Consider the following 67,056-nt stretch of genomic DNA (forward strand, 5'->3'; position numbering starts at 1 on the left):
TTTTGTACAGGAAGGTTAATTTTCAAACATGTAAACATAGCACTCCTCATCTAAATTCCAATTTATTCATTTACTTTTATCAGTATGAACTCATGATTACCTTTTTTAATTTAATGGATTGTAACTCATGACTATCATTATTTTGATGCTGATTGTCCCAGATTTGGCCAGTGGGCATCTGTTCAACCTGGCTTCTGTGTCTTTCAGATATGATCTCAACAGTCCTTGGGAAGTTCCTTGCTTTCTTGCACAAGATGTTCCTTCCGGGCTGCCTGTGTGGGAGAGCCCTCCTGCCCCAGGTTGACAATCCAACCTGGGCCACTCCTTTGTACTTCCTCTTCCTTTCCCTTGAGCTCTGACATCCCCCAGCAGGCTGAATCTCTACCTTCTTCTGCTCCACTTGACAGCTTTAGGACTGAATTGTTCAGGAAAAGAAGGGAAGCAGAGAAGTCCTGAAATAGGAGACTGCATCCCAGGAAGTTATGTTTTCATGAGCTCTGTTTTAGTAACACACATACAATGTTCATGTACATTGGATCATAACGCAGCACAGTTCTTACTGTGGGTCAAAAAGTAAACAGCCAGGGCTTCACTCTACCCCAGACTGCCGTCGCGAGCCAGCGCCTGGTCTCTGTGGGGACACCCTGTCCACAAAGCAGTACTTTCACGGCAACAGAGATACAAGAGGTAGCAGCCCCTGGGCGAGGGTTCCCTGCAGGTCTGAGCGCCCAGGCACTAGTTCTGCCCTACCCACTTCCCAGCCCAGCAGTCCAGTTACCTCCTATTTAAAATGCCAATATTAACTTCTATAAAATCAAGAAGTATATGAAGAATGCTTTGAAAACTACAAATAATCACAATAACAACTGCTATTTAAGGAATGTTTTTATCTTTTATGTGCAATAGAATTTCGAATCCTTAACCTTATAAATTTCACATTTAACAGAAGAGACTGAAGCTGAAGGTTAAATGGATGAACCAGTATTTGAACCCAGGCCTTTCACCATTAAAAAGCGTTTGGAAATGACTTTTCTTTTTCTCTCCCCTTCTCCACCCCCCACCCCCAGTTGTCTGCTCTGTGTCCATTCGCTGCGTGTTCTGTGACTGTTTCTATCCTTATCAGCAGCACTGGGAATCTGTGTTTCTTTTGTTGTGTCATCTTGCTGTGTCAGCTCTCCGTATGTGCAGCACCATTCTTGTGCAGGCTGCACTTTCTTTCGCACTAGGCAGCTCTCCTTACAGGGCGCACTCCTTGCGCGAGGGGTTCCCCTACACGGGGGACACCTGCGGGGCATGGCACTCCTTCCATGCATCAGCACTCCACGTGGGCCAGCTCCACACGGGCCAAGGAGGCCCGGGGTTTGAACCGCAGACCTCCCATGTGGTAGGCAGACGCCCTAACCACTGGGCCAAGTCCGCTTCCCTGGAAATGACATTTTTAAAATGCTGCATGAAGGAAAAAATATATTACTGCTTTATAAAATAGGGATCATCTTTGTTCTCTGGAATGGGGTTTGAATAATTTCTATGGCAAATTCGACCTTGTCACCATTTCCCCTTAAGTATCATAATTCTCTAAAGTTTTGAGTCCTGAGGTTTTTTTTTCCTCTTCTGGGCAAACATAGCTAAAATAGCCCCTGGAGCAATGGCCCTGGACTGGGCCCTGCAGTTTCCTTGGCTATAAAATGGCCACCCAGGTGAGGGCCTTTCGTGTGTGCAGTAGGTGATCAATAAAAATGCAGAGGAAGGAACCAATGAGAGGCCAGGTCACGCCTAGAAATCTGGCCGATGGGTGGGGTGGGGTGGGGTGGTTCGCCAGGGAGCAGTGCCCCTCAGCCCCCAGGTGGAGTGGCTGCTGGGGGGAGGGCAGACTTCAGCAGAGTTGATGGCATTTTCAGGACTGCCCATGTTCCTGCTGGACAAATGGCAGGCCTTGGGGGACCCAGCTTCAATGAAGTGGGCAGTCCTGGCACAGACCGGGGGCCATAGGGGTTTGGGGCCTGGGGCTTGGGGCTGGGTAAGAGAAAGGAGGCAGGGTTCTGGGTGCCAGGGGCTTCCACTGTGGACATGACTCACTTTCCGTCCCTGTCTTGTAGAAATGGCTGATATGATTTTGTCTCTGTGCTGACGCTCTGGGGTGCCCTGGTGCTAAGTGTGCTACAGCCATGGCCTTGGCCAAAAGCTGGCCCCCAGAATCAAGAGGAGCAGTTGATCTTCCCTCACTAGTTCTGGGTGACATTCACTGAGCTATACATCTCTCCCTCCTGGTTTTCACTGCTATTTCCACACTTTCTATTGCCCAAGAAGACCTTACCCCAGAGGCAGTTCCACCTGGCACCAGCACCAGGAAGCCAATTTGGAAGGGCCTGGCATCAGAGATTCAACTATATTTCAAAAGACCCTGGGAAGGAAAAAGTCAATCTCTTCCAAATAATTACAGGTTTTTCATCTTTCCACTATGAAGATTTTTTTTTTTTTAAGCTACCAGGGCCAGGAATTGAACCTGGAACCTCATATATGGGAAGCTATCACTCAACCACTGAGCTGAGCCACATCAGCTCGCCCCAAGCTCGTTTTTTCATTTGTTTTGCTTGTTGTTCAGAAGGTACAGGGAACCGAACCTGGGATCTCTCATGTGGGAAGCAGGCATTCAACTGTTGGAGCCACATCTACTCCCAATCACTATGTAAGAATTTGAATCATCAAGGAAAACCAAGATAGGCTTCAGTCCAAAAGCCTCCCTTACACTTTTGCCTTGCCACCTCCCACTTGACCCTCATCTTGATATTAAGCCTCTCCACTCTCCCTGAGGTCCTGCCCAGGCACACCTGAAAGGTGGCAGCTCCAGTGCACCTTTCAGTGTCTAAAACTCCATTACTTTCCAGGTCTGGCGTAGCTCATGACCAGAAATCTGAAGTCCACAATAAGAACAATTTTTGTTAAATGCCAGAGCCTCGTAGACTGGGGAAAAAATCCAGGAAGGCCAGTTTAAGGCCCCGTAGAAAAGGTCCTGTTAGGACCTGCCATTACCATCCTAAGAGTACATGAGCTCCAAGCAGGCTGGGGAGCCTGGGGGGTCTGGGTTCTGTGCAAGCTGGGGTGACCATATTAGTAGGGAAACAGAACGTCCCAGTCCTGTGCAGCACGGGAAGGGAGTGGGGGTACAGCTGCACTGTGGTTGGGAGTGATGAGGTCTTGGCCAAGACTGAACCCCCAGAGCTACCCGGAACCAATGCTGAACTCACAGGGCTACCCAGGACCAAGGCTGAACCCCCAGAGCCGCTCAGGACCAAGGCTGAAACCCACAGAGCTCCCTGAGACCAATAATCTGATGAGGGGCCTGAGAGCTCCTCCTGGGCAACCGGAGCCCACTCAGGAGAGGAGCACAGCATTCTTCACAAGTCCAAAACCCTAGCTCAAATGTTCTCTTTTTAAAGTCTACTAGCATTGTTGCTCCAAACCCAAAACCAGAATTCTCGACATCAGCAACGGTTATCCTGGCAAATGAAAGGGGTCTAACAGGCGACCTACTGAGCTGGGGGACAAGGAAGCAGCAGAGGGACAGGTCTGCACCTTCCACCTCAAAGAGCACCATTGGTCCAGAAGCCACCACACCCAGAACCATCTGCTGCTGCCTCTCAGCACGGGGGAGGATGTGCTCGCCAGAAGGTCCAGGGTCCTTGCCACTGTGCCCAAGGGGAAAAGCAGCTGGAGACCGAGCCCAGAATCCTGGTCCAATGGCAGCTTTTATTCCCCAGAAAGACAGACATGGAGATGAGAAACTCCAAGGGGAAACAGACAAAACGACAGGAAGGGGACATGGCTCCGAGCCAGTCCGAGGGCTGGCTGCCCCCAGTGGACCTGGTCACAGCCCTGGCACTGGTTTCCTTGGATCGGCATGGGCCCACCCTAAGTGCCAAGGTGGAGGATGGGCGCCGAGAGGTGGAGAACTCCCTACTCCAGGTACAGCACATGAACACACCTGTCGGTTCTCAGGGCACCAAAGTTTCCCTCTCGAGAATGGAGGTAGGCTGGTGAGGAGGAGGACCTGGGTGCACGGACCACCTGAGTGATCACAGCAGCCCCCAGCCTGATGCACCCTGTGCTGACACGGGACTGCTGGGCAAGCAGCTTCCAGTGTTCAATGTGGAGCTGGCCACGCTTGCCCAATAGGCCCCACAGCAGTTATAACCAGAGATGCTACTTCTAGTCACTTCAGAGCAACCTGCCCATGTTGAGTTAAAAGCCACTGTCCTTTTCCCAGAGAATTAGCATCTATCCTCATTTCTGGGCCACTCCTGCCCCCTGCAAGCCTGGCCTTTTAGAGAAGAGACTGGTGAGGCCAAGGTGAAAACTCAGCCCCGTCCTCACACCCCCACGATGCCAAAGCTTCTACCACAGGCCGGAACCTCTGAGGTCAAGGTCAGCTGGGGCAGATGGGTCCTTCAGGTGCTCCCCTTCCCCGCGGGCCCTACTGAGCGGTCAGTCCTATACTATAGGGTGGTCTCCAGCAGCGTGGGCAGGTGTGGGCCAGGCCTGGGTCACAGTGAGGTCTCCTGGAGGATGAAGGTGGGACTGATGCTTTCCGCATTCATGGCCATGACCTCCTTGTCTTGGCTGCCCCTGAATATGCCGTTACTCATCTTCTCCGGGAACACTTCGGTGTCCATGGGGAGGTCCTGGGGAACATGGGGTGGCATGAGGATGAGACAAAGGGTGGTCTGAAGGAAGTGAGGCAGAGAAAATGAAAAGACCGGTCCCTGAAAGCTGGGAGGGCAGAGGGAGAGCAGGCCAGCCTGAGACCCTCTGCCCACCCAGCCTGCACTCCCCTAGCGGGAGAGCTGGGCAGTCGGGTCTGTGTTCAAAGGAATGGAGGGGAAACGAAGGGCAGGTGGAGGAGGGGTAGGAGAGAATAGACGACAGAAGCAGTACCCGGCCATCACTTCTGCAAGAAAGGCGCTTCTGGCAGGACAAAGGCAGGAGTGCGAGGAGGTGGGACAACACCGGATAAATAGTCCGAGGGTCCAGGTCGCGGTCCCGCATTCCCCCTAAAGGCAAAGGTGCTTTTGAGGATCCGGCTGCGCCTCCCACCCACAGCCAGCAGCCCTGTCCCCTGGGCGCCAGTTGCCACAGCACCAGCCCCCTCCTAGATCTCAGCAGGGGGGCTTGACTGGCACAGACACCCAAGAGCAGAGAGGCAGGAGAAAGTCTCCCCCAAGACTCCAGATGCCCTGAGAGTCCCCCTGCTCCCCCCACACTGTTCTCTGGGTCCCAATCCCACACTCCTCACCGGTGAGCACGCTGACGAGCAGGCCCACGACGATCACGGTGGTAGAGTTGTGGGCACTGTACCACATGTAGGACAGGGAGTAGAACAGCTGCAGCCCCGTGGGCCTGGGGAGAGCAAGCACCAGTTAATGGGCGGGACCATCCTCAGGCACCTGGCTCCACCCACTACACGGTCCCCAAAGAGCACGTGAGCCCCAACTCACCTGGAGCGGGTGACAGCGGGCATCAGTGTGGTCAGGGGGACGGTCAGGTTGCTGGGCAGGGAGAAGCTGGACCCGTTAGGGGGCACGGGGGCCGAGCCGGAGCCCATGCTGGTCACTATGCTCCCAATGCCAATCCAGAAGGCCATGACCAGCCCAGCCAGAAGGCCCGTGACGGCACCCTGCTCAGGGACGAGGCACATGTTCCTCCCCAGGTGCCAGCCCTCGGCTGCCCCCCATCTCCCCACCAAACCTCCACCCCAGGCCCCTGCACTCATGGTGAGAGCCCTGCCCAGCCATTCCCCAGGGCCGCCACCTCACGTGACTGTGCAGACTGGGGGACACTCACGGGAGAGTTGGCACAAGGGAAGAAGATCCCAAGGCAGAAGAGTCCAAGCAGCGGCCCTCCAACCATGCCAAAGACACTTAACGCTGCCTGGGGAGGACAGGGTGGGGAAAGAGGAGAAAAGAACGCGTGGGCTCAGCCGCTCCCGGCTGGTCAGAACTTCCTTGCAAGCCCTTCCACTGAAGCCTCCCTGGGCAGGAGTGGTTAGCGGAAGGCACTTTGGCTTCTCCTCCCAGCTCCGAGCCGACAACTTCCCAGAAATGCCTGGAGCTTTGGGCCACGTGCCAGTCAGTTCCACAGCTCAAGCCAGACCGCCTGAGGGGAACTTCGGACACCTGCTCCCTGTGTCTTTCCCCGCTTTCCTGTTTTAGTCACTTCCTCTCCTCCCCCAAAACACATCCTCCCTCCTCAGTCATTACCTGCAGCACGGACCCCATCTGGGAGGAAACATAGGCCATTCCTAGACAAAGGAGCCCATAGCCAAAAGCTGGGGGGAAGGCCACGGGAGGAAACAAACACACGTGCGTTAACACCAGACCACAAGAAAAACCACAACAGTTGAGCAAGTTCTTCTCCCAGCCAGACCACCTGGCTGGGAGGAGAACTTCCTCGCCTATGACCCTGGAAGCAGAAGACGGTTAACATCACGCCCAGTGCCAGGCCCCCCACCCTGTCTTCACTCTTCCGTGACTCAGAGACCACCCCAGGAAACACCCCGAGGTGTAAACCAGCGAGGGTGAAGGCTGAGCCCTGCGAAGCAGGCGCTTCAAAACCAACTGGTGGCAGTTGGTAGCCAAAGGCTCTTCGAAAGAACAAGACAAGAGGATGAGAAAACATCACTTCACCAAGGGCTTTGGAAAGCATGGTGGCCTGGGCCTCCGAGAACGCAGGGAACCAGGGTCGGATCAGGTCTTCCATCGTCACCGTGGCCAGTGAATTAAAAGACGAGGATAAGGTGCTGGAAAAGAAGAGAATGAAGAGCTGCCTCAAGTCTGGCAGCTGAGGGAGGCAAAACTAACAAGGAATAGCACCCCATGGAGGAAACAGCACCCAGAGTGGGAGAGATGACATGAACAGCCTAAAAAGCCACCCCCACAGCAGGCTACCTTGGAGGAGGCCTGGGAGGCCACGGGTCCTTCTCTGTATGTGGGTACAAACTTTTGGTCAAGGAGATCAAATCCAGGTATCGTGAAAGGAGAGTCTTTAACCAAAAAGGGGGTGTCTCTCAAGAGAGAATGTGCTCTGTCCTGCCCAGAGGGGTCAGCATCTCCACGCCCGAGGGACATGACTGCGCACGCACCTGAGGGAGCCACTGAAGAGGCAGGCCACAAAGAGCCCGGGCAGGCCTGGCAGGCCCTTCAGCAGGTCCATCACAAAGTACAGGACGAACTGCAAGGAGAGCAGATGCGCACACCCCTCCTGAGACGGGGCCCCTGTCCCAGGGCAGCACATGCCAGGAAGCTCTCTCTGCACACGCCTCGCCAGGCCATGGAGAGGGGGTGTTAGGGAGGGATGCTGATTCCGAGGCACCTCTGCTGACCCAAGTGACCCCACAGTGAGTGGAAAGAGAACCAGCGCCGGGAGAGCTGTGCAGCCCCCACCCCAGCTCTGGCCTGATTGGCAGTGCCACCTGAGCCTGTTTTCTCCCCTGCAAAATGGGGCTGTTGGGAGGGTGAGATGAGACCAGGAATCAGGAAGGGTGGATGTCCGCCCCCAGAGCAAACGACCAGGTGATGCTGGGGTCGGGCCCCTCACACACTGGATTCCTAGACCTTAACCGCAGGCAGGGACTTGAGGGCCATCTCCCGCCCGGGGCCGAAGTCCTTTATGCAGCTGCCGGCACACTGCCTTGGGGAGTCCGGGCACAGCAGGGGTGAGGGAGGCCTGCTCACCTGGTCGGGAGCTGCCTGGCTCTGCTGGGGACTCATGGGATACTCCTGGTAGTAGCTGAACATGACCAGGCCGATGAGGCAGCCCATGCAGAGTACCACCTGCTGGCAGGGGAACACCGCGTAGCAGGAGCTGCAGGAGGAGCCGGGGCAGAGAGGGTACTCAGGGACAGTTCCTTCCCCCAGCATCCCCACAGAAGCGATTGTGTGCTGACCGCAGAGGGGTGCGGGGGTGGGACCCTGTCCCCACTGCCCTAGCCTCTGCCCCGTCATCCTGTCCCCACACTCACAGCACAGCGGCCGTCTCCGTGCGGGAGCTGAGGTAGCGCTGCACCTGGGCCTGGTTCACCCCATACAGGGAGAGCATCATGAAGACACCGCCGAAGGCCAGGGTCCAGAAGGTGTGCCGCACAAAGGGGTCCGGATCCAGCCTGCGCCAGATACCGCCGGTGACACAGCTGCGGTCAGCCCTCCTGCTCTCCTAGCCATGGGGCAGAGGCTCCATTCTTCAAACCACAGCCCCATCCGGGCACTAAAAACGTTCTGAACCTCCCCCAACAGCCTGGCGCCCGCAGTCACCCCTCTCTCTGCAGGGCCAGCTTCCTGCCCATCTTGGAGCACCACCAGAGGCTTCCACAGCGTGCCCTGGGCTTCCTACAGCCATGAGACGAGGCTGTAGGATCAGACTCAGCTCCCAGGCACTGCCGACCCCAGCCAGGGGCAGGGCGGTACTTACTCGATCCCGGAGGTGAGGTTGTGCTGGGAAGCCACCTCCCACACACGCCCTAAGCCGCCCACCTTGGCTGAGCCCACAATGATCACTGCCAGCTGCCCCAGGAACATGACCAGGGTCTGGAACACATCCGTCCAGATCACGGCCTTCAGGCCACCCTGCGGGGAGAAGACGACACGCCTGCTACAGACAGACTCCAAGCCACCCAGCAGGGAGGTCGCCACCCTGCCTGCTGCAGGCACGGCTGCTGGAACCTGCTGATGCCACTCCCCTCCCCTTCCTGGCCTACAACCTCACCCCCATCCCATGTCCTCCATTGCAATGAATCCCACTTGCACGTAGCATCTCCCCCTCCCCTAGGGTTCACTGCACTTACCAGGGCGGTGTAGACAGCACACACCACACCAATGGTCAGCACCGACAGCCAGAGATCAAAGCCAGTCACTGCAAGCAGATAAAAGCCACATTCCTATTTCTGGAAGCAGGCTTCCCAGCAGGCGGGCTGCCCCAGAGAAGAATGCCATGTCTTCCAGATGAAACAAGATAACATTGGTCAGAGTTTGCAAAGAATAAAATTAATCACTCAGTACCATGGAGAAAATGTTTATACAGTTATACCCAAACATGTTGATAAAGCAATAAAGCGGGATAATGTAATCAGCTTTCAAGGAAGGCTCAGGGCTACCTCCTGCCCTAAACAGAGACTGGTCCAAGGGTCCGGCAGGGAAATAATTCCCTGGCCAAGGTTGGATTCTTTTCTGTATATTCCTCCACTGGCCGCTCTGAGGGGTATTTTCCCAAGTGATGTGGCTGGAAGCCAGGGGCTGTGACTCCTCACCTGCATTGAGGGCCAGTGATGGGGCATAGAGCACAACCCCCGTGTAGATCACCTGTGGTGAGGGAGGGGAAAAGGGAGAGGGGGACTGATGAACCACAGCTCCCAAGTCGCAGAGGCGTCCCCTCACCTAGGCTCGCTGCCCTCTCCCCTCGCCTGCTCCTAAACTTTGGCTTGCCGGCACTTCTGTATGCTAGAACTGGAAGGAAGGAGTGCCTCTGGGGCTTCTGCACAATGACCCACAGCAGGGATATCAATCCTGCCCTTCTGAGATCAAGGAAGGCTCCAAATGCCCCAGCGTGCCAAGTCAGGGTCCCACTATTTGTCTCAGGTTATTGTTCTCCTGGCACTTACCATCTGTAAGATGAAGGTCACTGTCCCGCACACTCTCACAGCTTTATTGAATCGGAGCTCCAGGTACTAGGCAAGAATATAAGGGGAAAACAATGCCTTCCTCTCACCCCACTCCCCACAGTCACACCCAATGTCCCATAAAGGCCCAGAAACCCAGGGGACTTCCAGCTCGTTTCCATTCTGGTCCTTTCTGCCCTGGCCCCCACCTTTGCCTCACCCAGCAAGATGCCCTGGCTGTTACCCTTGGACATGGAGGAGGCTGGGGTCCCAGATCCCTCCAGCCCTGACCCGGGGTCCCCCGGGCCTCTCCGCTGCCCCGCTCACCTCGTAGGCACTGGTGAGCCGCAGGCGGTAGAAGATGGGGATGAAGATGTGGGCCGGGATCAGCAGCCCCAGGAGGTAGGAGCAGCCCAGGAACCAGTACTGGGTGCCAAATCGGTAGATCTCGGACGGCACGCCCAGGATGGCCACGGCCGACTGGAAGGTGGCCAGCAGGGACAGCGCCACGGGCAGGCAGCTCATTTTGCGGTCGGCCATCAGCAGCTGGCCCACGGTGTGCCGGCCCCAGCCACGACAGGCATGGTAGAGCCCGATGGCCAGGGAGAGGACCAGCAGCAGGACGAAGACCACGTAGTCGGCGAGGGAGAAGGTGGGTGCGGCCGGGCCCGCGCCCGAGCCCGGAGGGTGGGGTGCAGAGGTGCTCACGGCCATGCTCATGTCCGCTCGGGGGCCGGGACCTGCGGCGGGGGCTGCTCGCGGGCTCCGGGGCGGCCAGGCCGGGCAGGGGCGGGCAGCGGCCACTCCTGGCCCCCCGTGGCGGTCTCACACCCTCCTCTTCCAGCGAGCGGCGGGCCCAGGGGGAGCTGCGAAGGAGCCGGCGCCCAGTCAGGCCTTTCCGCCCCCACGGCCACCCAGCCTCGGGCCCTGCACCCCACGCGTGTCAGACTGGACCAGCCGGGTGGGTGGGAGCCGGGGAAGGGTCTGGCAGGGGAGGCAGGGGAGGAAGAAGCGCAGAGCCAGGCAGCCAGGAGACAGCAACTTGGCCAGGACCTGGCTGAGCACCACTGCTGACATTCAGGAACCTTCTCAGGTCTCCACCCCAATCACAACAGGAAGATCAACTCTGACCCCAGGTTCTTCTCAGAAGAGTCCCCACCCCACTCACAGGCACAGACCCACACCCAAGCCCCGAGCACGGTGCCCTGCCTGGCGCCGCGGCCCAGCGGGAGGAAGGAACAGAGGAAGGCGGGGACAGGGCGGCCTCCCCATCCCTGCTGACCTCGGCCCCGCCTCCCGCCATCCCTACCGTCACCCCTCCTAACAGCACCCCTTCCCACACCCCTCCCGGTGGGAGGGCCTCCGGGCCAGCCCCCCCTCCTCCCCAACACCCCTTCAGGGCTCCACTTCTGCTAGTTCAGCCCCACTCCCCCACCCCCACCTCTAACCCACAGTCAACAGCACAGCTGGGGAGGTGGTGGGATTCAAAAGTGAGAGGTGTAGCCGAGAAGAGGGGGCTGAGCCACCCTGGAGAGAAGCAAACCAGCCAGGGAGAGCGGCCCGTGCGGCTGGGGCAGGCCCCCACCTGGAGGGACAGGCCCCCACCTGGAAGGGCAGGCCCCCACCTGGAGGGACAGGCCCCTACCTAGAGGCGCAGGCCCCCACCTGGAGGGACAGACCCCCACCTGGAGCAGCTGCTCTGCACAGCGCTGCTGGGGTTCTGAGCTGCCCAGGGTTCTGAGCTGCCCGGGGTTCTGAGCGCAGCTTTAAGAGCCTGAGGTGAGATCAGGAATTGGGGGCGGGGTGACACTCAGCAGCCAATTGTTCTGGCCCCTTCAGGGAGCCTATCCCTGTCAGCCCAAAGGCCCTGTCACCTGCCAGCTGGGACCCCAAGGCTCCCTGACCCCAGCCCAGTGCCCCAGGCTGCAGAATGGAGCGAAGCAGCATTCCTAGAAGGATAAGCCTCTAGCCATGCGCACACTTGGCACTCACTCTGTGCTGGAGGGAACTGGGAAAGGAGCTGAGAGAAGGAGCAGGAGCTGCTTTTCTAACTCTTGCACAAGAAACACTAATCCTCAAAAAATATACCACTCTCCTTGGCAGAACAAAGACGGAATGATACGATTTCAAAACTGAAAGGAATCTCAAATGATCACTATTTCGCCCCTCTCGTTTTACAGACCAGGAAACAGGCCTAGATGGGTCAAGTGGTTGTTCCAACAACACACAGCCAGACACTGAGAGGCTGAGGGAGCCAGGCTGAGGGCACCTGACCTGCCCTGTGCTCCACTGACACCTCGCTGTCTTCAGAGGCACCACCCCCCGAGGTAACTGAGGGGAAAATTACCAGAGGATTTCTTGTATTTAGACAATTTTTTTAACACCTCCTGACTGCTGAGTGCTTTATAACTTAACTTGGTTAAGAATTAACAAGTGAATAAAAAAAATTTAAAGAACAAAATATAAAAAGAATTAACAAATGACAGTGATTACTGAATCATTGCATAGTGCTTTTTTCTTCTTTTTCTAGTATATTATCAAATAGCCAAAAGTTAATTCCTGAAATTACTAAAAACAGCTAGATCAGACTTGTGTGTACTTCCTATTCTCCTTCATGGCGATTTCAAAACTAGGCGCACTCTTGCATACACCTACTGTTGTGATGGTAATTCTAGTCTGAACTTACCTGTGCTTATGGCTATTTAAAGACTAAGCTCACCCTTGTATATTCTTACTATTATGAGAGTAATTATACTACCCTCCTGCTTGAATCCCTAAAAACCCTAAATCCTAAAAATCAGGGAGGCCTAGTCTTTGGGTCATTTAGGCCACTGTAGTCCTTTGCTTGCACAAACTCTTTATTTTCTGTCTCAGGAACTGGTGAACAGGGAAGAACCTACTTTCGATCATTATCTAACACTAATAATAAATAATAGCCTGTAACTACAGCAAGCACTTCCAAAGCACCATGTGATTGTGGTTGAAAGGGGTAATCTGTGGAAATGAATGTTACTTGAAAGGAAACTAGAGCATGATCTGGGGAACGTATAATATAGTGATTTCAGGGAAGCGGACTTGGCCCATGGTTAGGGCGTCTGCCTACCACATGGGAGGTCCGCGGTTCAAACCCCGGGCCTCCTTGACCTGTGTGGAGCTGGCCCATGCGCAGCGCTGATGCATGCAAGGAGTTCCCTGCCATGCAGGGGTGTCCCCCGCGTAGGGGAGCCCCACGCACAAGGAGTGCGCCCCGTAAGGAGAGCCGCCCAGCACGAAAGAAAGTGCAGCCTGCCCAGGAATGGTGCTGCACACATGGAGAGCTGACACAGCAAGATGACGCAAAAAAAAAAAAAAAAAAGAAACACAGATTCCCGAGCCATCCCGAGCCGCTGACAACGATAGAAGTGGACAAAGAAGACACAGCAAATAGACACAGAGAACAGACAACTGTGGTAGGGGCGGGGGATGGGGAGAGAAATAAATAAATCTTTAAAAAAAAAAAAACAGATAAAAAGGGGGAAGGTGGCTGAGGCCAGAAGAAAGCACAGCCAACAGACAAGGCCAACAAACCACATGGCCATGAGACCCTGCCCAGAAATCTGAGGGATGTTGTGAGACCCCAGCCATGAGACTCTTCTTTGGAATGAGAAGTTTATTTGGAACGAGAATTCCATTTGAGGTCAAAGGAAAGCCCCGGATATCCTCAAAAGGATTCAGCATTAGCCTGAGAAATGAGAGGTGGGGCAACCAATTGGAAGAGCAAACAGCTGGGGCCCCTCCCCCAACATTACAAAGGGGGAGAAGGAAAGACTTTTAAAAAAAAGGCCTGACCTGGGACCCCGCGCACGTATCATCCTGCAGCATGCCACAGTCCACATCTCAGACTGTGACTTTTCTCATTTTCTTGTTTCTCTTTTACTCCCTGGCCTACCCTATGGGATGCCATTAAATTATTTTACGTGACATAAGTCAAGAACCTAGAAGCCCAGAACCCAGAGCTTTGTGCTAACATTATTTGGCAAGCCAGGCAGGAGACAGAGAGGCAAGCGATGTCCCTGACCCCAGGCGAGTCTGCTGAGTTTTAATTAAAGCCCATCTGTACCCTCTGTTGTTTAATCAGCAGGCCCTGAGATTACCTCCAGTACCCGAGGCTGCTTGCCTATAAGCCACAGAAAAGTCTCTGCTTTTTAACGTACCTTTTAATGTCGAGTTTAGCTGCAGAACCTGGTCCCTGGGAGTGGCCATGAGATGAGCTCACTCATGGCTATCTCCTAGGACTTCTGCAAAATAGGCAAAAGAAAGGTCCCTAGCCAGGCTCTAGCAGGAAAGCCGGGTTTGGAAACTAAGGTCTGGGAGCCGGACCAAGACGTCTCCCAAGACCTCTCAGGCTCTGGGGACGCCCAGAGACACAAGGTTCCAGATCCCTGGAACATGGGGACAGGGAGTAGGGCTTCTGAGCTCCACTGGCTTGGCAAGTAATTCATTCAACCAAGTCTAGCAGTAGGAAGCCGCCAAGACTGAACATATTTTATCCTCCCCTAGGATAATGGGCAGCTTCTAATTGGGACAACCTGCCTACTGATGATCTAAAAGGGAAGAAGCTAATCTTTTCCTACCATACCACGTGGCTGCAGTACAGCTGAGCGTGGCCTCTGCATGGGAACCTGAATTCCAGTTAAACCTGTATAAAAGAGGAGGTTCAGACCGATCTGAGGGCCAGAGACCATGTGGTCATGTCTCCTTAAAGGGATGAGCAAATGATCTACCAACCCAGTCAATTACAAGCTCAGGGAAATTACTCAGAGGCAGGATGAAACCCTAGCCTTATTTCAAGGAAAGTTGGCAAAGGCAATAAAAATACCCCCTTGGTAGATCCTAACTCTAGAAGATGGCAGATCCTCCTAGGAACTCCAGTCTGCCTTGGCTATCCATAGAAAACTGCAGAAACTTTCCCTGGGCCGCCAAACTTCCATTAACTCCCTTTTAGAAACAACCTTTGCAGTTTTCATCCAGACCCAGCTGCCGAGAAGCAGATGAGGAGGGGGCAGGCACTGGGCCCAGAAACAGGCTCACCTTTTAGCTGTACCTCTGGGTTACCCAGATCCAGGCTTCACATCAGCAGGAACCTGGCCCCAAGCTGCCTCACCCCTGGACGGGACTTTGACCCAGGGGAGGATGGAAGGGGCCTGAAGCCACACGTGAACCATCAACCAGAGGAGCCCGTGGCTCCTGGCGTAGCAGGTAAGAGTCTTAATTTTCTTAACTAACACAGGAGACAACCTAGCCTGCACTCCAGACCTCTTCTAGCTCAGTTGTGTCTGAAAGGAGGGAATAGGGACTCAAGATCTAGGCCATTTACTAAACCTCCCCCATCTCTGGCCCATGATTAAAAGGCTCTAGGTTGGGAAGCAGATGTGGCTTGAGTAATTGGGTGCCTGCCTCCCACATGGGAGGTCCTGGGTTTAGTTCCTGGTGCCTCCTAAAGAGGAGCAGACAATGAACAAACAGAGGAAGTCACCTCAGAGAGGAGAATTGAAAAAATTACTTATTAATTAAGAAAAATACTAACACTGTCCCCTAGTAAAAAGGTCATTAAAAAAAAAGGGAGCGGATGTGGCTCAAATGGTTGAGCACCTGCTTCCTACATGGGAGGGGCCTCCTGGGGGGAAAAAAAGCAAACAAATAAAAAAGGTTCCTGGCTATTCCTAGCTCCCTGCCTATTCCCTTGCAACACTCTAAACCATCCAGCGAAAAAGCCTCACAGGGCTTTATGCCTTGTGGGAGGTAACCACTGGGATGTAGCCCCCGGAGCAGCCCCATTTCATGTTTCTCTGGAGGCAGGTCCTCCCTGGACCACTTATCTGTTTTGTTTTTTTAATTGATTTTGTAAAAATATTACATTAAAAAGAAAATATAAGGTCCCATTCAACCCCACCCCCCCACCCCCCCACTCCCACCCCTCCCAGCAACACTCATTCCCTTCACCATGACACATCCATTGCATTTGGTAAGTACATCTCTGGGCATCTCTGCACCTCATGGTCATTGGTCCACATCATGGCCCATACTCTCCCACATTCCATCCAGTGGGCCCTGGGAGGATTTACAATGTCCGGTGATTGCCCCTGAAGCACCATCCAGGGCAACTCCAAGTCCCAAAGGCGCCTCCACATCTCATCTCTTCCTGCCATTCCCCATACCCATCAGCCACCATGTCCACTTTTCCCAATCCAATGCCACCTTTTCTCTGTGGACATTGGATTGGTTGTGTCCATTGCACCTCTATGTCAAGAGGAGGCTCAGATTCCACATGGATGCTGGATGCAATCCTCCCATTTTCAGTTGTAATCACTCTAGGCTCCATGGTGTGGTGGTTGTCCTTCTTCAACTCCATCTTAGCTGAGTGTGGTGAGTCCAATGAATCAGATTGTAGGTGCTGGAGTCTGTTGAGGCTCAGGACCTGGCTATCACATTGTCAGTCCAGAGATTCAAATCCCCTAAATATATCTTAAACACCAACACTAACTGCACCTCCAGCACATTAGCATGAAAGTCTTATGAAGAGAGATCCCATCTGAGTCCAGATTCATCACACATAAACACCATTTCCAAAGAGGGGCCATCTGACCTGGTAGTTAACCCCATCGGCCATGACCATAACTCCCATGGGTCTCTTTAGCCCTCAAAGGAACCAATACCTGGGGGTTGTATCTGCTTTATCTGTCTCTCAGACTCTGCTCAGTTGTGCATAAGGGCAATCCTTCTGCCAGCCTCCAGACTCTTTTTTAGAGACTCGTAGCCATATAAACTCATTTCTCCTTTCCATTTCCCCCTTACATTAGGTCAAACAGCATTTTAAAGTCATGTTATTTTATGTAGACAGGGATATTCTGCTGATCCGCGTTGAACCTTCACTTCAAGGTCATTTTCCAGTTGCATCATCAGTTGGTAGTTGATAATGATCCCTCAGTGCCAGGGAGGCTCATCCCCGGGTGTCATGTCCCACGCTGGGGGGAAGGCATTGCATTTACATGCTGAGTTTGGCTTCGAGACTGGCCACATTTGAGTAACATGAAGGCTGTCAGGAGGAAATTCCCAGGCACAGTGCTGCTCTAGGCCTTGTTCTTATTTCAGGCATATAGGTTCACAAGCATAGTCATTAGTATCATGCTCTCACTGTTGGACCCTCATTCCTTCCTGGTCCTTACCGTTGCACCTGGGGGACTGCCGCTGTTCCTCTAGGGACCACGACAGAGCACCCCCGTTATCTTTGTAACTTAGCAGCCGCCCAGGCATTTTCCTGGAGGAACCAAGCCACAGGGTCCCACATGAAGTTTCCACCGTGGACAGACAATGGGAGCTTTGCATTAGGTGATTCTAAAAGCATGTCTTTCCCTAAGCTAAGTAAGTATATAATTTTCTCTTCTGTTCTAATCTGTGCTTGCTTTAATTTTGTCAGTATGCTCATGCATAGGAACTTGTAAATCAGATTTGGGGTTCCCCTGTTACAAATTGGATAATGGTAAAAGGGAACCTAAAAATGAGTCTTTAAATTTCAATACCATCTTGCAAATGAATTTGATGTATAAAAGAAAATCATTGCTGGACCCTGTATGTCCTGCCGTGGCCCACTGGGTGGACTGGGGGAGAGAGTAGACTGCAATGTAAACCAGTATCCATGTGGTGCAGCAGTGCTCCAAAACGTATTCACCAAATGCAATGAATGTCCCATGATGATGTGGGAGGAGTGGGGTGAGGGGGGTGGGGGTATATGGGGACCTCATATTTTTTTAATGTAACATCTAAAAATTTAAAAATTAAAAAACATTAAATATAAAGGGGGGGGGGGGAGGGGAGAGAGGGCTGGAGAATGATCTAGGGACTGAATGGCATGGTGATCCCAGAAGTGGGTGAGGACTGTGGTTAATACTGCGAATACAAAAGTGTTCTTCTATGAACTAGAAGAAATGAACATCACTGTTACAAGCTGGTAAGAATAAGATGATGCTTAGGAAAAATACAATTAATTTTAACTTATGGACTATAGTTAACAGCAATACTGGAATATTGTTACATCAATGTCAAAAAAGGTACTATATTAATAGTAAAGGTCAATAATAGGGAGTATGGGATTTTTTTCTTTAGAATTAAGGAAAATATTCAAACATTTACTGAGGCAATGACTGCACAATCCTGTGGTGAAAGTGAGAGCCACTGAGTGTGCACTCTGAATAGACTGTACAAGACATGGGACTATGTAGTACAGTGGGCCATGTGGTTGAAGATGGACTGTGGTTAACAGCACAAATATGAAAGCATTCTCTCATAAACTATAACAAATGTACAATACTAACACGTGGTAGTATTAATAGGGGTGTACTGAAAAAATACACCGAATTTAAGCTATAGTCGACAGTCTCATGATGTTCTTTCATAATTTGTAACAAATGTTCCACACAAGGTAAAGTATTGGTGGAAGAGTGATGCATGGGAATTCTGCACATTATGCATGATTGTTTTGTAAGCTTACAATTTCTCTAATAAAAAATACATATTTAAAAAATAATTAAAAAAAGACAATCACGAGTGGAATCAACTGCTGGAAAAGCAGAAAAACTTAGCAACATTAATGCTATTAATAAAATTGTTTTGGTTACTTAGTTCATACACAAAAGTGCCCAATTTGCTTTTTAAGGTGGAAACTTACTAGAAAGTGTAACTAAGAATTAAGATTGTTATATAGATGCCTTTATGAAACACCAGAAGGATAATATCTGAAATTGCTGTAACTGGGTGGATTTAGCCTAGACCCGTTGTTGTGATGGTAATCTTAGACTAATTTACCTTTGTTTATGGTTACTTCAGGTCTAGCCTCACCCTTGCTTGTGCTTATGGTTAGTTCAGGTTTACTTCAGGTTATTTCACCTTTACGATAGTAACTATTCTTCCCTATTTGTAGCACGGCCACTTCTGCCCTCTATGGTTCAGGGGAAGACAAATTTAAGACAACCCTGTCTCCTGTCCTTCCACTGGCGTTAATAATACCCCTTCTTTCTCTTGACTCCGGGTGTGTGGACTGGATAGCCGCCTGGGGGAATTCTCAATCGTCTGAGGTGGACGTCCACTCTTCCAGTCCTGTTATCTCCAAGGACAAGAGTGGGGGGCCTCCTACCTCAAGTGCTGACGTTCCTAAAAGCAGCAAGTCATGAGAAAAACCAGGTTTCCCTTAGACTTCAATGACATCAGTGAGTAAATACTGGAATTAGTGTTGCTCATCCAAGGTCTGTCAAAGCCGAAATGGGAAATAAGCAAAGCTCTGAAGTAAAATACAAAAATGTCATAAATTGTATTTTAAAGCACTGGGAACAATTTGGTTATAAGCTGTATTATCTATATGTAAAGTCCATAAATGTCCTTGTATTACAATTAGCCCAGTGCTTGCTAAACCAAACACCACCTGGCTGAGCTGACACATTAGCCTACCCATCACATAAGCAATAATTAAAGAACAAAATTCTTGTGCAAAACTGCCCAGTCACAGTACAAATTAGAGTAATTAGAAATAGCGTTCAAAGAGATCTTTCAAATGTTTTTTTACAGTAAAACATTTTAGAAGAGAGTAAAAATTCTGAGTAACATCAGTGAGTTGTGCATTTGCGCCTAACATTCTATTCATGTCTACCTATTACATCCTCATACATCGGAATGGTTAATAGCAAATTAACAAATGAAAATTCTTAAGAAATCTTTTCAAAATGTTAAAAATTAAATATGCACTTACATATGTGAAAGAATAGTCCTAGAGACCAAATAAGGCTAAACAGGATGGAAAGGTCATACAGAAACCTGAATATAGGAACTATTAGGAAAGGATAGAAGTTTTCCCTAAACTCTTTGACCTACCCAGCCCCCCCAGGGCCTTCTCTTTTCAAGAGCTAAGGGGGGAGGGGAGGCGGGAAGGCTAGGTGTGGCAGATTAAAACTATATTCTAGGCTGGGAAATTAAGAATCAGTTTGGGGAAACGGACTTTGGCCAGGTGGTTGGGGTGTCCGTCTACCATATGGGAGGTCCGCGGTTCAGACCCCAGGCCTCCTTGACCCGTGTGGAGCTGGCCATGCGCGGTGCTGATGCGCGCAGGGAGTGCCGTGCCACGCAGGGGTGTCCCCCGCGTGGGGGAGCCCCACACGCAGGGAGTGCGCCCGTGAGGAGAGCCGCCCAGCGTGAAAGGAGGGAGCAGCCTGCCCAGTAATGGCGCCGCCCACACTTCCCGTGCAGCTGGCGACAACAGAAGCGGACAAAAAAAAAAGACGCAGCGGATGGACACCAAGAACAGACAACCGGGAGGGGGGGAATTAAATAAATAAATAAATCTTAAAAAATAAAATAAAATAAAATAAAATAGGTAAGGAGATCATTAAAAAAAAAAAAAACAATCAGTTTGTCCTGTAATTCCCCAGTTTAAACCTTTTAAGAGCCTTAAAATAAGGGTGGTTAATAATCCTATAACCAAATTTCAGTAAGTAAAGGAAAAGTCCTTGAAAGCAATGCAAAGAGCTTTTCTAAATAATTAAAACAAATTAGACAATATATTCCAGAACCTAGCAATCAATATGCTTTTAAGTTATTCACAGTTTTAGAGTTTTATTAAAGAAAAAAGAGACTTTAGCCTTGTAAAGGAAGGAAAAAGAACATTCCTTGCTTAAACTATAATAATTTCTATTTTACTTAGCTTGGATTATCTCCCTAGGTTTACAGAATACCAATTAAATAAATTAACACTATATGTATTAAATCTTTAAGATGATGAAAATTGTAAATTCGTGTTTAATGAAATTAATTTAAAGTAAATTTCACTGATTGCTAACTGCAATTTAATAAGCTTATTTAAAGGTAAAGTAACTTCTAGTTAATTAAAAGCATCTTCTAGATGAAGCATTTAAATGGTTAATTCCTGAAAGCCACTATTAATTAGAAACCTAAATTGATATTAATAACAAAAAGTAAACTTCATAACAGGGAAACCTGTGAGAGGCCACCTCAGTCTGTCTATTAAAGTGGTGGTAAGGAAAGATAACCTTGATTCCACTGGGAATCTTTAGTTTTCAGAAAATAATTGAGAAGGTAGTATTTTCCTACACCGCTAACATGAAATACCTGTTAACATAATCACGGCAAAAATGAAGTCATGTGATATGTTATACATTGTATTTAGAAAGTACATAAAAACCAAAAGAAATAGACTTCAGTATCCTCAAACTCTCTTGTGCATTCAGACCAGCCTTTCAGTACACTGTGTGCTACCTCTCCATTTGAGTTATTGCCTAGGTTGGTCACTGTAGCAGTTTAATATGGCTATGAATTTCAAAAATAGATACTGGACTACGTTTGTAATCTGAGCTGTACCTGGTCATGATTGAGTTATGATTAGGGTGGCGACTCACAGATAAAAGGCATGGCAAAGAAGAGAGTTGAGGGTTTCTGATGTTGAAGCTTTGATGTTGGAGTTTGATGCTGAAGACTTAAGCTGTAGCCCTGGGAATTAAGCTCACAGAGGAAAGAGAAGCCAGTCCCAGGAAGAAAGGAATCTTGAACCCAGAGAAAAGCAAGTCCCAGGAACGTAGGAACCCAGGAAGCCTGAACCCTCACAGACATCAGCAACCATCTTGTTCCAAATAGACTTTGGTGAGGGAAGTAACTTATGCTTTATGATCTGGTATCTGTAAGCTCCTACCCTAAATAAATACCCTTTACAAAAACCAACCAAGTTCTGATATTTTGCATCAACACCCCTTTGACTGTCTAATACAGCCACTGACTGCTAAAACAATAAAGGTATCTACCACTGTACGCTACAGTTTCAAACTCCTACAGCTGCCAGCAATTGCTCAATATGGCCAGAGGCCAGGTGATCAAGGACATTGCCTCTAGCCTGGCTCTGTTTCATGGTGCCAAAGGGCACTGTGCACCAGGTCAGTGAAATACTGGAGCCTTACCTTCCTAGGCTCTGAGATCAACGGTACTGCAGCATGCTGCCTGCGCAAAGGACATACCAAGTGGAATAATAATTACCAGAGTAATGTGAATAGAACTTAAACCAACACAAGTGGCATTATGGCCTTCTCCCATGGAGAGAGAACATGTATGGTATTGCAAACCTGGAGCTTAGACCTATTAGCTGCAGCTCAAAGAGAAAATTATACATCGATTAGTATTAAGTATTTTACCTATATGCCTGATGATTATCTTTTCTATTCTAGATCATATGCAGAGGAATACTGAACATGCTAAAAATCCAGATAAATTCATTTCCTAAGCAGTTAATGAATGTGCCTACAACAACACGCAGCAAATGGACACAGAGAACAGACAACTGGGGCAGGGAAGGGAAGAGAAATAAAATAAATCTAAATAAATAAGATAAAGGAATGGTTCTCTTAAGTATTATTTTTACTTCCTAGCCATATGCTTATCTTTTTGTTACCTATACTGTCTTTGTGAGTTTATGCCTAGGGCAGTGCCTCTCTTCATACCTCCCCTAGCTGTCTTAAGCATAACCACTGTTGTGGGAACTGGGGTTGGCAGTTTATACACAATCCCAGCAAGTCTAACACAATCTCCCTTCCTAGAGTTTAGCAACAGCATAAAAGAACTCAAGGAAGAACGCTGTTTCCAATCAATTTTGGGACGATACAGCCTCTGAAGGTACCTGGCTTTTCTCACTTTCATGGTCCAACGTGTCATAGCTGGCCCCCTTTTTGGGCCTGCTTACCACTGTCTTTATCCTTCAAAATTCTCATTTCTTACAGAATCAAAGCCTTATAAGTCATGTGGGGATTTTGTCCAGTCCAACCAGGGTGCGAGACCCATCTTCCCTCAACTCCAAGAGGGTTTTATACCTTGTCAGGTAGAACCTACTCCCCCTAAACAGCAGGAAGTAGCTACAGAAGAATGACCCTTTGGCGCCCCCTTAAGAATAAGGGTGTAAACTCTGAGGGGGGAGTTGAGGCAGGGTAGTAGTATAGTGAAAGGGGGAAGGCAGTTGAGGCCAGCAGACAGATGGCCAACAAACCACGTGGCCATGAGATCCTGCCCAGCAACACCTGATGAATCATGCAAGACCCCTGCCATGAGAACCTCATTTGGAACAAGAATCCCATTTGAGGTCAAGGTTCAGCCCCAGAAGCTCTCAAAAGCCCTCACCAGGGAAACGGACTTGGCCCAGTGGTTAGGGCGTCCGTCTACCACATGGGAGGTCCACGGTTCAAACCCCGGGCCTCCTTGACCCATGTGGAGCTGGCCCATGTGCAGTGCTGATGCGCGCAAGGAGTGCCCTGCCACGCAGGGGTGTCCCCCGCATAGGGGAGCCCCATGCGCAAGGAGTGCGCCCCGTAAGGAGAGCCGCCCAGCGCGAAAGAAAGTGCAGCCTGCCCAGGAATGGCACCGCCCACACTTCCCGTGCTGCTGACAACAACAGAAGTGGACAAAAAAACAAGATGCAGCAAACAGACACAGAGAACAGACAACCGAGGGAGGGGGGAATTAAATAAATAAATAAATCTTTTTTTAAAAAAAAAAAAAGCCCTCACCATTGGCCCCTGAGAACTGACAGGTGGGGTGACCAATTGGAACAGCAAACAGCTGGGGCTCCGCCCCCAACATAAAGGGGGAGGAGGAAAGACTTTAAAAGGCCTGACCCGGGGCCCAACATGCCTGCCTCATTCTGCAGCGTGTCCATGGTCCACACCTTGGACTGTGTACTTTTCTCATTTTGTTTCTTAATAAACTCTTTACTCCCTTGCCTACCCTATGGCATGTCCTTAAATTATTTTATGTGACATAAGCCAAGAAACTAGAAGCCCAGAACCCAGAGTTTTCCACTAGCAAAGCTACATACCCTAAGAATTGAAAGCAGAAACTCAAAACAGATATTTCCACACTGATGTTCACAGCAACTCTATTCAGACTAGCCAAAAGATGAATGGATAAGCAAAATGTAAAATGGAATATTAACCATAAAATGGAAAGAAGTTCTGATAAATGCAACATGGATGAACCTTGAACACATCACATTGAGTGAAAGAAGCCAGACACAAAAGGACAAATATTGCAAATGTTGTATGATATCACTTATATGAAATAAATAAAATATGCAAATTCGGAGTCAGAATACCAGTTTCCTGGAGGCAGGTGTGAGGGTGGGGAATGAGGACTTAATGCTAAGTGGGGACAGAGTTTCTGGTTGTGGTGATGGAAACATCCTGGCAATGGAGGGTGTTGATGGTAACCCAACACTATGAATGTCAGTAATGTCACAGAATTGTATACTTTCAAGTGGTTAAAATGGGAAATTTTATGTTACAATAAAATTTTTAAAAACAGGGAAGTAAGGAGATGTGGCTCAAAAGACTGGGCTTCTGCCTACCACATGGGAGGTCCTGGGTTTGGTTCCCAGCGCCTCCTAAAGAAGACAGCGAGCTGGTGTGATGGGCAGGCACAGCATGCTGACGTAACAAGATGATGCAACAAGAGAAACAAGAAGAAAAACATAATAAGAGACACAACAAAGCAGGGAACAGAGGTGGCTCAAGAGATTGGGCTCCCATCTACCATACACAGGGTCCCAGGTTTGGTTCCCGGGGCCTCCTGGTGAAGGCAAGCTGGCCTGCATGGAGAGCTGACACAACAAGATGACGCAACAAAAAAGAGACACAGAGGAGAGACAGTGAGAGACACAACAAACCAGGGCGCTAAGGTGGCTCAAGCAATTGAGTGCCTCTCTCCCACATTGGAAGGTTCTGGGATTGGTTCCCAGGCCTCCTAAAGAAAAAACAAGAAAAGAAGACAAACAAACACAGAACAACACGCAGTGAATGGACACAAAGAGCACACAGCGAGTGTAAGCGGTGGGGTAGGGGGGTAAACAAATAAAATAAATCTTAAAAAAAAAAACCATAGGGAAATGGGTGTGGCTCAAGCAGCTGAGTGTCCACCTACCATATGGGAGGTCCGGGGCTTGGTTCCCAGTGCCTCCTAAAAAAGACGAGCAAGACAGAGAGCAGACATAGTGAACTGATGCCACGAGATGATGCAGCAAGATGATATACTGAAGAGACACAGCGAGGAAACACGAAAGATATAACAGGCAGAGAGCAGAGGTAGCTCAAAGGTACCACACTTATACAAAATGTTAACAGGGAAACCTGCATGTGAGAGGGGTAGTAAATGGCAATTCTGTACTTTATCTGTAAACCCACAAGTGCTCTAAACAAAACCAAACTACCATGTCTCAGGCTAAACACTTTACATGAACACTGTATAAACAAGAAAACAGAGACATAGAGGGGCTAAATAATTTGTTCAAGGCTACCCAGCATGATATAAAACAAGGAGATGAAAACTATCTGCAGCTATCACAGGGGACTGACTCCCCAGTGCCCCTTCCTCACTAATCCCAGAACCAGGGAAAGAGCAAAGAGTTAACGTGAGTTTGTCATTCAGAGAAGTTTAGATTTCAACCAAAAGTGACAGATTAATATAAGCTCTGTCTTCTGCTCTCATCTATGTGGAGTGAAACCAGCTTGGCTCCTTTGAGCCTCTCCCACACTGTGTTCCTGGGCAGATGTTGCCCAGCTGGCAAGATTTGGCTTCATGCAGCCAAACCTGAACTCTGAATCTCCTGAGGCCAATGAAGAGAGGAGGTCAGAGCTGGCAACTCTTGGGCTCACGTTTTTACAGAGTCACAAATGCCAGTCCTCCTTAGAACAATGTTTCCAAACCACCACTCTGGCTCAAAGTAAAGCCATCCCGGCTGGCCTTCGTAATTTGTAACATCCTGACGTTCTTTCACTCCTCTCTGACAAATTTTTACTGCTAGGATGGAGGGGATGGGAACTCCTGGAAAGTAAGAGAGAAGTGGCTACTGCATTCAAAGAACTTGTAAGGGTTTAGCATAGGTGGTTGGTGAAAGGAAGAAAGGTCCCAGTACAGACTGTGACACAATCTGGGTCTCTACAATCAATTTCTACTTGCAGGAGATGCCAAGAACCCTCCTGGACAAGACAGGAAAAGTCTGACCCAGTAACAAAGTCTTTATGAGAAATGATTCTAAAAAAGGGCAGTGGCTTTCTAAAAACACTATACTTGAAATGTTATTCTGCCTTAGGAAGGAACGCCATTCTGAGGCCTCCTGAAATCATTACGCTGAGTAAAATAAGCTGGGCCAGATGTTGTTGTAGGATGTCACTTAAAGGCGGTATCTAGAAATAGGAAATTCTCAGTGACAGTACAGATTAGCAGTTACAAAAGGATGGACAAGTTTTTCCTTGGTGGGTAAAGTGTTTGTAAATAAAAATTAATTGAAAATGGAAGAAAATTCTATTCTGATCCAAACCCCCAGGACTTGTTATCTCTGAGAGGGTAGCCAAAAATAGCTGAGTAGCTTCATTAAAAGTATAAGGCACCAGGGCACAAACAATGGGCTGTGTGACCACTTTAAAAAATACCTAAAACATGGGAAGCGGCTGTAGCTCAATCAGTTGGGCTCCCATCTACCATATGGGAGGCCCTGGGTTCGCATCCCGGGGGCTCCTTGTGAAGGCAGGCTAGCCCCCACGCTGCAGAGAGCCCCCGGCCCGGTGCCACGGAGTGCCCCCCGGGGCTGCAAGCACGGCAGAGAGCCCACTCAGCAAGGTGACCCAACAAAAGGGAGACAAGCAAAAAGGGAGAAGGGCACGCAGCCGCAAGCAAGCCGCAAGGGGAGAGGGGAAATAAATAAAAATAAATACAAACACAGAAGAATGTACAGCGAACTGACAGAGAGAGCAGACAGCAAGCAAGCCACAAGGCGGGAGGGGAAAAAATAAATAAATACAAACACAGAAGAACGCACAGTGAATGGACACAGAAAGCAGACAGCAAGCAAAGAGCCGCAAGGGAAAAGGGGAATACCTAAAACACACAGAGGGAAGAAAATCGTTATCTACCACCCCTTCACCTCGGTCACACCCGGGAATGGAATGCTTTGACTCCAGCAAAAGGTAAAGAGGCCAGGGCTACACCAAGTGTCCAGAAGAAGTTTCCTTCCCGTGTACCCTTGTCCCTAGAATTCCTCAAGATCTGAAAGACTTCAGAGGTCCTTATTAAAATGCTCATCACTACAACAACCTTTAAAAAATGTTTTGCCAGCAAGCTGAATGCAAATCTCATCAGATTCCAGATACGTGGGGGACAAGGAGGGGTGGAAGAGGCCAAAGAGACAGAAAAAAGCCTGGCTCGGCTGCTCAAGACAAGATTTGCTGAGTTTTTGGCGGGTCCTATTCAAAACCAACGAGCAGTCTCTCCGAGAGCGGGTCTTCCCCGGCGCCCTTCGGTCGGGGATCACCCTGGAGAGGCGCTCACCTTCCGCCTTGCGCCGTCCCCCGTCCCCTTACCTCGGTGGGGTCAGCGGGGACTAAGACGATCCCTTCGTTCTTCCCGGGATCACCATCGCACACTTTCTCTAGGAAGGCAGAGACAGGGGAAGTATTCGGACAGCGTCTTTTTCTCCCCACGACCTCTTCGCGAGCGCTATCGCGACCGAGGGGAAAAGGAAGGAGTGCGCGGAACCAGCCAAGCCTCGTCTCTTCCCGCCCCCTCAACTGCTTTCCTTCCTAGGCTTCCCCACTGGGCTCACCCCTGCCCCCCGAGGCGCCGCGACCCCCCGCGACGCCCAGGGCGCCGCACGCGCCTCAGGCCCGCCCGGGCCGCACCGCGGAGCCGGCGCGCTCCGCCCCTTCCCGCGGGCGCGCCCCACCTGCCGGGCCCCCACACGTGGTCCCGCCGCCGGCCCGCCGCGGCCCCGCCCGCGCCACCATGTTGGTGGAGGGCGGCCCGGCGCGGAGGTGAAGACGCGCCGCCGGGGAAGCCGGGGCCGCCGGGCCGGCAGTCGGCTCCGGGGAAGGCCCGCGCCGACGCCGGGGAGGAGAAGGCGCCCCGCGCCGGCCTCGCCTCGCCGCCTCCCGGGACGTGGTCCTGACGCGCCGGGGGGCGGAGCCGTCGCGGGGAGATCACGCGAGCGGCGCCCAAGGACGGAGGGAGTGGAAAATGGCGCCCCGGGGACCCCGCGGCCTGGCCCGCCGGCCGCCTTGGGCGGCCGCCCTGCTCCTCGCGCTGGGCGCGGCAAGGGCTCTGGCGCTCCCCGAGGTACAGAAGCCAATCGGAGGTCGGGCCGCAGCCGAGTCGCCGGCTCGCCGGGGTGGCGCGCTCGCCGCCCGCGCCTCCAATTTGGTCCCCGAGGCCTCCTCCCCGCCCCGGCCTCCCGCTCCCGCCCGGCCGCGTCCGGCTCCCGGGGACTCACGCCGCTCCGGCCTTCCGGCGCCCCAGCCCCGCTGCAGCTCAGGAACCTTTGAAATTTGACCTCGCTCCTTACTCTTTAAATAACTTTAAATTATCCTTTCAAAACACACGAGCCTTGCGGCTCTTTGATAAGCGCTCCACGCCAGAGTGCCGTGCCTCGTGGGACGGCACGACCGTGCATTTTGTAACGTTTGATGGGTTTTTTGTGTACCTGCCGGCCCTTTCCCACCGGGCCAAACCGGAGCTGTCAGGCTGAGAAGTCACTGGAAGGTGCATAGTAAGTAGGTTCGGATCGTGGGTTCTCCAAGATGAGGGCCTTCCCTGGAAGTGGGCTGGTGCCGAAAGGTTGTCAGGCGCCGGGTTGGTTCCAGGCTGCAGTGGGGGAAATGCATCCCCCAGTCTAACCAGAGAGAGAGGGGGGACTCGAGCCCCTTCCCTGGCCTGGACTGGAGAGCAGAGTCCCGCAGAGGTGGCCGTTCGTTCTTGATCTCCGTTTGTTCTCTTGGCTTCTTTTTCTGGAGTCCTAATCGGTTTCTCCCTTCTGCAGATATGCATCCAGTGCCCAGGGAGTGTGCAAAATTCGTCTGAAGTGGCCCTTTATTGTAAGAAGACACCGGTGCTGATGCTGCGTGCCCGCTGCTGCCTGAATCAGAAGGGCGCCATCTTGGGGTGAGGGAAGAGAAGGCATCCCTGGAGAACGGGCTCTAGAAGACTTGCCTGATAAGTGGGCTTTGGGCACAAACCATAGACATTGGTGCTTGAAGGCCGCTAAACCACGACTCTCAGACTTTTAAATTTGTATAGCATTTTTGGCTAGGTAAACCGTAGAGTTCCTTTTGGTCGAAACTGCAAAAAAAAAAAGTCATAATTTTTGTCTTTTTTTGTTTTTTAATCAACAAAAAGCTTTGTATGACCTTGGTTCCTTTCTCATCAAGTTTCTGAGTTATTTACTGTGTGTTCCATGAAATGCCCCTTTTTTTCCCAAGACTAATATTTTAATGGCCTTCAAGACTACACTAATACGGTTTTTCTTCCTCCTTTTCTGATTTAGTCATGTTTGTCTTTGAGGCAAATTCCTCTTCCTGTCCCCTTATAGGTTCCTCAGATTCACTCCTGCCCCAATTAAACATTTTCTCTTGAGTGTTCCACCCTCACTTCAAACTCAAAATGTCATCTTACTCACATTTTCCTCTTTCCTTAATCACATAAATAAATCTCTAGATTAAGCTTTCCAAAAACCATTTTCCCCCTTCATCATTCTCTAGTTTTAAACCTTATTTATCTATAACTATGTTGCCCTCAGGATGAAGTTCAAGCCTTGAACTAGGCATCAGTATCTACCACAGATACACCGCCCACCAGACTCACCTGCCCTCGAAGACATTCTACCTTTGTTTCTTTGTTCAACCCCCTCTCCTTACCTGGCATTGCCTTCCTCCATCAAATTAGGACATAACATCCTACAGTTCCAACATCTTCTGTGACTTCTCCCTGGTACTAAACCCCAGGGTAATATCTTTTTTTTTTTTTTAATTAATTTTTTTACTTTTTAAGAAGCTTTAGATTATATAAATTACATAAAAAACATAAGGGATTCCCATATGCCCCACTCCCTCCCCCAATATCTTTTTAATTGATTTCCTTTAATCATTAGTGTCTGTACAGCTTAAATGTGTTTATACTCTAACATTTATATTTCTGTTTTTGGCAATTGTCTTGTTCCCCTACTAAATTGTAAACTACTTGAAAGCAAAGATATGGAGTTAAGTCTTTTTAAAAAGTATTCTCCCAGCAAAGTGGGTATAGGTCAGTGATTGAGCGTCTGCCTTGCAAGTACAAGGTTCAGTCCCCTGTACCTCCAAAAAAAAAGTATTCTCCCATTGTTTTAGTAGGTTCTCAGTGCATATTTGTAAAGTATAGGAATGGACAGTGGTAGATATTAAAGAAAAATAATGGTTGTTTGGTCCTCAGTGTCCAGTTTACATATAGTCTGATTGAAAATGTCCTTGGAAAAAATTTTCATTTATGTAACTTGCTTTTTTTTCTTTTTTTTTCATTTGAATGCCCTTTGTGGATCTGGTATAATAATAATGTCACAATTTGAGATCTACTAATCTAGACAAGAAACACTTCTTCCAAAATATGCGCAGATGTGAACTGACAGGGCGAAGGTATACTGATTCAAAGAGTACTGTCCAGTATGACTTTCTGCAATGATGGAAATAAATGTTCCATATCTGTACTTCCGATATGGTAACCACTAACAGCGCGTGGCTTCTGAACACTTGAAATGTGGCTACTGCCAATGAGGGACAGAAATTTTCATATAATTATAATTAATTAAAATTTCAATAGCTACATGTAGCTAGTGGTGGCCTTATTGGACAGTACAGGATTAAAACAGCTACCATCACAGCCCCAAGTTTATGGCTTTGATTACAGCTGGGTCCAATTAATGTTGATTAGCTGGCTTAGTCAGACAAACATACAAACTTTGCCATGGATGAAGAGGAGAAACACATAGTTACACTGATTACTTTGTTTCTTTAGGCTGGATCTCCAGAATTGTTCCCTGAAGGACCCTGGTCCAAACTTTGCTCAGGCACATACTGCTATAATCATGTAAGTGGTTAGGTGCCCTCCTTCCCAAAAGGGGAATAGAGCGAAGAGTTGGTGGGAAAGTGTCTGGACAGGGACTCCTAAAAAGAAGGATAAATGTTGATATCTAAACTCTGATAGCCCAGGGTAAGGACTGGCTTTCCAGTTCAGGAAGATATGTGAATGGAAGCATCATGCTTCCCAGGGCAGAGTACTAACAGTGTGTGCTTTGCAGAGACCTGCAAGCAAACCCCATCAAGGAAGACTTGACCAACACCTTCCGTGGTTTTAACCAGCTCCAGACTCTGTGAGTGAGAGTCAGGGGTGGGGGGCCAGTAATCAGTGTGGGACAGTGCTGTGAGCTCAGCAATTTTGAACTGAATATTTTGACAGCCTGTGTTGTCTGCAGGGTACTGCCACAAGATGTCAGCTGTCCTGGAGGTATTGACGCTTGGAATAGTATCACCCATTACATAGACAACAAAGTCTGCCAAGGGCAAAGGGACCTGTGCAATAGCACTGAGGACTCAGGTATGCTCTCTTCCTCCGTTGTGGGAACTGTCTCTTCTCCCTTGGATTCTTCACTTTAGACCAGAAAGACCAGAAAGTTGCTTAGGTGCCTTTTGTTCAGGCTTCTGAGGCTCTAATCCCTTGGAAAGAAAATGTCTCAGATAGTATGACTATTATTGGTATGCTCTGATTCCTGTAATCTCCTTTCCTCTCCCTTTGACCTAGAAAGGATTGAGATTTTTAAAGCAGATATTTGGCACACATACCTGATGGGATCCAGTGATGTTCTCTCTTTCTCTCTGGCTCCTAGAATTGTGTCCTGAGAATGGAGCTTGTGTACCTGATGGTCCAGGATTCATGCAGTGTCTCTGTTCTGACAGCTTCCACGGCTACAAGTGTATGCGGCAGGTGAGGAATTGGGCCTTCCTAATACAATTAGGAATCAGAGAAATGCGTAGCGTGGGAATCTGTCTGAAGGAAGAGCCAAGAGACCAGGAGCTGATGCAAATCACCTAGAGCCATGAGAGAATTAAAGCCATGAGGGGCGGGCATGCTAGGAAAGAACCAGCAGGTGCTGGACACAGCCCTGAGTCCTCTGGTTTGGAATCTGTTTTTCCGCAGGGCTCATTTCCACTACTTGTGTTCTTCGGGATTTTGGGCTCCACCACGCTATCCATCTCTATCCTGCTGTGGGGGACCCAGCGGAGAAAAGCCAAGGCTTCCTGAGCCACGGAGGTCTCCAGACTGACCTAGATCCTCCTGAGCGGTCTTGGGCCCACCTGGGAACTCTGCTCCCGAGTCAGGCCTCGTTCGCCACCCTGCTCAAGGCTGAGGCTGCGGTTGGAAGGAAGATGGGCAGCTGCGCGCTCCTGGAGTGTTGTGGACAGCTCCCAAGACCAGGAGCGGGCTGCTACGAGTCCCAGTAGGGTTGTCGACACTAATAAAGCTTTTTGGTTTTTTTAAGGAAGAGTGTCCTGCCTCAATAGTAGTTTATTCCTTTCTTTTCTTTTCTTTTTTCCTCTTAAGGGGAAAGTGCCCTGCCTCTGTGCTTTGGGGCCGGGGCGGGAGAGACTGCTTCGGAGGACCGGGTTCGGGGGCTGCCGCCCAGGTGCGGCAGGCAGAGCGCGCGGCCGCCCCGCCCCCGGCCCGGGGCCCGCCCCTTACGCCCCGGCCCCGCCCCCGACGCCGCCGCCGCCGCCGCCCCGCGGGCCCCGGCCCAGCGTCTTCCGCGCCCGCGCAGGCCGCAGCCGCCCGCGCCCGCAGCCACGTGGACTCGCTCCCGGCGTGCGGCGCTCGCGTGGTGCCCGCGCCCGCCGCCGTCCCTGCCCTCCGCGCCCATGGCGGCGCTGGTGCTGGAGGACGGGTCGGTCCTGCGGGGCCAGCCCTTCGGGGCCTCTGTGTCGACTGCGGGGGAAGTGGGTAAGCAAGCCCGGGCAGGCGTCGACCTCATCCCGGCCCCCGATGCCCCTCCGCCCGGCCTGTCCTGCCCGGACCCCGCCATTTTCCCGCCCGCAGCCCCCGTCCCCGCCCGGGCGCGGCGGTCCCAGCGCAGCCCCGTCAGCGCCCGCCGCGGCTGCCTCCCGGGGCATGCTCATCGCGCGGGCGCCCTGCGTCCTCCCTGCAGTGTTCCAGACCGGCCTGGTCGGCTACCCCGAGGCCCTCACCGACCCTTCCTACAAAGCCCAGATCCTGGTGCTGACCTATCCTCTGATCGGCAACTACGGCGTCCCCCCGGAGGAAGTGGATGGGCTGGGGCTCAGCAAGGTAGCCGCTCCCAGGGCTTTCTCTCGCTCTTTCACATCCGTTACTCTCAGAAGACGCTGGCACTCCGCTAGGCATCCTGGGCTGCGCAAAGCTACGCGCAAAGTGATAAGCCGAGTCGGCCAGGACCTGGAGAGGCTCGGAGAACCAGGGGCTTCAGGGAGAGAGCTGGCCCCCTTGCTGGGGACCCCGGGGCTCTAGGCAGGGTGGAGTATTGTGTCTGTAGTGAAGGCCTGGACCAAGGGGAGAGGCAAGAGGTGTGAGGGAGCCTGGGAATGCCTGAGAAGTGATGAGGAAAGCACTTGGAAGTCAGGCCAGCTGCAGGAGGCATGGGGGGCACAGCCCGAACCAATCCAGAGTCTGTCTTGGCCAATATTCCCAAGGAACCATTGAAGGCTTTTTTTTTTTAGCAGCCCAGCCCTGTGATGGGAGCAGTGCTTGAGGGTTACCTCCAGACTGGAAACCAGAGACAGAGGGTCCCAGCTCACCTGTAAAACCAGTGAAAGGCTGGACCTGCTTTCCTTACCTTTCCTCGTTTCCTCCTTTTTTACATATTGTAGACAAGAAACACATTTCTCCTACAGTGAGGGTATCCCTATTCAGAAACTTAGGTTGGCCTCTGAGGGTTAAAATAGTTTTTTAAAAGATCAGCACATAGCAATTAAGATCAACTGATAGAGGGAGTCATCATAGCCTGGAAGCAGCATTCCTCAAAACATGTTTTGCTAGGTGGTGTAACTGTCCGCTTCCCAAGTTGCCACCCCAGTTATCCTGATACCTGGAGAGGGGTGCCCTGGATAATGGCCTCCCTTATCGTTACTCCTGTAAAAAGCCGTTCTTCGTCATACACCTTTAAGTACACTATGTTTAGTTTATGACTCAGAGTCTTGTGGATTTGGTGAATGTGTAATAGTCTTTAGCTTTATCAGCTCTAGGCCCATTGATAAAAATTGAGTTTATAAACCTGGCAAATAGAGGCCCCAAGAGGACCAGGGGTGAGTGAGGCCTCCTAGAGCCACCAGCCCAGCCAGCGCAGGTGTTTTTGTCGCCCCTGTGCTGGAAATGTGCTTGCCGTGCCCGGGCTGCTCTGCCTGGCCCAGGGAGGGCTCCTGTTACTTTATCTCCCAGTCTCTGGCCTTCCGTGGGTACAGCTCAGCCTTGATATCCATCTTCCTTTAAGCCTTTCTCCACAAAAGCAGAACATATCTTAAATATGCTACCTATTTTTTCCATTTCGTTATTTAACATTTGTCTATTGGTTAACTAATTTCTGTTGTCTTTTTTGTTTGGATGATAGTCCTCTTTGAAGTGTAGGAAGGTGTAATCATGTCTAATATTGTAATTCAGACTTTATTTGTATTTAATAATGTATCCAGCATCTACCTCTTTCGTTACTCTGTTTCTATTGCACTCTATGATTACCTTGTTTATTTACATGTTAGAGAGGTGTAAGTAAAGCGATAGGTGAGCTCTAAGCTGCAGTAAATGAGTAGGGTAGCTTCACAGAAGAGGGGATATGCAAGCTCAGCTTGGGATAAAGGAAAAAGAAGGGAAATATCATTTTCATTCATCAGTCAGGAACCCTGGGCCCGTGTTGAATGTTTAGTACGGGGGACAGGCTTGTCAGTGAAGGGAACTGCCTGTGCAAAAGTATGAAGTGCTTCAGAAGGACTGGCCGGTTGTTCGGTGTGGCTGAAAAGATGGCGTAAAGAGAGTCTTTTGCCCAGGCTCCTTCTCACGATCTCCTCCCTCCATCCACAGTGGTTCGAATCCTCGGGGATCCACGTGGCAGGACTGGTGGTGGGAGAGTGCTGCCCCACACCCAGCCACTGGAGTGCCACCCGCACCCTGCACGAGTGGCTGCAGGAGCATGGCATACCAGGCCTGCAAGGTATGGTGGCAAGCACAGTGTGTCTGGGTGGAGCGCAGCATGCCCAGATGGAAAGAAGCAAGAGAAGGTCTCTGTAGGCTGTAGGGACTGGAGTTGAAGGTTGCATTCGAATGTGCCCGGTGGGGAGACTTAGGCTGGGGTCTGGACTGGGGGAAGGAACTGAGCCACCACTCAAATTGAAAACGTCAGACGTGGAAAGGAGAAAATTGTATCATGAACCCTGGCTTCAGGATTTATCGACTCATGGCTAAACATCTTTCATCACCTCCAGATTATTTTGAAGCAAATCTTAGGCATCATGGTGTTTCATCCACAAATATTTCAGTACCTAATCTATGAGCCTTGTAACCTAATTGATGAAAACAGGTTGTTTTTCCTGCAGAGTATCCTGCAGTCTGTTTTGTGGGTTACGTACCTGTAGTTCCATGGAGTGTGTTTTTTTTTCCGTTGGTGTTTGCTGTAAACCGATAGATCCAGAGTCATGGTTCAGTTCAGCCGTGATATCTGTGGCAAGAACACTTCACGGTAGTGGGCTTGCATCAGCTGGCCCGGGATCTCGATGCCTGTAGAACAGCTGGGTGTGGCTCGGGGCTCTGGAATGGAAGTGCTTCTGGAAGTCTGACTTCGTGAAGAGTGGGGTCTCTGAGGGCGTGCTCTTTCGACAGGCGTGGACACCCGGGAGCTGACCAAGAAGTTGCGGGAGCAAGGGTCTCTGCTGGGGAAGCTGGTCCAAAATGGGACAGAGCCTTCAGCCCTGCCATTCTTGGACCCCAATGCCCGCCCCCTGGTGCCGGAGGTCTCCATTAAGGTACAGAGGTAGAGCAGCAGAGTGTCCCAAGCTGGACCGCAGTCCTTACGTTCTGCCCCTAACCGAGGTGAACACTAGCAGGAGAATCGTAAAAGAGAAGAGGCCTGGAAGGTAGGGGTTGGTGGGGGAATGTCTCCAGACCCACCGACCACAGCTGCTCGCCCTCATCCCTGTCCCCACAGGCTCCACGGGTATTCAATGCAGGGGGTGTCCCCCGCATCCTGGCCTTGGACTGTGGCCTCAAGAATAATCAGATCCGATGCCTCTGCCAGCGGGGGGCCGAGGTCACCGTGGTCCCCTGGAACCATGCATTAGATAGCCGGGGTGAGTCACCTCACACAAGCAGCGTGGGTGGAGGACCTGCCTCTTGGTCCAGTTTTCTGAGAGGCGCCATGGGTGGCGGTGAAGGAGACGGGGAGAAGGACTTCTGCCCTAGCGGTAAGGGCTGCAAATGTGCCTCTTCCCATCAGAATGGTGGTTCTGATGCTGTGTCTTCTGTCCTCCAGAATATGAGGGTCTCTTCCTAAGTAACGGCCCTGGTGACCCCACCTCCTGCCCCGGTGTGGTGTCCGCCCTGCGCCGTGTCTTGTCAGAGCCAAATCCCCGACCTGTCTTCGGGATCTGCCTGGGACACCAGCTGATGGCCTTAGCCATCGGGGCCAAGACTTACAAGATGAGGTGGGCCTCGTCGGGGAAAGAAGAGGCCCACGCTTCTGAGATGACAGGCGGGGAGTCTTGGGGACGGGAATAGAGTTGGTGTTTGTTCGTACTGAAGCGAGAGCAGTGGGGTTGGAAAGAGCCGCTGACTTAGCATGCCTCCGTCTCCAGATACGGGAACCGAGGCCATAACCAGCCGTGCCTGCTGGTGGGCTCCGGACGCTGCTTCCTGACCTCGCAGAACCACGGGTTTGCTGTGGAAACAGACTCCCTGCCGGCAGGCTGGGCCCCTCTCTTCACCAACGCCAACGACCATTCCAATGAAGGCCTTGTACACAACAGCCTGCCCTTCTTCAGGTGAGCTGGGAGCTTCTAGCAGGGCTGGAGTCTGCCCGGCTTTGAAGCCCGGGGGCCTGAAAGACTGACAAGTAAAGTGGAGAGTCTTCTCTCCCATCACCCCCCTCCGAGGCCGCCGACCCCCGCGCCAGTGAAGACGACAGGTTTCACACCCCCCTCTCTCCATCAGCGTCCAGTTTCACCCAGAGCACCATGCTGGTCCTTCAGATATGGAGCTGCTTTTTGACATCTTTCTGGAAACTGTGAAAGAGGCTACTGCTGGAAACCCCGGGGGCCAGACAGGTAAGTCCCCCAAGTAGAACTGGGCTGTGGACCTAAGAGCAGAGAGGCTCGGGAGTGACCAGGGTTGGTTCCAGGATGGGCAGCTGGTGGAAATGCCCAAGGGAGCTGATGGGCATGATTGGGCGGTTGAGGGGCGGGGCAGTAAGAAACCCAGGCCAGGTTAGTTTGTGCTGCTGCTGCTGGAATCAGTTCTGGGGTCATGAGTCCTGGGTTCAGGGTTTCCGGCTTATTGGGGACTTTTCTCTGAACTGAGGGTTAACCAGGACGGTCTCTCGGGTCCTCTCTGGCTCTAACGTTCTCTGGCTCCCTTGGCCTCCACAGTCCGAGAGCGGCTGATCCAGCGCCTCTGTCCCCCTGAGTTTCCCACCCCAGGCTCTGGCCTTCCACCTCCCCGGAAGGTTCTGATCCTGGGCTCCGGGGGCCTCTCCATTGGCCAAGCTGGAGAATTTGACTACTCGGGCTCTCAGGTGAGGCACAGCCACCCCCAGCCCTCGTGAACTGTTCAAGTCTTGAGGTTGTAGGGAGAAAGCAAGCCAGGGGAGCAGGGGAAGGTGCAGGGAAAAGAAAGTGAGGGTGAGAAGTTACTCGTTAGGGACTCAGCCTGCAGGGAGGGTGACGAGGGGAGGGGACGGTGGCCTGAGACAATCAGCAGTCTCCTGCAGACACAGCTGACTGGCCATTCCTGTCCTTTAGGCAATCAAGGCCCTGAAGGAGGAAAATATCCAGACGTTGCTGATCAATCCCAACATTGCCACAGTGCAGACCTCCCAGGGGCTGGCTGACAAGGTCTACTTCCTTCCCATAACACCTCACTACGTAACTCAGGTACGCCTGGGGGACGGCTGGACCGGGGAAGGGCTTTAGCAGCCAGGGCAGGTTTCTTTTTTTTTTTTCCTTTTTTTTCTTTTAAGATTGGTTTATTTATTTATTTCTCCCCACCCCCATCCCAGTTGTCTGTTCTCTGTGTCTATTTGCTGCATCATCTTCTTTGTCCGCTTCTGTTGTCAGCGGCACAGGAATCTGTGTCTCTTTTTGTTGCGTCATCTTGCTGTGTCAGCGCTCCTTGTGTGCGGCACCGTTCCTGGGCAGGCTGCACTTTCTTTCGCGCTGGGTGGCTCTCCTTATGGGGCATATGCCTTGCGCGTGGGGCTCCCCTACACAGGGACACCCCTGCGTGGCAGGGCACTCCTTGCACGCATCAGCACTGCCAGCTGCACACGGGTCAAGGAGGCCCGGGGTTTGAACCGCGGACCTCCCATGTGGTAGATGGACGCCCTAACCACTGGGCCAAGTCCGCTTCCCCAGGGTAGGTTTCTAAATTTCAGTCCACCCCCTTCCCCCCATAAGCCTCCCTGTCTGGTATCCCTCTCTCCCACTGCAGGTGATCCGTAATGAGCGGCCCGATGGCGTGCTGCTGACTTTTGGGGGCCAGACAGCTCTGAACTGTGGCGTGGAGCTGACCAAGGCCGGTGTGCTCGCCCGGTACGGGGTGAGGGTCCTGGGCACACCTGTGGAGACCATCGAGCTGACCGAAGACCGGCGGGCCTTTGCCGCCAGGATGGCGGAGATCGGGGAGCATGTGGCCCCTAGCGAGGCTGCGCATTCCCTCGAGCAGGTCCGTGGGGTGCCTGGGCAAAGGCAAGGGGTGTCCTCTCTCTGGCTTGTTTGCCCGGCAAGCGGGCCAATCCTGACCTTGGCTGTTCATCTCTTCCGCGCGGCGCAGGCGCAGGCAGCGGCCGAGCGGCTGGGGTACCCCGTGCTGGTGCGTGCGGCCTTTGCCCTGGGTGGCCTGGGCTCTGGCTTCGCCTCCAGCAGGGAGGAGCTCTCTGCTCTCGTGGCCCCCGCTTTTGCCCACACCAGCCAAGTGCTGGTGGACAAGTCGCTGAAGGGATGGAAGGAGATCGAGTACGAGGTGGTCAGAGACGCCTACGGCAACTGCGTCACGGTGAGCGCGGGGGCAGGTGGGCATGCCGTGGGACGGACGTTCGAAGCCTAGAGGGTTCTGTGTGCCTCGCACCTAAGGGGGGCGCAGCCCCGAGAAGCGGCAGAACGCTGGGGCACAACCTCCTGCCCTCTCCCGGCTGCTGCCGCCCGTGACCCCCGTGGGACCCACCCTTCACAGGTGTGCAACATGGAGAACTTGGACCCACTGGGCATCCACACCGGGGAGTCCATCGTGGTGGCTCCGAGCCAGACGCTGAACGACAAGGAGTACCAGCTGCTGCGGCAGACGGCCATCAAGGTGACCCAGCACCTGGGCATCATCGGGGAGTGCAACGTGCAGTATGCCTTGAACCCAGAGTCTGAACAGGTGAGGCTGAGGTCTGGAGCTAAAACTCTAGCTGTTAGCTCCTCCTCCTCGTGTTAAGTTTTGGGCCCTGCAGATCCTGGCACAGAAGCTTCTGGTGGGGTCAGGTTTGGGGCGAGCCCTTCTGTCCTTCCCTAAACGGAGGGCTTACCTTCTCCTGAGGACCTTTCCAGGCAGGGGCTTCTAGTTACCAAGTGACTCTTTCCTTGTTCTCTTCTGCAGTATTACATCATCGAGGTGAATGCCAGGCTCTCTCGGAGCTCCGCCCTGGCCAGTAAGGCCACAGGCTATCCTCTGGCTTATGTGGCAGCCAAGTTGGCTTTGGGCATCCCTCTGCCTGAGCTCAGGTACGAGGAGAAGGGGAGAAGTCTGGGTGTAAGGGGGCAGGGAAGCTGAAAATATTTGCGGCACGGGGAGAAAGAAAAGGACCTGGGTCTGGATTTGTGGCCGTGGAGACGGCTACCTGGACGCTCACTCCGTCCGTCTCCATCTCTGGCTCCTGGAACACCGCCCCCCCCACCACCCCATGGCTCCCAGGAACTCTGTGACTGGGGGAACGGCAGCCTTTGAACCCAGCCTGGATTACTGTGTGGTGAAGATCCCTCGGTGGGACCTCAGCAAGTTCCTGCGTGTCAGCACCAAGATTGGGAGCTGCATGAAGAGCGTTGGTGAGAGAGCCCCGGCATGCACACACCCACCCCGGGCCCCCCATGGGGCCCCATCAGCCCCAGGGACCTAGAATGGCACAGGGGCCATGGCAGGGCCTATCAGCGGCTCTGTTAACAGCTGCTTGGAAATACAGCTTCTCGGGTATATCAGACTAAAATCGCCATTCTTATCCAGACCGGGGACCAGAAGTCACCTGGAAGTCTGAGTCAGAACACCTGCTCCGCAGGTGGCACGTCAGAACCCTGGGCATGGGGTGATAGCCTCCCACCTCTCTCAGCTCTCTCGTCCTACAAATGAGCCGACCGAGGTGCCCACACGAGGAAAGAAAGGGACTTGGCCAAGGGCCGGCGAATGAGCAACAGGCAGAGCTGAGAACTAGGCTGGCCCCCTGTGGTCTGAGGGCCCAGTTCTGTGAAGCTCTACCCGGAGCGTTGCAGCCCTAGGCTGTTAGGCCGGGGACGTTTTGTTCACTGCCTTAGTTTAAATACTGATGCTTCCAGGAAACAGTGGCTGCCCTTTTCCCTCAGATCCTTCTAAACCCAGGGAAGCACAGTTGGCAGCCATTCTTAGCCCATCTTTCTTAGGACACCTTCGGCCTTGGTCACTAAATGAAATGGTATTTTAATGTACTGGTTAAGATCAGACAGTTTTTATGACAAGGAAGTTTATTGGTGAACAGTGAATATAGGGGTCTGGCAGTGGTAGGGTATGTTGGAATTGTGTCCATTTGTTTCTTTATAGTATCCTTTTTGTGGCCTCAGCCCTCTAGAACAATTCAGCCAAAACAAACATCTATGTAGCCAAGTGCCTGCAGTTTAAAGGATAAGAGCATTGCATTGTGCTCCAAGTTTCCAGTAAAAGTAGTAGAAGCCTTTAAACCAGCAAGTCTAAGCTCAGATATTATTTCAGGATTTTTAGAAATCCTACAAGACTGCCAAGTTGTTCCTTCTGGAAATGAATTCCTGTTACATGAAAATAGTAAACATGGGATTGAAGCCATCATTAAATTTGTGGCTCAAAGAAGTGGATTGAAAATGGGACAATCACAGATTAATTCCTAGATGAAATATTGGAAAGTCTCATATCTGGTCAGGTATTCTTGGAATGTGATCTTCTGTGGTGACTTTGTAACTTCTATTGTACAAGTAAGATGTGGCTCATTGAAAAATGAGAAACCATAGGTTAGCCACACGAAAAAAATTCACTTGTCACACACAGGTGTGATTTGGGTGTATATATGCTTCCAGAATTGTTCTAGGCACACATATGAGTCTATCAGGGTTTTTTTTCTTAACAAATTCCCACGTAAGTTTTATGACATGACCCCATTTTGAAGAAATTACAAAATCACCTCTGATCCACTTCCTTGATGCTAATATTAGCATCTTGGTGTTTTGAAAAACTTCAGAGGGAATATAAATGTCAGCTGTATTGTAAATAGAGAAAAATGCAACCAGCAAGGAACACTTGAAAACCCTAAGGTAAATGATCAGAAGACACAAACAAAAAAAAACTTTACAGAAGAGGGAATCCATAAGAGAACCAAAAAAAAACAAATTCCCTCTCATTAGTAAATAGAAATCAAGTTAAAGGGCAGAGGAAATTAGCAAAAAAAAGGGTTTAAAATGATCGTGCCTTGTATGGTAAAGTACCAGCTTCTGTTAAGTAAGATAGTTCACCAAGTATTATTTTGGTCCTTTTAATTCCGTGTTCACAAACACAAAACCTGGAGTTACCCGTGAAAATGGCAAGGGGGAGCGCTGCGAGTTTAAGCCCGTGGCGCCCACGTCCCTGCCTGATGAAACCCCCAGGCCCCTGGCTGCCAGCCCACCGCCGCCCTCAAGCCTTGCGCCCTGTTTGCTCCACCAGGCGAGGTCATGGGCATCGGGCGCTCCTTTGAGGAAGCCTTCCAGAAGGCCCTGCGCATGGTGGATGAGAACTGCGTGGGTTTTGACCACACCGTGAAGCCGGTCAGCGACGTGGTGAGGCGCCCCTCCCCCCAGCAACACCCCTAAAACGAGCCCTGCTGCTCTCTCTCCCCCAGCCCCTAACATTCGTTGCAGTCACTTATGGGACAGTTGCTGTGCTTTGTTCGCCCACCCGAGCGCTCTGAGGTGTCATCTCGTTCGTTGTTGCGGCAACAGCGAGAATGAGGGAGCGCTAAGGCCTTCTCGAAGGCTTAGGTTTAGAGAAGTGCTGGAAATTGCTCAAAGCCACAACAGCCGCTGCGAGGCAGAGCTGGGATTTCGGTCCAGGTTTTGGCAAGTCCAGAGCCTGAGCTGTGGTGCCCAGGTTCCTCTCCCAGCGAGACGGCAGTGTTCACGCACACAGGCCTTGGCGGGTGCTGGCGTGGAGGAGGAGTCTCTTGGCTTCCCATCCTGGGGTCGCCTGGCTCCCTCCAGTCCTTCCACGCTTGTCTGTCCGTCCTCCCGCCGTCAGGAGCTGGAGACTCCAACAGACAAGCGGATCTTCGTGGTGGCAGCCGCCCTGTGGGCGGGGTACTCGGTGGAGCGCCTGTACGGGCTCACGCGCATCGACCGCTGGTTCCTGCACCGGATGAAGCGCATCGTGGCCCACGCCCAGCTGCTGGAGCAGCACCGCGGCCAGCCCCTGCCCCCAGACCTGCTGCACCAGGCCAAGCGCCTCGGCTTCTCCGACAAGCAGATTGCCCTTGCGGTTCTGAGGTCAGGTGGTGGCAAGGGCCCCAGCCGGCGAGGTGTGGGGCGCGGGACCTTTGAACAGTCAGGGGCCCTGGGAGGGGAGGTTGCGGGAGCTTTGGAGGCCTCCGACCTTCGTCCTCAAAAAGGGGGGGTAACCGGCCGGGACATTTTCCTCGCTCCTGCGCTGGGCTCTAGCCCCTCCCCTGACGCCCCAAGCCCACCTCTTCTCTGACCCCTCTCCTCCTCCAGCACGGAGCTGGCTGTTCGCAAGCTGCGTCAGGAGCTGGGCATCTGCCCGGCGGTGAAACAGATCGACACAGTTGCAGCCGAGTGGCCAGCGCAGACGAACTACCTGTACCTGACCTACTGGGCTACCACCCACGACCTCACCTTTCGGACCCCCCACGTCCTGGTCCTCGGCTCAGGCGTCTACCGGATTGGCTCCAGCGTCGAGTTCGACTGGTGTGCCGTGGGCTGCATCCAGCAGCTGCGGAAGGTTCGAGAGGTCATGCTGCCCGCAGGTGGCTCCGCCATCCTCTCGCGCCTGACCCCGGCACTTGCCATTCACCACTACGCCTCCTAGTTCTTGTCGGTCCTCGTCAGCCGTCTGTCCTTCCCCTGCAGCGCATGAGTCTCCTCCCCGGCATGTCGCACATCGGCAGCCCCCAGCCCTGCACGGCTATTTCAAAGGAAGCTGGGGTGGGGGGGGTTCTCTGAGGTCGGGCTTCAGCTTGGTTTTTCTATGCGCTTCCTTCCCCCTAACTGGTAAACCGTCTTTCGCAGATGGGCTATAAGACCATCATGGTGAACTACAACCCCGAGACGGTCAGCACCGACTATGACATGTGCGACCGGCTCTACTTCGACGAGATCTCTTTTGAGGTTAGAGGGCCGAGGCCTGGCCGAGCGGGCGGAGGGCACGGAGCAGTGAGCCAGCGGGCTCCGACCCCCCTCCCACCATCACCGCCCCGCCGTCCAGGTGGTGATGGACATCTACGAGCTGGAGAGCCCCGAGGGCGTGATCCTGTCCATGGGCGGGCAGCTGCCCAACAACATGGCCATGGCTTTGCACCGGCAGCAGTGCCGGGTGCTGGGCACCTCCCCGGAAGCCATCGACTCGGCCGAGAACCGTTTCAAGTTCTCGCGGCTTCTCGACACCATCGGCATCAGCCAGCCTCAGTGGAGGGAGCTCAGCGACCTAGAGGTGGGCTGGGGCCTGGCAGGTGGGTGGGGGGGGTGAGTACGGCCGGTCCCACTGAGCTCCCTGCCGCCCTCAGTCTGCTCGCCAGTTCTGCCAGACCGTGGGGTACCCCTGCGTGGTGCGCCCCTCCTACGTGCTGAGCGGCGCGGCCATGAACGTGGCCTACACGGACGGGGACCTGGAACGCTTCCTGAGCAGTGCGGCCGCCGTCTCCAAGGAGCACCCCGTGGTCATCTCCAAGTTCATCCAGGAGGCCAAGGTAGGGTGCTGCGGGTCGTCATCGGCACAGTAGGCGGGGTGAATTATGGGTTTGGGGGGCCCTGAAAGGCAGGAGGGGACATCGTAGGACAGGTGGGAGAGGGACGTCATCCTTGTCTGCGTCACGTGACCCCATGCACATCCCCGCCCTGCCCCGCCCCAGGAGATTGACGTGGACGCCGTGGCCTCTGACGGCGTGGTGGTGGCCATCGCCATCTCGGAGCACGTGGAGAACGCAGGTGTGCACTCGGGCGACGCCACACTGGTGACGCCCCCACAGGACATCACCGCCAAGACCCTGGAGCGCATCAAAGCCATCGTGCACGCCGTGGGCCAGGAGCTGCAGGTCACGGGGCCCTTCAACCTGCAGCTCATCGCCAAGGTGAGGGGGGCGTGGGCTCAGGGCAGAGCCCCAGCTCTTCCGTGGTCCGTGCTGGCCCCGGCGGCAGGGAGCTGTGGCATTGGGGGTGACCAGTGACCCCACAGCCCCGGCGCAGTGTCGGCGCCCGTGGCTGGGCGGGGCCTGACCGGTGCGCCCTCTCTGCCCCAGGATGACCAGCTGAAAGTCATCGAGTGCAACGTGCGCGTCTCCCGCTCCTTCCCCTTCGTCTCCAAGACCCTCGGTGTGGACCTCGTGGCCTTGGCCACACGGGTCATCATGGGGGAGGAGGTGGAACCCGTGGGGCTCATGGCCGGCACCGGAGTCGTGGGGGTGAAGGTGAGGAGGGAGGCCCCTGGGGGCCCCAGCAGGGGCAGGCAGCGTCTCCGCGCAAGCTCGTCAGCGTGTAGCCCAAGTGCCTGCTGGGGGCGAGCTCAGCTGGGTCAGGGACCCACACGGCCGTCGGTCCCTCCAGAGCGCACCCTAATTGGGGGCTGCGAGAGACGTTGGGTCCCGGCATAGCCATGCTGTTGTAAGACGGCCTGGGGTCAAGACAACCCGTCCTAGCAGACATCCCACGAGGGCTAAAGGAGCGTGGAGACGGGATGTTGCTTCCGGAAGGGGTGACCAGGAAGGCCCGAGACGAGAGCTGGTGTTTGACTTGGGCCTGGAAGGCGGTTCAGCCGAGCAGAAGCCGAGGGAGGGCGGGGTGTTGGGAGCAGCACGCCCAGCGGGGGAAGCTCCTCGGCCACCTCCTGTGCATCCCACCCCCTCAGGTGCCCCAGTTCTCGTTCTCGCGCTTGGCGGGTGCGGACGTGGTGCTGGGCGTGGAGATGACCAGCACCGGGGAGGTGGCGGGCTTCGGGGAGAGCCGCTGCGAGGCCTACCTCAAGGCCATGCTCAGCACCGGCTTCAAGATCCCCAAGAAGAACATCCTGCTGACCATCGGCAGCTACAAGGTGCCGGGGGGCTCCCCGGGCCGGGTGACCTCGGGGTGGGGGGAAGGCAAGAGAGACCCAGCCTCACTGCCCCCCACCCCCGGCTTCAGAACAAAAGCGAGCTGCTGCCCACCGTGAGGCTGCTGGAGAGCCTGGGCTTCAGCCTCTACGCCAGCCTGGGCACGGCCGACTTCTACACCGAGCACGGCGTCAAGGTAGGCGGCTCCCCCGCCTCCCCGCTGCGCGCTCGGGCCGGCGCACGCCGCCGGGGCCTCCCTCTGCTCCCCTGCTTTTCCCGCCATTGGCGTTATCATCCAGGTGACACACATTCCACGTAGGACTGGCAGAACATGCAGAAAAGCAGAGGGGCAAGAAGCCCTTACACCCCCCACCATGGTCAACACATGATCTTACTTCATTCCAGAATTTTATTTTTACACGGACACATGCGGGTATACCTGTACCACACGGGCACCAACACACAAAAGCAAGCTCATGTTATAGGCCTTGGTGACCTGTGCCATTTAGCGTAATAAAGAAAAGGCTTTCCTGAAGATAGACTCTGCCAGTGGCATCTTTAGCTCTGCCCCTTTAGAGGCAGCCACCGTCCCCCACCTGCCGCAGGCTCCTGGGCCAGCTCCCCTCCGGGCTGGCTCTGACCTTGGCTGCGGGCCGGCAGGTGACAGCCGTGGACTGGCACTTCGAGGAGGCGGTGGACGGGGAGTGCCCGCCCCAGCGGAGCATCTTGGAGCAGCTGGCCGAGAACCACTTCGAGCTGGTGATCAACCTGTCGATGCGCGGGGCGGGCGGCCGGCGGCTCTCTTCCTTCGTCACCAAGGGCTACCGCACCCGGCGCCTGGCCGCCGACTTCTCTGTGCCCCTCATCATCGATATCAAGTGCACCAAACTATTTGTGGAGGTGACTGGCCCGGGAGAGCATCGGGCGGTGTTGGCGGGCAGTGGGCGTGGCCCCGCGGGCGGAAAGCAGCACAGAGGGAAAGAAGGTGGGAGTGGGGGGGCGGCTGTCTGCTCTGGAACCCAGGACTTCTGCTTGCAGGCCCTGGGCCAGATCGGACCCGCGCCCCCTTTGAAGGCGCACGTTGACTGCATGGCCTCCCAGAAGCTGGTGCGGCTGCCGGGTGAGTGCCCGTCCCGGGAGCACTGGCTCCCAGACACTGCTGGCCCTTGGTGTGGAGACCCAGCAGGTGGCACGAGGTGGCTGTGGGGCCCGGGCTCTCCCCAGGGCTGCAAGGACAGGGCCAGCCCCAGAGCAGTTCTCACTGAGCTCTTTCACTCCTCTGTCCCTGCGTTCTCGGGGAAGCCATCCTGCCAGATTTCACCTCCTTGATGTCCTTCCAGTGTCTGAGGCTTCCTCTAATCTTGCCCAAAGACACTCACCATTGGTGTCCTTCCCCACCCTCCCAGGGCTGATCGATGTCCACGTGCACCTGCGGGAACCCGGCGGCACACACAAGGAGGACTTTGCCTCGGGCACCGCCGCCGCCCTGGCCGGGGGTGTCACTATGGTGTGTGCCATGCCAAACACCCGGCCCCCCATCGTCGACGCCCCCGCGCTGGCCCTGGCCCAGAAGGTGAGCCCCCGCCCTCATGCTTTGGGCTGTGGGAGACCCAGGTGCCCCCGTCCCTTCCCCCGGGCTGGCCCAGGAGGGACCCGGACACCAGCGGGCCTCGTCTCGTGTATCTCCTCCAGTTGGCAGAGGCTGGTGCCCGCTGTGACTTCGCCCTGTTCCTCGGGGCCTCGGCCGAAAACGCGGGAACCCTCGGCGCCGTGGCCGGGTCTGCCGCGGGGCTGAAGATGTACCTCAACGAGACCTTCTCGGAGCTGCGGCTGGACAGCGTGGCCCAGTGGATGGAGGTAGGGAGCGTCGCGTGGCAGCAGGCAACCCAGCCACGGCTCCTGGCGTGAAGGCGCCCAGGTGGGCTGACAGCATTGAGAACCCCAGAGAGCCACGCGTGGCTAAGCGCAGCGCTCAGCCTCCGCGTGCCCCTTTAGCAATCCTTTCTGCCCCCAGCACTTTGAGACGTGGCCGTCCCACCTCCCCATCGTGGCCCACGCCGAGCGGCAGAGCGTGGCCGCCATCCTCATGGTGGCTCAGCTGACCCAGCGTTCGGTGCACATATGTCACGTGGCTCGGAAGGAGGAGGTGAGAGGCGCCAGGGGTCAGGGTGGTCCTTGGGGGCTGGAGAGGGCAGGGGACAGCCGCGAGCCAGCACCCTCAGCACGTCCGCACTCCGCTTTCGGGGTGGGGCAGCCGGGCCTGGGGGCTCCCCCTAGGTCTCCCTCCTCTCCCCCAGATCCTGCTGATTAAAGCCGCGAAGGCCCGGGGGCTGCCAGTGACCTGCGAGGTGGCCCCCCACCACCTGTTCCTGAGCCGCGAGGACCTGGCGCGCCTGGGGCCTGGGAAGGGGGAGGTGCGGCCGGCGCTCGGCTCCCAGGAGGACGTGCAGGCCCTGTGGGAGAACTTGGCTGTCGTCGACTGCTTCGCCTCCGACCACGGTGAGAGGCCCAGAGCGCGGCTTTCTTTGCAGGGCCCAGCACCAGGCAGTGGCTGCTAGGCCGGGCCTGGGGGCTCCCCGCGGGCAGGGATTTGATCTGGCTTTGTGCCGCTGCCTCTCACGCAGCCTCTGGGCCACGGTCAGTGCTCAGTAACTGGCTGATGACCAGTGAATGAGCAGGTAAGGAAGTGCTTGCGTGGAAGACGCGGGCCCAAAGCTGGCAGCAGTCCCCGTCTCCCTGTTTTCTGACTCCCGGGAGAAACGAGCACTGGGGTTGAGGGGTGGGTAGGTGGCAGGAAGCCATCCTGGGGCACGCGTGGAGGGGCTTGGCCTGGGGGGTGACAGCTCGCTCTCCCCCAGCCCCCCACACCTTGGAGGAGAAGGGTGGGCCGCAGCCCCCGCCCGGCTTCCCGGGGCTGGAGACGATGCTGCCGCTGCTCCTGACGGCCGTCAGCGAGGGCCGGCTCAGCCTGGACGACCTGCTGCAGCGACTGCACCACAACCCTCGGCGCATCTTCCACCTGCCCCCGCAGGAGGACACCTACGTGGAGGTGAGGGGCCGCCGCCTCCCGGGGTGGGGGGCCCAGAGCCCCTTGTGTGGCGTGGCCTCCCGCAGCAGACCCCGTGGCTCTCTGGGCAGGTGGATCTGGAGCAAGAGTGGACAATCCCCAGCCGCATGCCCTTCTCCAAGGCCCGCTGGACACCCTTCGAAGGGCAGAAGGTCAAGGGCACCGTCCGCCGCGTGGTCCTGCGCGGGGAGGTGGCCTATATCGATGGGCAGGTACGTGTGCGGCCCAGGCCCGCCCCGCACACTCCCGCTGCCCCCTCCGGCCGCCCTGGGCACGGGTCCGCTCGTGCTGGCTTCCCCTCCGGCTTCCTGGTTCATCTCGTTCTGCTGTCTGCAGGTGCTGGTGCCCCCGGGCTACGGACAGGACGTGCGCAAGTGGCCTCAGGGCGCTGTGCCCCCGCCCCCAACGCCCGCCCCCACCGCCAGTGAAGTAACCACGGTACCCGCGCTGCTGCTGGGCAGGGGGATACGGCGGGGGGACCGGGGGGACCCCCAGGGGCAGGACGAGCAGCTCAGACGTTCTCGGTGGTTCAGGGGGTAGAAGGCTCTTCACTTGGCCGTTAGAATCCCACCCCTACCTCTCGGCCCACTGTGCAGTCTAGAATCAGCCGTCAGTTTCGAGGCTCCTCTTGATGCACAGAGGTCTGCTGAACATTCCCCCGAGACACCCCAGGGGCCTCGTCGTTGGGGCAGCCCGTGCCTCTAACAGCCGTTTCTCGAAGGATGGAGCTGAGGGGAGGGGCCGTAGGCTGAACCCGGGTGGACCAGGAGCACTTGGGGTTCTCTTAGGGCCTGGATTTGGGGTGGGTGGGGCCAGGCGCTGTTGAACGCCCCGGGCCCATTTTGTCTCCCCAGACGCCTGAAAGACCCCGCCGGGGCCTCCCAGGCCTTCCCGACGCCCGCTTCCACCTGCCACCCCGGATCCACCGAGCCTCGGACCCGGGTCTGCCAGGTACGAGGGGTGGCTGTGACGCCGCAGGTGTGGCCGGCGCAGGGGCGGCCTCGGCGGCCTGTCCCCCACGGCGTGGCCCAGCTCCGGGAGCTGACCCCGCCCCTACCCCCGGCTCCTCAACTTGGTCCGCTCACCCCGGCCTTCCCTCCGTCCCTCGCCCGCGCCTGATCCACTTGCCCCGCCTTTGTCCGAAGTCCCCCAGCTTGAGGTAGACACCCCCCAGCTCCCTCTCATAGGCCCTTTTTTGTTGTGGGCAGCGGTGTTCCTCCACCTCGGAGCTGGGACCTCACGGGGCCTCAGAGCGTGGGGTAAATCCGGGGTGTCGGTTGCTGTGAGCCTGGCCCTTGCCCTCGCCAGCTGGGAGGGTCGAGGGAGGGCGCCGCTGCTCGCACACGACACAGCCCCCACGGGGCACCCCGTGCCTGTCCCCAGACCGCCACCGGCCTTCCCGCCCTCCCCTAACCTGACGCAGCTGCCGTGTGAAGTGGTTTAACGTGTACGCCGACCCGGAGCTCCTGGGAAAACGGGGGGTCCCGGCCTTGGCCGCCAACGCACCTCTGTCTTGTTTCCCCGTTTGCAGCCGAGGAGCCGAAGGAGAAGCCGTCCCGGAAGGCGGCCGAGCTGGGTGAGCGCCTCCGCCCCGAACATGCACTCGCCCTGGGGACCTCCCTGACCAGGCCTGGCCAGGAGCCCCCTGACCTGCCTCTTCCCCCCCGTCCCTCACTGCAGAGCTGACGGGGACCCCTGACGCCGTCTGCTACCCTGCACCGCCCATGCCCCGGCAGGCGTCACCCCAGAACCTGGGGGCCCCGGGTCTGCTGCACCCCCAGACCTCACCCCTGCTGCACTCACTAGTGGGCCAACATATCCTGTCCGTCCAGCAGTTCACCAAGGACCAGGTGCCGGGGGGAGGGCGCAGGTGGGGGAGCTTGGCCCTCTGGGAGCCGCCTTGCCGGCTGACCTGGCCCCTCTCTCAGATGTCTCACCTGTTCAACGTGGCACACACGCTGCGTATGATGGTCCAGAAGGAGCGCAGCCTGGACATCCTCAAGGTCAGGGCCAGGGCCGCGGGGCTGGGGATCAGGCCGTGCCCCTCCTGTGCCCCTGTCCAGGGCAGGACAGGGTGGTGCTTAGCTCAGAGGAGTGGGTCTTCCCCCACCTTCGAGTGCCCTCGTGTGAGTCCAAATCCTCCGCTGTGAGCGACCAGCCTCCTCTTCTTTGGAAGGTTCTGCTGCTCCAGCTCCTCCCTCAGTGCTCTTCCCTCCTCGGGTCTGAGCTTAGCTGAGGGGGGAGGCCCTGAGCACCTGCCGCCCTCCCATCCTTCTGCTCCACCCTTCGGTCCGTGCTGAGGCATCTGCAGGACAGAGCCAGGCCGTGTCATGTAGACACTTAACCATGGCCTTCCGGAGGCAGAGCCTTCAGCCCAGCGGGGCTCCGGTGGTAGCAAGGTCAAGGCCACAGCAGTTGCAGGAGAGCGGGGGGCGGGGAGGCATCCTCCCAGCACCCCTCGTATCAGTTGGGGAGCCAAGCTCCAGCCGTGCAGTCCCCGAGGGGGGCATGCTCACCCTTGCCCTCCGCAGGGGAAGGTGATGGCCTCCATGTTCTACGAGGTGAGCACGCGGACCAGCAGCTCCTTTGCGGCGGCCATGGCCCGCCTGGGGGGCGCCGTGCTCGGCTTCTCGGAGGCCACCTCCTCCGTCCAGAAGGGCGAGTCCCTGGCCGACTCGGTCCAGACCATGAGCTGCTACGCCGACGTCGTGGTGCTGCGGCACCCCCAGCCCGGAGCGGTGGAGGTGAGCGGGCCTGTGCGCCGGGCAGGGCGCGTTCCTCGCTGGGCCTGTTCGCTGGTCTCTCTTTAAGCGTCTAGGCCGGACTGGGGGCGGGGGGGCCAGGAGAAAGGGGACGGTGGCAGAGGGTGGGCGCCGCTGCAGTGCAGACCTCGGGCAACCCCTCTTCACAGCTGGCGGCCAAGCACTGCCGGAGGCCGGTGATCAACGCTGGGGATGGGGTGGGCGAGCACCCCACCCAGGCCCTGCTGGACATCTTCACCATCCGGGAGGAGCTTGGGACTGTCAACGGCATGACGGTGAGGCGTGGGGGCGGGGCCGCGCCGCCAGCCTGGGGACCTGGCCCGAGGTGGGAGGCCGTGGTGACCGGCTCGTCCCCTAGATCACGATGGTGGGGGACCTGAAGCACGGGCGCACGGTGCACTCGCTGGCCTGCCTGCTCACCCAGTACCGCGTCAGCCTGCGCTACGTGGCCCCGCCCAACCTGCGCATGCCCCCCACCGTGCGGGCCTTCGTGGCCTCCCGGGGCACCAAGCAGGTGAGCGAGACCCCCGCGGCCGCCCCCCCAGGGGCCTGGGCCGGGTGTGAGCGTCCCCTGACCCTGCCTCCCCCTCCAGGAGGAATTCGAGAGCATCGAGGAGGCGCTGCCCGACACCGACGTGCTCTACATGACGCGCATCCAGAAGGAGCGCTTCGGCTCTACGCAGGAGTACGAGGCTGTGAGTGCCGGGCGGGGGGCACGGGGGAGCCGCTGCACCCCGGGCCCGGAGGCGCTAACGGCCTGTCCCCCCCGCAGTGCTTCGGCCAGTTCATCCTCACGCCGCACATCATGACCCGCGCCAAGAAGAAGATGGTGGTGATGCATCCCCTGCCCCGCGTCAACGAGATCAGGTGGTGGCCTGGGGGGCGGGGCCCCTCCTCCCGGACGGGCCGCCCGCGGGCTGCGTGCTGACCGTCCCCCTCCCCTTGCAGCGTGGAGGTGGACTCGGACCCCCGCGCCGCCTACTTCCGCCAGGCTGAGAACGGCATGTACATACGCATGGCTCTCTTGGCCACCGTGCTGGGCCGCTTCTAGGGCCCAGCTGCTGGCCAAGGACTCCCGGCGCCCCCCACGGGGGCAGCACACCTGGTTGCCACTCCAGGACCTCCTGAGAGCGCACACGCCCACGAGACCGCATGCGTCAGGCGCGGGCTGGAGCTCACTGGCACGGAGCGGGGCCCCGGCTGCCCTGCCTTGCTGATGACCCCTCCCATCTGTACAGTCACTTTTTTATAACATAATAAACAGCTGGGCTGCCTAGGTACAGTTCCTGCTTCCTCTCAGGTGTCAGGCACAGGGTGCTAAGTGTATAATTAAGACAGAGCTGGCTTCTAGAAAGTGGGCATCGATGCCCAAAGGTACGAGCGGCCCCACTGGGCAGGGCTCTTCTTCTGGCCGGGCGGAGCAGCCGGGCTTGCCACATGCCATCCCAGCCCCTGTGGTTCTGGAACCCGTTGCTCTGCTGTTCGGAATCTTGTCTCACACTCACATCAGGGCTGCCGGCACTCCGCACTCACAGTCCTGACAGGCGTCCGCGCCTCCTTCGCAGGCCCTGGGAGGACCCCCAGACAAGAGGCAGGCAGAGCCGCCGGGTCCTGGCTGATGAGGTTTGAAAGCCTTTCCCTCGGCCTCGTGCTCTTCCCCGAGCCACTGAGGCTGCCGTGGGGTGCTTGGAACCTTCCCTTAGCTTGCTCCAGTGTGGAGGCCTCTTGGTAAGGCACCCAGTGATGTCTACAAATTGGAATACCACACATTTGCACGTGCTAGTCCAAACTGCTCTCCTGCCATTCAGGATAAAGCTGCTTCATGGACAAGCTGTTAGCACTGACATATGTATCTGAATGTGGTTGAAAGGGGAAAAGTTAGGTAGTATTATGTGGTCCAAGAATAGAAAATACTTTAAAAAACCCAGGGAACTGCACTACACAGTGACGCTTAAGTTAAACTGTAGTACAATTATACAAATGTTCTTTCATCAGTCGTAACAAATGTATCACACCAATGCAGAGTGTTACTTGGTTGGTATTTGAGACTCTTGTATTTGATGCATGGTTGCTCTGTAAACCCACAACTTCTCTTTTAAAAAGAGCTGGTTAATATGTTAGGGATAGGACAAGAAGGGACTGGGGTCTTGAAGACGTAGTGTGAGCAGGAGCTTTATGTGGATTCTCATTTGCTCTCACACCAACCTCACAAGCATCATCCAGGCGAAAGGCTCAGGGAAGTTCCTTGGTGATTTTGCCCAAAGTCCCATAGCCACGTAAGTCCAAGGTGGATCCAGTTTTGAGGAGCCCAGAGGCTCATGGAGTTGGGGTTTGGGCTGGCGCATTGAGGGGGTAAGGCTGGGAGGACGGAGAGCCCCTCTTAGAGCAGTTGGCATGCGGGAAAAGAAGTGTGCAGAGCACGGCGAGAAGGCACGCCCCGGCCGGCAGAGGATTCCTGGTTGGCATTGCCAGGATCGAGGGCAGGGAGGGCAGGCTGAGAGAATGGACCAGGAGCATTCCAGCAGGAATACTGATCCATGACTGCAGGCAGCAGAGGTAAGCAGGAGTGGGCATGAGGCCATCGGCTCTGGAGACCTGCGACTTCATCCCCACCTCCCCGACCCTCACCTGGACAGCTCGGTCAGATACTCGAGGACTTGGTTGGTGGGAAATGAGTGGGTCGTTTGCAGAATGCTTCTACTCCTTTCTAGAGCTTCGGTTTCCCTTTTTAAGCTGTTTGAACAAGTCAGGGATTATTTTCTCAAGTACTCTTGAGCACTTGGGGATATGTCACACACAGATTCCCACAGAGCTTGGAGATGGCCGCGTCGTCAAGTAGCAGCAGCCGCGTTTGCTGCCAAGTGGTGGGAGGTGTCCCACCCCAATCCTTTCTTTGGCTCTCCGCATCAACACGGCTCTAAGTGGAAGAAACATCTTCCCCCTACAGCCAGAGATTAGATCTTATTACATCGAGAAATAAAAAGCTGTCAGCAAAGAAACAAAAAAAACTGTCCTTTAAAAAATATGCCTGTGTCTGAACCTGTTCCACGTCCGCCAAGGACCACCCGTATGCACCACATGGTTGCCACTAACCGTGAAAAGTTTAAGAAACAAGTTTTCCTGGGCTCTTTGTTCCTGAGATACTTAAGAGAGTTGCTTTGTGTTTTTAACAAACACTGAACATAGCTCTAATGATGTGCCAAGAACTGTTCCAAGCACTTTATAAATATTAATATTCTTTCTGACTTTTGGATGAGCCTTTTAAGTATATTCCCCCGTGCAAAAGGAATCTGACTCGCATGTTTGCTTATCATTATGAACCCTTCATTGTCTGCCCTGCTGAAGAAGATTCCCCTCAAAATTCATAGTCCACTTCAAGCTTTGCCACCTGCTCTGTTCCCAGCCTCTCATCACTACTAGCAGCGGCCTTGGGCAAGTCACTGCACCTCGGGGCTTTAAGTTGAAAGCGCCGAGTTGGAAATGGCCAGTGTAAAATTGCTGGGCTCCTCAATTTGTAACAAGCGCCCCGTAGACTGTAGACTGTGGGGAGATGCTGTTGTTGGAGGTGTGGGTCAAAGAGTGAGTGATAGGAATGAAACCAGTGCCGAGGGAAACCCAGTCTGGTGGGATCTCTAGAAGAGACGGGAGGAAAGGAGCCATTCCACCATTAGAGAGGCCAGTTAGGAAGTTACTGCTGTAAACACAGATGACGGGTGCTTTAGTTTGCTAAGCTGCCAAAGCAGATGCCAAAATGGGGTTGGCTTTTAATGATGGGAATTCATTAACTTAGAAGCTTACGGTTTTGAGGCTGTAGTAAGTGTCCGAATCAAGACATCATCAAGGCAATGCTTCCTGAAGACCGGCTGCTGGCGATCCTGGACTCCTCTGTCACACGTCAAGGCACGTGGCAGCATCTCCCTTCTCTTCTGGGTTTTGCTGCTTTCAGCTTCTTGCTCCTGTGGATTTCTCTCTCTCTGAATTTCATTTTCTTATCAAGGACTCCAGTAAGAGGATTAAGACTCACCCTGGGCCACACCATAACCAAAGAAACCTCATCACAAGGTCCTGCTTACAGTAGGTTTACACCCACAGGGATGGATTAGCTTTCAGAACATGATCTTCTGAGGTAGGTACAGTTCCAAACCATCACAATAGGTGAAGAGGGCCTGATCTTAGACAAGCGAGAATAGGTATGCTTGCAAGATACAATGGAGAGGGAAGGGTGAAAAATGACCTTGAAATTGGGAGAATAAAGACTGCAGAAGATGAACCAGAGAGCAGGTTTGGGTTGGGGGTGGGGGGATGGCTTCTGATGGGACATGACGTGTTTCAGCTGCTGTGGGACCTCTACATGGTGATGTCATGCAGGTAGTGGAACTGGGAGGGTTGCAGCCAGTTGCAGAAGACTTAAAGCTGTCCTCATGTAAATGTCAAGTACTGACATAGACTTGTGTGCCTGGCACACAGTAGGAGTTCAAGAAGCACTTGAATGAATCCTCGACATAGGAGTAATTGAAATTTACCTTACTGCAAAAGTGGGGGCAAGGGAGAAAAGAGGAGAGGGCTGAGACCTAAGCCTCAGGCAGGGTGGAAGAACTCAGAAGGGGGGGTGGGGGTGGGGGGGGTGGGAGAAGGTGTCAGGGGAGTCAGAGCCTGGCAAGGTCCTACAGCATGATACCCAAGGCAAGGACTGTGGACTGAGGCTCTGGGCTGGTGAGGTAGGTGCCAGGTCTCCTGCGGTCAGCGAGGGGCTGCTTTAGGAGCTGAGGTCATTTGCCAAGAGGCAAGGAGAAAAGAGACACTGGTGCTGAGATCTGGTGGCATCTAGAAAAGACTCCAAAAGTTGGGATGAGTCTGCAGGAGAGCAACCAAAGGCTCACGAGCAGGGATCCAGGGGAAGCTAAACCTCGTGAACTCCGGTGGGATTGGGTGAAGGAATGGTGGGGGGCAGGAGCATGGAGAGGCACGCGCCCCCCTGCTCTGGGACCTTAGGTCTATAAATTACCTCCTTCTTGAGAGGTCCTTGAATAGTTACCATCAAATGCTAAGAATTTACCTCCCAGAAGTCAGCACGTGAGTCAAGCATGACTTGGCCCGTGGCTGGGAGCCGAGAACTTGAGGGACTTTTGCAGAGGCTGGACCACAGGTTTTGCTTCCGTCCAGTCGTTGTTTCCTGAGCGCTTGGCTGGAGCCAGGCTGGGAGCGAGGCACAAGGGGGCCGGCGTGAGGAAAACAGCACCTCTCCTTGAGGAGCGAGATGTAGCAGCATCTCAGCCCCATCGCCACCCCCCCAGGGGACCGTGTCACTGAGTCACGACCCCAACCCTGCTCCAGTACCGCGGGGGAGGCGGGGGAATCTCTGGGCAGGCTTCCCAGCCCGGCACAGACACTTGCCATCATGGGGTCTGAAACCCCCTTATTCTGGTAAGCTTGACTCTTGTTATTTTCTGGGCCCAGTTCCTTTTTTCTGTTTCTCTCTAGGCTTTTGGCTACAGTCCTTTTCCAATTTACAGCCCATCTTGGCTCAGCCAAAGGGAATGAGAAAATGGAATTTGACGATAAAGCTATTTAGGTCAGAGAAGGTACGGCAGTAACCCTGGGACCAGGTTTAGCAGATAGGAGAGAGCTCAGACGGGTGCCATGGAGACCGGTCCCCGCTTCTGCGCTGCCCTCTTCCGGGAGGGTGCACGTTCAGAGTGAGGCTTTCCCACGCAGGAGCCCGCGGACATCCCCTGCTGGGGGACAGCGGAGCTCGCCCTCTCCCGGCCTGGAGGCGCCCCTTAGGGCCTGGCCAGAAAGACTTCCAGAGGGACAGGAAGGGAAGCCGCCTGTGGGTGGCCTGAGGTGTGGCCGCCCCAAGGTAGCCGCTCTGGCCTCCAGACTGGTGCCAAGTGCGGGCGGGCCAGGCCTGGCGTGGGGGAGTGTGTCTCCATGAACTCCACCTGGGCTGCCTCCTGGAGCGGCAGGACGGGGGCGCGGAGGGCAGGCAAGGGCGCTGGCGCGGGAGGAGGGAGGCAGAGGCTCGGGCAGCCCCGGGCCCCCGCCCGCCGCAGTCCTGGCAGCGGGGCCCGCTTGGGCTGTGGGGTCCTTTGCGGCCACAGCCACATCTTCAACCTCCAGCTCCGCCAAGCACCCCTGGGGAGGTACTGACCGGGTACGGGTGGGATGACCCTGGGGCTCAGAGAGGGACAGGGAGGCCCCGGGAGCTCCCAGAGTTGGAGAAAGGAGGGGTTAGACGGCTGGGGGTGAAGGGCCCTTCAGCTCTTAAGGGAACCCCCTAACTACGGTTCTCACAGAGGCGGGGGGCTCTGCCAGGAGGAGCAGGGGGGCGTCCCATCCTAACTTGGGTCTTGAGATTCCCTCCAGGGCCTTCGGGGCCTGGAAGGGGGGTGGCCACTGCTCCCCTCGCTGACAGTCTGGCTCCAGGCAGCCTGGGGGGCCACCGCCCCTCCCACTGGCCCGCGAAGAAGACCCGGAAGGGGCTGGAGGGCGGTGGGCACAGGGTCGTCCACCCGGGCTCCTGCGTGACCCCTGCCCCTGGGCCCTCGGGCAGGAAGGTGCCACCACTCGGAGGCCCCATCCCAGGCATCCCTCCCGCTGGTGCCTGCAGCTCGCGGCCTCTCGGGGCCACACCTTCCCCTCTCGGCGTCTCCCCCTGCCCCTTGCGCTCACTTGAACGCAGCAGGGCCGCAGGCTCTCGGGCTGGCAAACCTGTCCCTCTCTCCCCGCCCTCCTCCAGCGCATCCTCTCCCACGTGTCCTTGCTCCGGCCCCTCTCTGACGCACGGGCCGCCCTCCTGCTTCTGGCGGAGTTAATCAGCTGTGTAAAGAGCTGCCAGGCCCGGCTGATGGATGGGGCCCTTCCGCGGCCCGGCTCTTCCGCTGGTCCCCCCGTCCCCCCACCCCAGCTCTCTTCCCCTCACCTCTCCCTCCGTCAGGGAAGGCCACCAAGAGGGAAGGGCTTTCTGGATAAGCCAGGGGAGGAGGTGGGCTGGGGGATGCGGTGGCAGGGGACTGCAGGCAGCTTCTGCAGAGCCCCCAGCATCCTGCGGGGGTGGGGGTGCTGTTCGAGGACAGAAGATGCTCCTGAGCCCTGCGTCCCCTGTCCCCACCACGAGGAGGCCCGAAGGCGGCTGGAGGGCGGGGTGGCTGGGTCTGAACCTCAGTCGGCCTGTGTGAGCAGGGCAGGGAGGCCCCAGGGCCGGCCAGTGCGGTGCACAAGGCACGTGTGAGCGCCTCCACGCAGCGTTAGTGCAGTAAACGCTGGATCCTGTCCCTGCCGCCAGGGTGCTGAGCCCTCGTGCTTGCTGAAACCTCTCCCCTGCCTCCAGATTCACTCCGACAGCTAGCCCTGTAGCACGCGCCCTCGAAACGCCAGGCACGTTCACCCCCGACATTTCACATATCCCCGTTTTAACAATTAAGCAGGCCGAAGTGCAGGGTGGCTACCTGGCCAGCACCTTGGTAGAAAGTCAAGTAGAAACCAAGGACTCTGATGAGCCCCAGCCTCGGTGTGCCAGAGCCACCCAGCTGCGGGGGCAGCTGCCGAGGGACGCAACCGTGCAGGAGCTCCATGGGCTCCGGGGTGGGAGTCGGAGCCTGGGCCGTGGGGTCGCCCCTTTCCCTCTCTGAGCCTCAGGGATCTCTTCCTCCTTTGGCAGGAGACAGGCAGATGCCTCGAGAGGTCTCTTCCAGCCTTGACCAGGTACTCCCTCTCCTGACGGGGACCCAGCCCTGGGCTGCTGGGATGGGGCTCCAGCTGGAAGCCCTGCTCTTCCCTGCCGCCTTCCTTCTCTTCATCTCCTCACTCTTCCCTGCCCCCTCCTGTCACTTGGGGCCTGCAATCAATGAGTCGGAAAATGGGAAAGTGTGGGAACTAGCAAAGCATGGAGAGCAGCTGGGGCAGCCTTGCGGCTGGATGCCAGGTACCCCGGCCCTGCCCCCCAGCCGGGCTGCCGGGGCCCGACTCGGGCCTGCATAGCAGAGAGCCTCACCCCAAAAAGACGAATGACATCTACGGGTGTTGCTGTGGACAGATAGTCCAGGACAGACTGTTGAGCCCCAGAAGCAGGCTATGGGATCTGATCTACCAAATGAGCCCATTTCGGTATATAGAGAATTGCTTGTATGAAGCCCAGGATGGCTTCCAATGTGCAGACAGCACTTATCTGTGGGAGTAAATTATAGAGGAAACATTCACTTTCTACTCTATACATGTTTCCTCTGTGGGCCTCTTAAAATAAGTACATATTGCTTTTGTAATTTTTTAAAAGGATAATTTTATAGTAAAGATGTTTCCCTGGGCTAATGAAAATGCTCAGTGCCTCGACTTTGGGCCAGAAGCCCAGTTAACTCCTGCTCATCCAAAGCACTGGATTGAAAATCAAAGCAGAGTTTGAGTTTTAAAAGGAGAAAAGCCGCAATCCCTTACTGAGACGGTGGTAAGACCCACAGTGTCGAAATACATGGTTCTTAAAACATGCAGAGGGGGCGGAGCGCCAGCAATTGAGCGCCTGCCGCTCATGCACAAGGTCTTGGGTTCACTCTCCTAAAACAAACAAATGAGAAAAACAACTCTCTTTGGGGAGTGGATGTAGCTCAGTGGTTGAGCACCTGCTTCCCAGGTACAAGGTCCTGGGTTCGATCCCCGGTACTTCCTAAAAACAAAACAAAACAGGGGGAAGGCATTGTGAAAGGGGCCTTTGGTGCCTGTGGCCCACACCTGGATTCTCTGTCCCTAGGCACCCCACGCAGCTTGAGGACAAGCCCAAGGCAGCACTGAGCCAAGGCTGCTGGAGCCTTTGGGGAGGACCCTCCTGAGCCATGGATGGGCTGGACAGCAGGGCAGGGGACCCTTTTCCCTCTCTGCCCCAGACTGGAGCGGGCAGTGGAAGAGGGGCGGCCGGGGAAAGGGGGCTGTTGGAGGGCAGAGGGGCTGGGAAGGGGCCAGGGCGGGGGGGGGGTCCTGCCAGTGCCCACATGCCGCGTTCCGCACCCGGCGCCTGAGAAGCCCACATGAAGGCTGGGAGAAGCCAGTAGCCACGAGTTTATTGGTGGAGCTGCTGTGGTGTCCTCCCTCTCTCTGAGGGCGCAGTACGGACAGATGGACGGACAGAACCCCAGACGGACACGCGGGTGATACAGACTCGGAGAGACCAGAGCACAGCTGCACAGGCAGAGACGACAGGCCACAGCACCAAGAGACACACACACACACACAGACAAAACCCACAGGGCAGGGACATGTGGACAAAGTGCGGGCTTTGGGACCCCTGCATAGACAGACGAGGGCTTTGTGGGGAGCGGGCCCCGTGGACCTCCCCAGGCCCAGGCGCAGTGACCGCGCGGATGGGCAGACGCCGCTGCCAGCCGGCTGCCGCGGGACTGGGGCACTGGCAGGGGCTCGCGGGTCCCCCGCGAGGGGCGGAGGCCATGGGGCTCCTGCACCCCGTGCCCAGGATCGCTCTGCTCCCCAAGGAAGCCGGCTCGGCCCGGCCGCCCCCTCCCCTCTCCCCGGGGCTGGGGGGGGGTCTGGCAGCTGGGAGGAGGGAGAGAGTGAAGGGTGAGGACCCGGCTGGGGCCCTTCTCCCGGGCCCAGCGGCCGCTCAGGCTTGGGGCGGCTCCCGGCAGCGCAGGCACTGAGCCATCTCGGGCCGGTACTGCTCCACCTGCAGGGTGCAGCTGGAGAACCCAAAGCGGGACTGCAGGCGCGACGAGGCTTCGGCCAGGACAGCTTCGGGGTCGGCCGTGGCGTCTGCGGGAGAGAGATAAGAGGCGGCACCAGTCCCCCGGGAGGTGGGAGGCAGGCTGGGGCCCAGACAGGGGCGCGGAGCCCGGGGGGAGGGGGCCGGCCCAGCCGGAAGCCGGCTCGAGGGCGGCTTTATTTCCCTTCTGCATTGTCTGAACAGCATCACCACGTCAAAGAAACTTGGAGAGACTCGCCCTGATTGACCAGGCTAACACCCTAAACCCGTCTTATTTTTCTATTCTTTTCTGCTATTTGAGTATCAATGTGCAGCTATGTTTTTGGTTTTCCGGGACGATCCAGATGTTAAATATCCTGTCCCGTGGTCCCACTGGAATTACCATCAAGTACCCCACAACATTCTAATATTTTTGGCACCCAAACTGAATGTTTCTGATTGCTCGTTGCATCTGGATGAAACTCAAAAATCTTTTGTCAGCTCGTGAGTCACCACATATATTTTTAATAGTTGAGTCATGATGCCGACATAATTTTACATTCCACTCTTTTCCCTTAGCGTTATACCATAAACATTTTTGCTAGTTGCCATACAGTCTTCAGAATCACCATTTTTAAGGGTCACGTGGTACCCTGTGCCTGGAGAGGTCTCCTTCCCTCCCTGGGTCCCCGTCACTCTCTGTCTGACGCTCGCTTGCTCACTGCACCACTGCAGAGGCGGGGGTGAGCCCCCCCAGAGCACCCTGGACCTGGCTGGGGCCGTGCGGACTCACCGATCGCCAGGTGGGCGGAGGCAGCGTGGTACGTGAGCGTCAGGGCCCACAGGTGCAGCTCGTGGGTCGCCCTGACTCCTGGCACCGACAGCAGGGTGTCCCGCACTGGCTCAAACCCCACGCTGCGGGGGGCACCTGCAACCAGCACCCGCGGTCCTCACTGCCACGCCGCCCCCCGGGCAGCCCCCATCCTGTACCGCTCATACTGGGGTCCCCCCCAGTTTACCCCCCGCCCGATGCCTCCTTCCAGACAGGCCCTGAGGCCCAGGCCACGGCTCCAGGCCTTTCAGCAAAGGGTGGTGGGTGGCCCAGTGCTGGCGGGAGGCGGGACAGGGGCTGGGGGGCACCAGGGCTGGGGGCAGCGTGTCTGACTCGCCTTCCATGAGGACCCGAAGAACATCCCGGAGGGTGGGAGCCGTGGAGCCAAGGGCACAGACGGAGAAGAGGAAGGTGCTGATGGGGTCGGCCGCCTTGTACTGAGGCTGGAAGGAGAGAGACCCCTCAGGCCGGAGACCCCCGCCTGTAAGGGAAGGTCTGGGGGTGGCAGAACAAACAGGACCTGGGAGGCCAGCAATCCTGGCTTGGGGGGTGGGGAAGGGCATCCGACCCAGGGCTGGGGTCCTGGGGGGCTGGGGGTCCTGGGGAGCGGGGGGCTGGGACCCGGGGCTGGAGGAGAGCCCAAGGAGGCCTCCCCGGAGGGCACCTTGAAGTAGATGAGGATGGAGGCGGCCAGCACCCCAAGGCTCTGCAGGAGGTCCCCCAGCACGTGCACGAAGGCGGCCCGGACGCTGGTGTTGCCCAGGGGCAGGGGCTCCCCGGGGCCCTCCTCCAGCGGCGCGTACTCTGCCCCCCTCGACCCGTGGCTGTGCGGGGGCCCGGCCTGGTGCAGCACGAAGGCCATTCTGGGGGAGGGGGGGGCAGAGCCGCTCAGCGCGGGCAGCCTGCTCCTGCCCCTGCCCCGTGCCCGGGCCGCCTTCCTCTCTCCTCCCCAGCGGCCCTTGCTCCACCTATTTCTCAGCCCCAGGAAGAAGACAACATTGTCCAAGAGGGACAGGTAATGGCGCCTGGGGGAAAAGAGTACTGGCCTTGGTGCCGGGAGCCCTGGATTCAAATCCTACCCTGCTACTTAAGAGCAAGTCATCCAGCTCACCTCTGGGGACGGAGTACCTGTAAACTAGGGGTCGTACCACCTACTGCCTGGGGTTGCTGTGAGGTGGAAATGACGGAACGCTGGTGAAAGCCCGTGGCTGGCACACTGGAGGCCCTGCCCAAATGCCTCTTCACCCTGAGTTTTAGATGCCTTTCCCCTTCTCGGGCCAATCCCCAGCAGGCAGCGGGGAGCCGTGCCTGCGAATCTGTGCGTGCCTGTCGGGGCGCAGCAGGCCCGCGCTCCCGTCCTGGAGCAGGGTGCCTGGCCCCCGGGCCCTGCACGGTGCCAGCTCCTCCCCGGGACCTACAGCAGGTTGGCGCAGACGGCCACGCTGGCGGTGAGCAGCATGGCGCCGCCCTCGATGTGGTAGTCGCTGTGCAGCAGGCGGACGAAGGCCAGGTACAGGAGGATGCCGGTCACCATCCAGAGGGACACCACGGAGGCCAGGGCCCCCAGGGTCTCTACGGTGGGGCGGGGTGGGGGGGGGGGAGACGAGCCGTCAGGGGCCGGCCCGGGGGCCCAAGAGCTGCCCACCCGCCGCGAGGCCGGAGGCTCGGCCTTACCTGAGCGGTGCCAGCCGAAGGTCATGGTGCGGGTGGCCGGGCGGGTGGACAGCCACAGGGAGAAGAGGCTGCCCATCATGCTGCCCACGTCCGCCAGCAGGTGGGCCGCGTCGGTCATGATGGCCAGGCTGTGCGCCAGGTACCCCCCTGCGGGGCGGGGCCGTGGAGGACGATGAGGCTGAGTGGGGGGGCGGCGTGGGAACCAGACTGGGGGACCCGCCCCGGAATGGGAACTGTGGGCCTCTCTGGGGCTGGGGGGTGGCCGGTCACTTGTCTTTCCTGCTTTTCACTCATCCACGCTTTTTGATTTTTCTACAGTGGTATTTTTTTATTTTGTTAACTTGAAAAAACGGTTCTTAAAAGCCCGGCTCGCCCTGACAAGCCAGCAGCCCACTGACCCGGGGCCTTGCCCGAAGGCCCCTCGGTGCTCTGCCCCTCTCCCCTCCTCCACTCGGAGTCCGGGGGCCCCTTGCGCCCCACCCCAGCCCCGTCCAGGCCCCCCGAGGTCGTCCCTGGGTCCCCGGTGCAGGGGCCGCGGCCTGCGCACTTACCGACCACCTCCCCGGCCATGAAGACGCAGCACACGGCGCAGGCCGCGCACAGCTGCCGCCGCGCCTGCAGCCTCTCGGGGGTGAGGCCGGGCGGCGGCACGGGGTCCCTGTGGCAGGGGTGGGAGGGCATGTCCCCCCGCTCGGGCTCCTCAGGAAGGGGCTCTGAGGGCTCTGTGAAGAGACTGAGATGGGCGACACGGTTCAAGCCGGGGCCCGGCCCACCCCCAGGCCCCGGCGCCCCAGACTGGCCTAGAGCAGATTCCCCAGGCCTGCTCAGCCCCAGGAGCCTCGAGGCCAGAGGGCCACGGGAGAGGCAGGGGCAAAAGGGACGGCTCCGGCCCCAGGACCCCTTTCCTTCCGTACGCAGAGCCGCAGAACCCCACAGCTGAAAGCCCCTCCAAAACAGTCTGGTCCAACACTTCGAAAACACACTGCAGGAGTGAGGCTCAGAGGGGGTGAGGACTTGGTGGCAGCATGGGGCAGTGCCAAGACTAGGACACAACCAAATCAACTCATTATGACAGACACCAGGGAGGCCAAAGGAGCAGGACAGCCTGCCTGACCTCTGGGAGCTTCTGGGGAACGAGACAAATGCGTGCGTGAATCACTGGGCCCCCAAGCAGAAGCGGGGCGCTGCCGTTAGAGCAATTAGAACGCAGTGCCTTTGCTTTCTCCCAGGTCCGGCCGCCCAAGACACTGAAAGGAGGGAAGGCGGCGGCCCTGGCCCCTGCTGTCGTGAAACAGCAAGAGGCAAGAAGGTGGTAAAACCCCTGCTTGAGGAAAGGTCCAAGGACTTTGGCAAGGGACAGGACACCCAACCCAAGAGGGAGCTTGTCCTCTTTGTCCAGTGGCCCTATTTCCTCTGCTCCAGTGGCAAAAGGGCCACCCCCCATAAGCAGCTGAAAGGGCCCTGCCACCCCCCGGCCCACCCAGGCGCCAGGCCACCAGACAGCTGCTCAACTGCGGAAGCCAGCCCCAAGTGCCAACCAGCGGCGAAGCAAGCGGAGAAGCAAGGCTGTGGGCCCAGACTGGGAAGGAAGCGGCCGGCCTCGATGGCCCCACGGAGGCCACCTGCCTGTCAGGCAGAGCTCAACACCGTCATCACCTGGGTGGGAAACAAGAGGGCCCAGCGGTGGGGACCGCGCATGACGCGGACCCTGCCGAGCTGGCTGTCTTCCTGCCCGCCTTGCGTCGTGAAACGGGGGTTTCCCTGCTTATCATCAAGGGAAGGCCGGGCTGGACGTCTAGTCCACAGGAGGGCCTGCGCCACCGATGCTTCCGCGCAGGTCAGCCTGGAGTGCTAAGAGCTCTGGCTAAGCTGCTGGAAGCTACCAGGACAGAGTTGGGCAGCTCTACCTTCACGGCGGAGGCAAGGTCCTGGCGCCAAAATCTGTGGCCTGCATGGCCACGCTGGAGAAGGCCAAGGCTAAAGGAGTTGCCACTGAACTGGGCTAAATGTACATGGTTCACCTTTCTTATATAAAAATAAAAGGTCTCCCTCAAAAAACAGATAGCTATCAGGCTCAGCGGATGGAGGGATATTGAATTCTAGTGAGGAAACCAGGGAAACAACTGGAGGAGGTCACACGTGAGAAGGTCCTAGAAGGACCAGAAGGATTTTGATAAAGATGAGGTGAAGGCGCCAGGCAGAGGGAATATGGAGCGAAGGTGGTGCAGGAGGTGCGGGGCGGACTCTTAGCTCATAAGCCTGGCTTTGGGGTGGCCTTCCTCCCAGGTCCTAGGCCTTCCTGGGCCAGCAGCCGAAGTGTGGCCCTTTAAGAGGAGAGTGGAATGTTGGGAGCCCAAAAATCTGAGGTTCCTGGCACAGAGACCCAGTGGCCAGATTCCAGAGCTGAGTTGTCAAGGGGAGGAGGGGTGCAGACTGCTGGGCCTGGAGTTGGTAGTGGTAGGAGCACTGGATTGGGAGTCTACTGTCTGCTAGCTGGCCCTTAGTCAACTGACAATAAGCACCGAGCAGAGGCCACCGTAGCTGCCCAGTGTCACAAGCCTTCCTCAACAAAGGAACAGGGATGGGGGGGTGTCTCACTGGGAATGCCAGAGACTGAGCTCAGACTGAGCCTGAGGTCCATTCAGATCCGTTCTCACCCCCAATACTACCCAACTCAAAACCCCGGCATGGCCAGAACCTTCCACACAATAAAGGACCTAAACAGAAAATTTCACTCGTAGAAATACTTGCAGAGGTGTGACAAGGATACCCATGAGTGAAAAAGATGGCTCCAGATAGCAACATGACGGCTGCAGGAATGCGGGGAGGGGTGCCTGGGGCCCGCTGGCTGAAGCGAAGCTCGGCCAGGTGGGTGAAGTGAGGCAGGAGGGAGGTGGGGGGCATTTGGTGCTCGCGGGGAAAACCTCAAGTGCGGGTGGGTCCACCCCTTCCTTGAATCTCTACAGCCCCTTCTAAGACTTAGACTCTGGGTGCATATGATTCTGAGCGGGCTTCCAGGAGAGAGGGGGAGATGCGGGTGACTTTGAAACCCATCCTCCTTCATGCGAGGAGGTGTACCGTGCCGTGTACAGGGAGCGAAGGGAGAGGCAGATGTGCAACAAATTACTACGCAAGAAGAGGCTGGTGCTGCGAGGGCCATGAACAAAGGGCTTTGGTGCACAGCGCAGGGGGTGAGTGGTGGGGCAGAGGGACGTCATGGAGGAGGAGACGTTTAAGGACATGAGCCCTAGGTGGAGAAGGGTGCTCCAGACAGGTGCTACGACAAGACAAGGGTTGGGGCTTGAAGGATGAGGGCGATGCACCCGGGGAAGGGCCAAGGAGGGACGGGATGGCTCAAGGGAGCAGGGAGGGAGATACGCCGACGGATTTTGCCAGTTATTTCCTGAGCCCCTTCCTGAGCTGACCTTGCTGATGCACTCATCTGGGAGGCAGAGGGGAGGCGGAGGGGTCCAGAAGGGACCACGCCGGGGATGCCTCTTTCAGGAAATGTTGCAGGAGTCGGTGACGAATACTCATAGGAGAAGGAAGATGAGCTGGGGGTCTGAGAAGCGGGTCTGGGGAGCAAAGCATGCAGGATGGCCTTGGGGCCGTGGGCAAGGTACCTGCCCTGGCTGCGTGAGGACGCGCAGGCAGCCATCAAGGTGGCCGGCCATCAAGGTAGCCGGCCATCAACAGGCTGCTCCCTTTTGTTCTGCTTGAAATGGGCACTAAAGAAGCAGCTTTTTTTCCTAAGGAGGGGGTGTTTGCCA

At 55.6% G+C, this 67,056-nt stretch overlaps 4 protein-coding genes and 1 long non-coding RNA gene across 7 annotated transcripts in view; 3 read left to right on the forward strand and 2 right to left on the reverse strand.

Annotated features, from left to right (window-relative positions):
* Positions 1-3,727: 3,727 nt before the first annotated feature.
* On the reverse strand, positions 3,728-27,593 carry LOC101436930 (sodium-dependent multivitamin transporter). Of its 2 annotated transcripts, none has more exons than XM_058287757.2 (17): positions 27,432-27,593; positions 27,070-27,137; positions 9,971-10,509; positions 9,647-9,712; positions 9,296-9,347; positions 8,834-8,901; positions 8,461-8,615; positions 8,015-8,155; positions 7,728-7,857; positions 7,136-7,224; positions 6,681-6,793; positions 6,255-6,322; positions 5,839-5,925; positions 5,493-5,671; positions 5,291-5,394; positions 4,933-5,048; positions 3,728-4,679 (listed from the first exon to the last, which is right to left on the reverse strand). In XM_058287757.2, the coding sequence occupies exons 3-17, from the start codon at positions 10,361-10,363 to the stop codon at positions 4,542-4,544; spliced, it is 1,899 nt and encodes a 632-aa protein (XP_058143740.1). In that variant the 5' UTR covers positions 10,364-10,509; positions 27,070-27,137; positions 27,432-27,593; the 3' UTR covers positions 3,728-4,541. The 2 variants fall into 2 exon arrangements, with proteins under 2 accessions (XP_058143740.1, XP_058143741.1); XM_058287758.1 differs by lacking the exon at positions 27,432-27,593 and adding an exon at positions 27,312-27,392.
* On the forward strand, positions 14,808-22,066 carry LOC131275956 (uncharacterized). Its single transcript, XR_009183423.2, has 2 exons — positions 14,808-14,881; positions 21,898-22,066. It is a non-coding gene; the product is annotated as an uncharacterized lncRNA (long non-coding RNA).
* Positions 27,594-27,606: 13 nt separating the features above from the next.
* On the forward strand, positions 27,607-32,048 carry ATRAID (all-trans retinoic acid induced differentiation factor). The gene is made up of 7 exons (XM_004451457.5): positions 27,607-27,820; positions 28,521-28,642; positions 30,524-30,595; positions 30,807-30,878; positions 30,981-31,102; positions 31,392-31,489; positions 31,703-32,048. Exons 1-7 carry the CDS (start codon positions 27,722-27,724, stop codon positions 31,805-31,807), a joined length of 690 nt encoding a protein of 229 aa, XP_004451514.1. The 5' UTR covers positions 27,607-27,721; the 3' UTR covers positions 31,808-32,048.
* Positions 32,049-32,268: 220 nt separating this feature from the next.
* Positions 32,269-52,374, forward strand: CAD (carbamoyl-phosphate synthetase 2, aspartate transcarbamylase, and dihydroorotase). Of its 2 annotated transcripts, none has more exons than XM_004451454.3 (44): positions 32,269-32,500; positions 32,706-32,845; positions 34,604-34,733; positions 35,399-35,541; positions 35,724-35,865; positions 36,048-36,219; positions 36,370-36,555; positions 36,725-36,837; positions 37,159-37,304; positions 37,531-37,662; positions 38,219-38,452; positions 38,561-38,782; positions 38,960-39,148; positions 39,368-39,492; positions 39,683-39,813; positions 41,684-41,796; positions 42,254-42,498; positions 42,724-42,970; positions 43,258-43,356; positions 43,454-43,678; positions 43,752-43,934; positions 44,097-44,315; positions 44,484-44,651; positions 45,089-45,271; positions 45,361-45,465; positions 45,930-46,169; positions 46,308-46,389; positions 46,676-46,842; positions 46,962-47,126; positions 47,284-47,415; positions 47,567-47,768; positions 48,128-48,318; positions 48,408-48,548; positions 48,673-48,774; positions 49,191-49,287; positions 49,868-49,912; positions 50,017-50,186; positions 50,265-50,339; positions 50,868-51,080; positions 51,248-51,373; positions 51,457-51,612; positions 51,692-51,793; positions 51,871-51,965; positions 52,047-52,374. In XM_004451454.3, exons 1-44 carry the CDS (start codon positions 32,419-32,421, stop codon positions 52,147-52,149), a joined length of 6,678 nt encoding a protein of 2,225 aa, XP_004451511.1. In that variant the 5' UTR covers positions 32,269-32,418; the 3' UTR covers positions 52,150-52,374. The 2 variants fall into 2 exon arrangements, with proteins under 2 accessions (XP_004451511.1, XP_071068017.1); XM_071211916.1 differs by having other exon boundaries at positions 32,327-32,500; positions 35,399-35,608.
* A 7,751-nt stretch (positions 52,375-60,125) lies between these two features.
* The window catches only part of SLC30A3 (solute carrier family 30 member 3), a 7,924-nt gene continuing 993 nt past the window's right edge, over positions 60,126-67,056 (reverse strand). The window contains exons 2-8 of the mRNA XM_058287760.1: positions 63,838-64,019; positions 63,287-63,433; positions 63,031-63,184; positions 62,277-62,475; positions 61,950-62,055; positions 61,574-61,708; positions 60,126-60,851 (exon numbers count right to left, since the gene is read on the reverse strand). Of these exons, the coding sequence (XP_058143743.1) occupies positions 60,703-60,851; positions 61,574-61,708; positions 61,950-62,055; positions 62,277-62,475; positions 63,031-63,184; positions 63,287-63,433; positions 63,838-64,019 (1,072 nt within the window). The 3' untranslated portion in view covers positions 60,126-60,702. The remainder of the gene's footprint in view (positions 60,852-61,573; positions 61,709-61,949; positions 62,056-62,276; positions 62,476-63,030; positions 63,185-63,286; positions 63,434-63,837; positions 64,020-67,056) is intronic.

This window comes from Dasypus novemcinctus, chromosome 25 (genome assembly GCF_030445035.2).
Source record: "Dasypus novemcinctus isolate mDasNov1 chromosome 25, mDasNov1.1.hap2, whole genome shotgun sequence".
NCBI classification, from domain to species: Eukaryota; Metazoa; Chordata; class Mammalia; order Cingulata; family Dasypodidae; genus Dasypus; species Dasypus novemcinctus.

Bases quoted from the DNA above. Each gene is read 5' to 3' on its own strand.
- LOC101436930 (XM_058287757.2), bottom strand. From the start codon at position 10,363: ATGAGCATGGCCGTGAGCACCTCTGCACCCCACCCTCCGGGCTCGGGC. The intron at 9,713-9,970 runs GTGAGCGGGGCA...ATTCTTGCCTAG, and splicing joins GGCTCACCAGTGCCTACGAG to TACCTGGAGCTCCGATTCAA. The intron at 5,395-5,492 runs GTGAGTTGGGGC...TGCTCTCCCCAG, and splicing joins CCCGCTGTCACCCGCTCCAG to GCCCACGGGGCTGCAGCTGT.
- ATRAID (XM_004451457.5), top strand. From the start codon at position 27,722: ATGGCGCCCCGGGGACCCCGCGGCCTGGCCCGCCGGCCGCCTTGGGCG. The intron at 28,643-30,523 runs GTGAGGGAAGAG...TTGTTTCTTTAG, and splicing joins CAGAAGGGCGCCATCTTGGG to GCTGGATCTCCAGAATTGTT. The intron at 30,596-30,806 runs GTAAGTGGTTAG...TGTGCTTTGCAG, and splicing joins GCACATACTGCTATAATCAT to AGACCTGCAAGCAAACCCCA.
- CAD (XM_004451454.3), top strand. From the start codon at position 32,419: ATGGCGGCGCTGGTGCTGGAGGACGGGTCGGTCCTGCGGGGCCAGCCC. The intron at 32,501-32,705 runs GTAAGCAAGCCC...TCCTCCCTGCAG, and splicing joins GTCGACTGCGGGGGAAGTGG to TGTTCCAGACCGGCCTGGTC. The intron at 45,466-45,929 runs GTAGGCGGCTCC...GCGGGCCGGCAG, and splicing joins ACACCGAGCACGGCGTCAAG to GTGACAGCCGTGGACTGGCA.